Below are 72,089 nucleotides of genomic sequence, written 5' to 3' on the forward strand. Positions count from 1 at the left end.
AAATTAATCAGATTTGAGCCACCTCCACACTGGCCTTTACTTTTTTGACTCAAGGGCTCTATCTATTTTCAGAAAAAGCTTCAATTCTTTCATAATCAAAGGTATGAGGGTGGAAATGCTGAGTTCATTCTGAATGGTCAGGCTAACAAGGTTACCACCCAAAGGGCACAAAGTCTCATTATACAAGCAGCTCTACTTTATCTCTACACTTTGGAAAATGAGTTCCAAGAAACCTGATTGATATTAAATATTACCTGGATTCACCCTGTTAGGTTTAATTACAAGGGAAGAAGAAGAAGAGATAAGATCTCTCACACAGAAGCCACCACAATGGTCATGCATGGTAAAATTCAAATTACTTTAAAAAACTCATCTTAGGCAATGTCTGACTAACAGGCTAATAGCTACTGTTAGATAGCTGGTTCCTCAAATTCACCATTCAGTGTGTTAAAAAGCCAATATATTGTGAGTCTTACACCAGTTGTCACACACATTACCTCAAGATATTTGTAAAGCTGTGGCTTGGCAACTGTCTGTAATAGTTCAGCAATAAAAGTAATGAAAAGACTGCATTACTTCCAGCCCTAACTCCTGAAATTCTCAATAACTGATAACAGCCTTTTCCTTTTTGCCAATATCTGATAGAGCAATGATGCTTGAAATCTATCCTTCCCCTTGCAAAAAAAAAGTGCTCTCAAGCATGCCCAGTTCATGCAGTGTTTCTAATTCATAAAAATAGGCACGTTCTACTCATTGGAAACCCCTACAAAACCTGTGCTCTGATATCAAGAAAATCAAGAAAAAAGCTTCACCTCCAGCAGAGATTTGCATGGAACAGCAGCATGCATGAATTCTGTGCAGCCTGAATACATCCTCTGTGAGTCAGTGGGACACAAACGAAGGCTAAAAGGCTTCTACTGCTTTTGATTGTGACCATTCTTTTTATTTTTTTATTTTTTTTGCAATTTGTCATTAAGCCCCCTAAAGCCTGGTACCAAAACACAGGCATCTGTTAAAGTTAGAGCCGTCTAATGGGATTTTACATTCATTATTGTCACCAAAACGAATGTTGTTGAATTCTTAAGGTCTAAAAAACACATTTAAGTCTGTTTGCCAGGCCCTTTGCGGGCACACAATATCCAAAATATTAATAGCATGCACACAAATGATATGTTTTATTACACTGAAATACTCTTGTGTCTGTTTGCTTTGCTTGTTTTGCGCCTGACCTTTAAAATAACAATTATTTTGAGCATTCAGAGGTCACATGCAATTGAATCACGCCCAAATTGAATGTCTGTTGAGATGTGAGTGCACTCCATTCTGCTTGCGGCCTCACCAGTTACTGTTCACCGGGAGGCACGCCGAGTGTCGAGTTGCACTTGTGATAATCTGAAAATCTGGCAGGAGCAGAAAGTACGGAGTTATTCCACCTTGACCTGTCCTCATCTACGCCTTTCACCCGCCTTGCCGCTGCTGCCGGAAGAGCTCGATAAACCCGTGAGCATTTCATTTTCCAACACAGCTCAGGGTAACGGAGCACAAAACCAACGGCAAGGCTGTCAGGAGAGAAGAAGAAAGGCAAACAATAGACAGGAAAAAAGACTTTACTCTCTGACATGGAAGCAATCACTGTCCACAAGGAAACGCTTTACAAGCAGAACATAGAATAGAATAGAATAGAATTCAACTTTATTGTCATTGCACATGCACAGGTACAGGGCAACGAAATGCAGTTTGCATCCATCCAGAAGTGCTTTAGTGATATAGATATATTACAATATATATTAGCAATAATATAGATATGTGAGTATATTACAGAAATGGGTCTATTATGGTATGTTATAATGTACACGGTATGAAGTATGTTGTGAATATTCTATAACTATAAGTATGTACAGGCTGTAGTGAGTACAAGCTATGTACAGGCTATGAACAGGATATAAATATGAAAAACTATACAGAATATGAAATAAATAACTTTACAGAATCTGGGATATACAGCTATACAGAATGGGAACTATGCAAGTTGTAAACAGTTGTAGGATTAAAGATTATCGAATGTACAGAATGATTATTTACACAGAGCTATACAGTAGTGCAGTTAAGATAAGTGAGGGTGTAGATAGTTTCTACAGAGGCTATATAAAGTGCTAGTGGTTGTGAGTGGTGGTTCAGTCCATGTTATTATTGTGTTTGAGGGTACAGTTGTCCATTGTGGGTGTGTGTATGTTCAGTCCATGAGTTTAACGTGGGTCAGATGTCAGGAGGCAGAGTTCAGGAGTCTGACAGCTGTGGGGAAGAAGCTGTTCCGGTACCTGGTGGTCTTAGTCCGGAGGCTCCTGTGGCGCCTCCCAGAGGGCAGGAGGGTGAAGAGTCCATGTGATGGGTGACTGGGGTCTTTGATGATTTTCCCAGCCCTTTTCAGACACCGCTTCCTGTAGATGTCTTTTATGGCAGGAAGTGGTGCTCCGGCGATGCGCTGGGCAGTTTTCACGACCCTCTGCAACCCCTTCCGGTCCGAGGCAGAGCAGTTCCCGTACCAGACTGTTATACAGTTGGTCAGGATGCTCTCGATGGTGCAGCGATAGAAGTTCACCAGGATGTCTGAGGACAGGTGGTTCTTCCTCAGAGTCCTCAAGAAGAAGAGGCGCTGGTGAGCCTTCTTGACCAGCTTGGAGCAGTTGGTCGTCCAGGTGAGATCCTCGGAGATGTGGACTCCCAGGAACTTGAAGCTGCTCACACGCTCCACAGCCGTCCCCTTAATGTGGATGGGTGGGTGTGGGTCAGCATTCCTCCTGTAGTCCACGATGAGCTCCTTGGTCTTCTCGGTGTTAAGCAGCAGGTTGTTTCTGTCGCACCACTCAGCCAGACGATCCACCTCCTCCCTGTAGGCGGCCTCATCGTTGTCACTGATGAGGCCAATCACCGTGGTGTCATCTGCAAACTTAATGATGGTGTTGGAACCATCAGCAGGTCTGCAGTCGTGGGTGAAGAGGGAGTAGAGGAAAGGGCTCATCACACAGCCTTGTGGTACACCGGTGTTCATTGTGATGGTAGATGAGCAGCGGTTATCCAGCCGGACATGTTGGGGGCGGTTGGTCAGGAAGTCCAGTAACCATTTGCAGATGAGGGAACTGATACCCAGGTCTGTCAGTTTCCTGATGAGTTGTGAGGAGTGGATTGTATTGAATGCTGAACTGAAGTCTATAAACAGCATTCTGGCGTAGGTGTTGTTGTTGTCCAGGTGTGAGAGGACAGAGTGCATTGCGATGGAGACTGCATCCTCTGTGCTCCTGTTCCGGCGGTATGCGAATTGGTGGGGGTCCAGGGTGGGGGGGAGACAGGATTTGAAGTGTGCTAGGACCAGTCGCTCTAAGCACTTAGTGATGATGGGGGTGAGTGCTACTGGGCGGTAATCATTGAGGCAAGATGGGTTGGAGTTTTTGGGTATCGGGACGATGGAGGTGGATTTGAAGCAGGCCGGTACCACAGCGTGGGCCAAGGACAGATTGAATATGTCTGTGAGCACTCCTGCAAGCTCCCCAGAACACGCTCTGAGAACACGCCCGGGGATGCCATCAGGGCCTGCAGCCTTGTGGACATTGATCCTGCTCAGCACCGCTCCTACATCGGTGGGGGAGAGAGTCATAGGTTGGTGGTCTGGCGTCATGTCTGCTTTTTGGTTGTGGTTGTGGGGTTCCCTCGCTCAAAACGAGCATAAAAGTTGTTGAGCTCGTTGAGGAAGGAGACATCAGAGGATGCGGGGGAGGGTTTGGTGGTCCTGTAGTCTGTGATGGTCTGGAGTCCTTGCCACATGCTGTAAATGCATTAAAAAAAAAGACAAAAAAAGTCTGTCCACGTTATGAAATATGTCAGGTGAAGGCAGCAAACTGGATTTAAACAAGGGCTGCCTGACATTCAAGGCAGGGGCGGCAGATTGCTGTAAAGTTAGATGGATGCGAGTAACCTTTCAAGTAGCTTAACAGCATCGTGAAACAAATATGCTGCCAATTTAACCTGCTGCATTTGATAGCAATAAACTAATTACAAAGACTGTAAACAAATGACTTTGACACAACGCAGCCATATGTCCAATTCAAAGATTTAGCATGCTTCAGCAAAGGTCCGTCTTGATTTCTGTCGGTGCCTACTTGCTAACACAGTAATGTCAAGCTGTGCAGGATGCAGTAATAACACTCTGCAGATGTGTAGCTGAGATCAAAAAGGATGGCCATATTTCCAAGAAAATCTCTAGTTCCTTCAGGATTTGAGGCTGATGCCAGAAGTGGTTTCTTCCTGGATGTTTCCTGTCTGTGTCATTGAAAGGCAAACAGTAATACAGTGTATTACAAATCCAGTTCCCAAAAAGTTTATTAAAGACAGTGTAAAATGTAAACAACAGAATGCATTGATTTCTAAATCTCACAAGCATGTATTTTATTCAATCGTAACAGAACATAGAAAACTTCTCAAATGTCTAACAGGCCAGTAAGATGGCTGGGTATAAAAAGAGCATCTTAAAGAGGCAGAGGTTCATCACTCTTAAAAAAAAGGAAAAAGGAAAAAAAAGAACTACATCTAAATTTTACGAAATAATATTTTGGAATAATTTCAAAATAATGTTTCCCAATGTAAAATTGCAAATACTTCTAGTGTTTTGAACCTGGAGAAATCTCTGTATACACAAGGGACAAAGCTGAAAGTCAGTATTGGATGCCAGTGATCTTTGGCCCCTCAGGCAGCATTACATTGAAAACATGGACATGACTGCACGGGTGCAGGAACAATTCCAGAAAGCCCTGTCTGTGAACACAAATCTCCATGCCATCCACAAATGCAGGTTACAGTTCTGTCATGCAAAGAAGAAGCCTTATATAAAGATCATGCTGCTAGGTTCACTTAAAATGGACTTAGGCAGAGTGAAATACTGCTCTGTGCTCAAAATTTGAAATTGCTTTTGGAAAACATAAACAAATTGTCTTCTGGACAAAGATTGGCCATCCAGCTTTTTAACAAGCCTGCATCTCTGATAGTGTGGGGACTTTTCTGGGAAGGCTTTGCATATTTGAGAAAAACAATGCTAAACTGCACACTGCATCTATCACAACAGCGTGTCTTCATACCAGAAGAGTTAAGAGTGAGGAACTGGCCTGCCTGCAGTCCAGACCTTTCACCAACCGAAAACATTTGGAGCATGATGAAAAGGAAAACACATCAAAGAAACTCCAGGAGCTATAATCCTGTATTGGACACGAATAGGATAACATTTCTCTCCCAAAAGTCAAGCAGCTGGTCTCCTTAGTTCCCAAATGTCTATGTTGTTAAAGAGTGAATGCTACACAGTGGTAAACATGACCCTGTCTAAAGTTTGTAAAAACCCACATGAAACACACAGTCATGAAATTTAAAATAGGCTGATATGTTCCTGGATTCTGTTTTTAATTACATTTTTGGAAACATTTTCCCAACGTTTTTGCAATTGGCTTTGTATAAAAAGTTCCCACGGGAGCTCGCACAAAGGAAAAAATGTCTGAGTGATTTAATTAAAAGTTTCAAGGAAGCTCCAAATGTGGCTCCAAATGAACGATATTGCTATATTGAAGCTACTTCACCTATAAACAAGCAACAATTTACAAAATCACATGTGCAAACAGCTGACTTATTACAGAGTGGATTAAAAAGGCGACACAGTAAAATCCATTTTCCTAATCAGCACGAGGGTAAGGAGCACCATGGTAGACTCATTCTTTATTTAAAGCAATTCACATCAGGTACAATTCTTGTTAAGGGTCTTTGAGCTTATTAACTGGTTGTATGCATGCTCAATCATTCAGGTAAGGATGACTGAGCATGCATGGTTAAAATTCACTGAGCTTCACCTGTAGTGCTCAACAATAATACATTTCTATAGATGAAGAGCAAATTCTAAAAATCCTGAGTAATGCTGGAGATTAGTGGTTACATTTATTAGCAGAATGGCAGATATTTTGCAGTTTTACTGCAAAAAATAAAACGGTCAAACTGCTTTTCTCTTGCAAGAATTTGCAGCATTTCTGTCGTTGCTTTTTTTTTTTAATAGTACACAGCGCATCTTCTAGGTTTTGATTGCTGCCTGCAAGACAACTCAAGCGACTTGAAAATGTCACTTTGGACTCTTGGAAATTGGCTGGTATTAATTTATTTTCACTGTTGCTGTTTAGAGGGAAAAAAGTCAGCGTGCCCCTGTGTTATTTCCATAATGTATTTTTAGTCGCTTTTCCGCCACGTTATTCACAGAACAATAAGTTAACAGTTCATGCATGACATTCTTGTCAACTTGGATTTGAAAAAAGACTCCCCAAGTCTTCTGAGGGATCACAACAATCTGAGGGAACACACACAGACACACACATGCACACTAAGGTCAACATCTGCTAAACAATCTTCGTCTGCTTGTGATTTGATTATTGTTCATATTATTGAGTAACCAAAACTTAAAAACTGGTCAAATAAGACAAATGAGAGCTTTCCTAATCAGAAAAGTGCATCAGAATGTACATTTCCTTTTTACTGGGTGAAATAAGGCAGACATTATAAAAATGACACTGCAACCAAGTACCATTTGTTATAACATGTTTCGGCAGTTTATTTTCTTTCTATGATAAAAGCCATTTAAGCCAATCAGACCATGACTGGCGAACGATATTGTTTTGTGGTTTATTGCACATTTGACAGACCAGCCCTGTGATCAGAGCAGCATTTGCACCTTGGCCGTAAAGTATCACAAACAAACTGAATCTGACAAGGAAAATTACTTTGACGTTCAGTTTTAATGGGATGGTTTCGGAAACACGTAGAATAAACAGTATTCCATTAATTCTCTCTCTCTCTCGCTCCCCCCCCCCCCCCGCCCCCCCTATTTCTTGGGAGGTGGTATTGATGCTGACGTGCAGCGGTAGAGCCCAGCCCCTGCTCTAATCTGAGAGGAAAAAGTCCCGACGCGGAGAAAGAAGCAGCAGACTGGATCGGCGCGGTCGCTGCGCGCTCGGGTCAGGTGCGCGCCGGGAGAGCGACTCCAAAACGCGCAGCTGCAAAGCTGATTTAACGCTGCACAAAAACCGAGATCGCTTTGAAATATACACAAATATAATATAGAAAGCTAAGAGGGGGATTTACCGAAGTCTCGACACAAAGACACAGGAGAGCAACAATACTGTCTGCAGGAACGCTGATGGAAACGTACCTGACCATAAACCCTTGCCCAGAAAATTCCGTGCAATGAAGCAGCACAGACCAGCTGCAGGTGCCTTTGCTTACCTTTTAACTTAATCCGAAGAGCAAAGAATAAATAATGAACTTGACAGACTCTGTTTGGCTCTTGGAAGAGCCCTGGAACCTCAGCCGTGTGGAGGAGGAGGAGGACGAGAAACTTTTATTCGGGATCGGCACGGATAATTTCATCACGCTTCTGGTTTTCGGGCTCATCTTTACGCTCGGCGTGCTGGGCAACTCCATGGTGATCACCGTGCTGGCCCGGAGCAAACCGGGAAAACCTCGAAGCACCACCAACATATTCATCCTGAACCTAAGCATAGCAGACCTGTCTTACTTGCTCTTCTGCATCCCTTTCCAGTCCACTATCTACATGATGCCCACTTGGGTGCTCGGTGCGTTTATTTGCAAATTCATCCACTACTTCTTCACTGTTTCTATGCTGGTCAGCATCTTCACCCTATCCGCTATGTCAGTGGACCGATACATTGCCATCGTTCACTCCAGAAAGTCGTCCTCTATTCGGGTGGCGAAGCACGCTCTTATTGGTGTGGTGGTGATTTGGATACTCTCCCTGGCCATGGCTGCGCCTATCATGTATTACCAGAATATTTTTCAGAGAGGGGAAAATCACACCTTTTGCTGGGAAGTGTGGCCGGATCAGAACCAGAAGAAGATCTATGTGGTTTGCACGTTTATCTTTGGTTATGTGCTGCCTCTGCTGCTCATTTCTTTCTGTTATGCAAAGGTAAGAAAAGGCTGTTCACACAGGTCAGTGATATAATTAGAGGAATTACTGCTAAAGAAATGTACATTTGACTTCTGTATCCCTTGTTTACAGGTGTTAAATCACTTGCACAAAAAACTAAGAAATATGTCCAAAAAGTCAGAGGCATCAAAGAAAAAGGTACGTATCATAGCGATGTGTTGGGTGGTTGGGGAATAGCCATTATAGTATAGCCATTGATAGTTTATGCATTCATTTTTTTGAATAAAGAATAAGAATTCACTCAAGTATTTGGCCGACCACAGTCCAGCACCTATAATTTGGTGCAGGAATAGCCATACACCAAATCATTACCTCCGACTCTCCCTTGTAGCCAGAATAATAAATATAAATGCAATATTGTGCACGTGTACTATTAACTGGTGCACTTGAGCTTGATGGCCAAAAGGTAATGCACAAGCAAGCTGCCATCTAGACTATCATACTCTTTGGAGGTCATTTGACTTTCCTGAGAGTAGCTATCTGCAGTCGCCTACTTGATTACCGATACGTCTGTCTGTTATATGTCACAGCATCTGATAACTGCTTACAATGTTACAAAGCCAGGAGTACAGACTCCCGGTCAGTTGGGGAGATGGACCGATGAGGATTTACATGTGCTTTCGTGCGTACTTCTCTAGAAACATGCTTTTATGACCTGAAACCTAAACAACTGTGGAAAGTGAATCGGGAATTTCTGATGTTCTGATGATTTATTGTGTTTGCTATGCGGGGAGTCCTGGAAGAGATTGTCACACCAATAACTTTGTGATAAATGGTCGTCCAACAAATCATTAAACCCTGTAATACATAAATTACGTTTGCAGGTACTGAGAGACTAAAATGAATGTCAGAAGAGAGCACTTTTACACACTTTCAGAGGGAATCAGCAGCTGCAGTGAGGAAAAATACAAGCCGGTGTAAAACTGACAAAGATGAGAATTTTATACTGAAAACTGGATCATGTGTATGCACTTTTGATGAATATGCATGTTTTGTGTTTCCTTGGCAGTATCTCTCTGATTAGTCCAGTGTGTCTTAGGAGAAGTGTTTAGTAATACCTACAGTCCTTATAGGTCAGAGGTGTCGAACTCCAGGCCTCGAGGGCCGATGTCACGCAGGTTTCAGATGAGTCCTTGATCTAACACAGCTTATTTAAATGGCTAAATGACCTCCTCAACATGTCTTGAAGTTCTCCAGACGCCTGGTAATGAACTAATCATTTGATTCAGGTGTGCTGACCCAAGGTGATATCTAAAACCTGCAGGACACCGGCCCTTGAGGCCTGGAGTTCGACACCCCTGTTCTAGGTTATTACTTTATTACTTTTATTTCTATCATTTAATCTACAAACAGGTTAGAGGGATTTAAGCTACTTACACTTCTTTGTCTTTCCTCTTATGGTGTGAAATGGCAGACACTAAATGAAACACACTTTCAAGAGGAAACTATTTTTGGACTGACACGTGTTCTGGCACAAGCACAACAGTGAATCAAACCCCTGGTTGATTTCTCAGCAGCCTGACTCAGAGACTAACTTGGCTGGTACCAGTAACTTAACCACAGTGGCTTGGTCATATTATATGAAGAATAGTCTGGGCTGCAGCTTGGAGTGCTGGGAAATATGCTTTACAGCTTTCTTGATTTAATTAAAAAAATCTCTTATCAGTCCTTTAAAAATACAGCGAGGAGGTGGCTTAGCTTATCTCAACATACAGTAAATACTGGAAGCTGCTTTTACCCGCGTACAGTGCTAATGAACTTCTTTCCTGTCGTAACAGTATAAACTGGGCTATGAATTAAAACTATGGGGGCTTTGCAGACATTTTCCCACAGATTTATTGAAAACATAATTCATATAACAAAGTAGCACATACTGTTGGGTCTATACTTTGTTAGACAAATAAACCACAGTGGATTTTAATTCAAACAGATATGATTGAAGTGCAGACTTTAAGCTTTAATTCAAGAAGCTTTGTAAAAATGATAATTTACTGGTTAAGGAATTACAGCAATTTATATACACAGTGTCCCATTTTCAGAGGCTCTAAAGTATTTGGACAATTGACTGAGAAGATAGCGTTACCTTGTTTTTCATGAAAAAAGAAGCAGACACATTATCTGGATGGAGGGATGGACAATATCTGAAGTTAATTCAAAGTGTTGAATTTATAGTTGATAGCTTTTCACTGTATTTTTAATATGAGACCTAAGGCGGTGTCAGATGTTTGGCAAGGGAGGCCAAAAAACAAAACAAACCTCTCAGAGAGATAGCATAAAACTTGAAGAGAGGCCAAAACAATAATCTGGTTCATTTTTCAAAAGAATGAATGAACTGGCCAGCTCAGCAACACTGTAAGAACAGAAGATAACTAAAGTTCATGATGACAAAGATAAACCACTTTGCAAAATCTAACCAATTAAAGAACACTCTCAAAGAGTTCGGTACGCCTTCATGAATGCAAGAACAGAAGATTTACCACTGGCTACGCTAGCAGCAGTTTAGACTTTGCCAGAAAACATCTACAAGAGTCTGCAGAGTTCAGAGAAATCTTTGGGGAGATGAAACGAAGATGAACTTGTACCAGGATAACCTCAAGTGAGCAGTATGGAGAATGAAAGAAGCAGCTCATGATGTGAAGCATACAGCACTATCTGTAAAAACTTGGAGGAGACAACTTATGGTTGTCAGTAGAAATGTATCACTGGTGTTTATTGATGACATGACCGCTGATAGAAGTAGGAGGATGAATTATGAAGAAAACTCTCTGGTCAGATTCAGCAAAATGCTGCAAAAACAATCAGACAGTGCATCAAAGTGCAAATGGTTTTATAAGCGAAAGCTGCAAAGCAATCCAAGTTTCTAAAGTCCCAGACATGGAATGTTCTTCAAATGCCAACGGAGTCACCTGAGCTCGACCAAGTTGAGCAGCGTTTTGTGTTCATAAATGCAAGACTGAATACAAAACGACCCACAAACAAGCAGCAACGGAAGGTGGTTGAAATCAATGTAAAGCATCTCAAAGGAGGAAGACATGATGTCCATGAGTTCAAGACTTCAGGCAGTCACTGCAATTCTTATTCTATTTAAAACAGTCCTCAGTTCATGCAAACCCTCTGGGGTCAAGTTAAACCTCTTGAATTAAAGTCCAAGGAGCTTGAAAAAGACAGCGACTGGACTTATTATAGTTTTTCGAAGATGCCTCACCTCTCATCCACGAGGCTTCTTCTTTTCAAGGGCCTAGACTACCATGACTTTGATGACTGGGAACATACACAGACTCTTGAATTAAAGCTGTGGGTTTGTACTTCAATCACATATTAACTATGGTGGTTTACAGAGGCAAAACTAAAAAAAAATGCATCTTTGTCCAGTAAATTATGGACCTGACTGTTTTGTCCAAAAAACACCAAATTTCTCAGGCTCACAATTACAACTTGAAAGCTGACCTGAAGGTTTAATCTGCGATAAGATGATGTTATGTAAGAGCAGACCATTTCAGGACATCCTGTTGTCTCCATCTTACTGCCTGTCAAAAATAATCCCACAAATAACACCCCAATAAAATGAATCGGTGAACTTAGCTGTTCCCCACTTTTTCTGGGTTGTAGGCTATAACTGAGAGGTATCAGAGTCCTATCAGTTTCCTGTACATGAATGAAAATCTGCATATTTTTCAAAATGCTGATTAAATCCATTACGTCTAAAACATATCAAATCCTGATGAGCCAGATGAGCAAAAATCCGACTGACATTCTGGTTCTAATCTTCTTTTTCATACTATTAGCACACAGACATATTATCAAGGGTTTCCCTCCATAAAAGATGAAAATCAACAGGTAAAAAGAATAAATTGCATCTGGTGAAAGCAAAGGGAATTTGTGCAGAAATGGGTTTAACTTAGGTCTCAGCTGCTCTCTGTCAGGCTGGTGAAATATATTGTTAAAAGCAGCTGGGAAGACCAAGGTTGCTCCCATGGCTGTTGTGAAACACAACCAATGTTCTTATCGACTTCAGCCTCACAGAGGAGGAATCACACAGCCTTCAAAGGTCACAACACAACACACTGTCAACACACAAATCTAGGAAACCATAGGGAATACGAACCTTTCTTTTCTGCAAGGTCTTTGCAAGGAGTTGATTTTTTATATATGTGTCACATATATGCTACAAATCCTTTCTGATTATATGTGTCTGGATTTTTTTCTCTGTTTTAAATCTGAGGTTGAGGAGCCATGCAGTAAGCAGTGTTAAATCTTAGGAGTTTAAGTCTGTTATGCAGATGGAAAACACAGATGGTTATAGATAATTACAAAAATAAATGTTTGGCCAAGTCATTCTGAAATTATTTAAGAATGTGTGTAGGCTGTAATATGCATATCTGAAGCCTGGGAGACTGAATGAATTGACTGACACCCAACAGCATGCAGTAATTTCCCAGTGACTTCGGGAGTAATGAGAATAATGTTGAATGAACATTTAAAAAGAGCTGCAGAAAACTGTGAATCCAAATGATATTTTTTGATTACTAGTGATGATTAGTTGTGGAAATATCAAAAATGTAGCACAAACTTGCCAAATGATAATTTCCCAACATGATAACAGTTTTTCTTGTGTTTCTCTTTGAAGAAAAGTCATCTTGGTGTCCATTTTTGACTTTAAAAACTCAAAAGAATCACCTTTGGGTTGTTAGGTAAATCAGTTCTTGAGTGATGAGCTAAAAGTTTATGACAGAAGGTGTTTCTGCTGCAGTCGTTTACAATAACCTAACGACTGCCTCTCTGTGGGTTTAGGGGAAGATGTGAATGTTTTATGGACACCATTCAAACAAAACCCTGCTTTTACTGTAATACTGCGCTAAAACTGTGAGAACCTGTTCATAGTCACCGTGTCTTTGTGTCTATGTGTGTAGTTGTGTTGGGGTCAGAAAGATTTCTCTGGCCAGTGCTAACTTGTATCAAGACAAAAATGTTTACCTACAGTGGGGCAAAAAAGTATTTAGTCAGCCACCGATTGTGCAAGTTCCCCCACTTAAAATGATGACAGAGGTCAGTAATTTGCACCAGAGGTACACTTCAACTGTGAGAGACAGAATGTGAAAAAAAAATCCATGAATCCACATGGTAGGATTTGTAAAGAATTTATTCGTAAATCGGGGTGGAAAATAAGTATTTGGTCAATAACAAAAATACAACTCAATACTTTGTAACATAACCTTTGTTGGCAATAACAGAGGTCAAACGTTTACTATAGGTCTTTACCAGGTTTGCACACACAGTAGCTGGTATTTTGGCCCATTCCTCCATGCAGATCTTCTCGAGAGCAGTGATGTTTTGGGGCTGTCGCCGAGCAACACGGACTTTCAACTCCCGCCACAGATTTTCTATGGGGTTGAGGTCTGGAGACTGGCTAGGCCACTCCAGGACTTTCAAATGCTTCTTACGGAGCCACTCCTTTGTTGCCCGGGCGGTGTGTTTTGGATCATTGTCATGTTGGAAGACCCAGCCTCGTTTCATCTCCAAAGTTCTCACTGATGGAAGGAGGTTTTGGCTCAAAATCTCACGATACATGGCCCCATTCATTCTGTCCTTAACACGGATCAGTCGTCCTGTCCCCTTGGCAGAAAAACAGCCCCATAGCATGATGTTTCCACCCCCATGCTTCACAGTAGGTATGGTGTTCTTGGGATGCAACTCAGTATTCTTCTTCCTCCAAACACGACGAGTTGAGTTTATACCAAAAAGTTCTACTTTGGTTTCATCTGACCACATGACATTCTCCCAATCCTCTGCTGTATCATCCATGTGCTCTCTGGCAAACTTCAGACGGGCCTGGACATGCACTGGCTTCAGCAGCGGAACACGTCTGGCACTGCGGGATTTGATTCCCTGCCGTTGTAGTGTGTTACTGATGGTGACCTTTGTTACTTTGGTCCCAGCTCTCTGCAGGTCATTCACCAGGTCCCCCCGTGTGGTTCTGGGATCTTTGCCCACCGTTCTCATGATCATTTTGACCCCACGGGATGAGATCTTGCGTGGAGCCCCAGATCGAGGGAGATTATCAGTGGTCTTGTATGTCTTCCATTTTCTGATGATTGCTCCCACAGTTGATTTTTCACACCAAGCTGCTTGCCTATTGTAGATTCACTCTTCCCAATCTGGTGCAGGTCTGCAATACTTTTCCTGGTGTCCTTCGAAAGCTCTTTGGTCTTGGCCATGGCGGAGTTTGGAGTCTGACTGTTTGAGGCTGTGGACAGGTGTCTTTTATACAGATGATGAGTTCAAACAGGTGCCATTCATACAGGTAACGAGTGGGGGACAGAAAAGCTTCTTACAGAAGACGTTACAGGTCTGTGAGAGCCAGAGATTTTCCTTGTTTGAGGTGACCAAATACTTATTTTCCACCCTGATTTACGAATAAATTCTTTACAAATCCTACCATGTGAATTCATGGATTTTGTTTTCACATTCTGTCTCTCACAGTTGAAGTGTACCTCTGGTGCAAATTACTAACCTCTGTCATCATTTTAGGTGGGGGAACTTGCACAATCGGTGGCTGACTAAATACTTTTTTGCCCCACTGTATCATGTGACTGGTAAAATATTTTTTTAAAACTATATTTATTGTAATTTATCAATGCAGTACTGTATTTTGTTACAGTTAAATAAGGATCGCAGGGCATTTCATCAGACCGCACAAATATTAGCCATATAAAATAGCATTATACTCTAAAGTCGCTCATGTGAACATGTTGCCTATACACACAGCACTGAACAGTATCTGGAGTCAGGTTAGTGGCTGGAATGTTTGACTCCATCACTATGCTCAGAAGTTCCTAACAGTGATTCTAACGATGCACACAGCAGCGTTCTTTTAGCGCCCGTGAATACTTGCTGCCTGCTGCTATTACCAACCAAAAGACATATCCACCGTGATATCACCATTTGGTTTAAAACTCTGCATTTGGCAGTCATGTTAGCTTTTTTTTGGATCAAAAGCACCACATTTAGATGAGAGTATGAACTGTTGCTTTAATAGCAAACACGTTAGTTTGGATAGCAAGCTAAACTCTATGCTAGCAACACATTTTTGCTAAGTAATACACACACAGCACACATTTCCACACAGCAAGCCATAATTACTCAGATAATCCATTAAAAATTCTACAAACGTTCACCCCACTCAGAGTTGTCTTTTTTAATAGGCTGTAATCATACTTTTTAATGCTGTAAAGTTGAGCATTTCAAAACAGGAGTCTGTGGCGAAAGACTTGCTTTTTGGAGTCAAGTGGCACCGAGCTGAACTTCAGTTTTTGGCACTTCTTCATTGGTGTCATTTTTCTGCTTTACAGATTGTGCCTTTTTAGACTGAACCAAACAGCAATGCTGAAATCTACAACACCAAAACAATTAGGTTACCATCGAGACCTTACAGTCAGCTGATTTAGCAACTTTCTGGCATTTTTTGTGCTTGCCATAAAAATGTTTTTTAAAACCTTGTAGGTTGCATAGTTGTCATACAAGGAAATGACATATTAGGCTTTTCATTTTTCATAACAGTAAAAATACTGCATCTCAGAATGCTCTCCAATGAGGTGAAAATCTGTGCACTCATATTCATTTAGTTGAGAATATTTTCACTTTACACTTAACATCAGCTCTGTTACTTCTGACAGCTACTTGCTCAGATGGTTGGCCAAATATTATTTCTAACTTATACCCATCAAAACTTGGAAAGCTGAATTCCTGATTCAGGATTTTCAATATTTCCGTTATCTTTGATGAGAAGTAATTAGCCCTGCAATAAATCTTCTTACTACCTCAGCAAATCAAGGAGCATGTAATTAGTTTTTCTTCCTTTTTTTTGTTTGTAGGAAGAATAACATCGTTTAATTTCTTCTTCTTGGATATTATGTAAATTTAATAATAATAATAATGGATTGCATTTATATAGCGCTTTTCGGGACCCCTCAAAGCGCTTTACAATACCACTATTCATTCACTCTCACATTCATACACTGGTGGAGGCAAGCTACAGTTGTAGCCACAGCTGCCCTGGGGCAGACTGACAGAAGCGAGGCTGCCATATCGCGCCATCAGCCCCTCTGGCCATTACCAGTAGGCGGCAGGTGAAGTGTCTTGCCCAAGGACACAACTGTCCGAGCCGGGGCTTGAACCGGCAATCTTCCGATTACAATTTGATTTATGATAACTGTCACATCATTTTACAGGTTTTGTAAGTAGCTACAGAAATGAGTTTATGACACAGACTGTGGATGAAATGCCACCAGTGACTCATTAAGTGTCGGGTGAAAAGGCATTTACAGTACGTCTGCTTTTTCAAGGTTTTTAGGCCGTACTTGAAAATATTTAAACAGCTGTCTAAGGTCAGATCTGCTGTTTTTGTTCATACCAGTTCTTTGTTAACTTCATCCACTGCTCACGCACTATTTGCCTTGGGCACTGTGCTTAAGTTGATTGTTTTCTAATTGATAAATATGTTCAAAACTCTCTTAACTTTTTTGGGGGAAAACAGCTGTAATACAGAAGAACAGAACAGTCAACACAGCTGTCATGAGATTTAAGAATTAAACAAGTATGCCACATTGCCATGCTACTGAGTAAACCTAACAAAAATAACACGTAGTATTTGCAAATAGGAATCACCCAAATGTGCATGTAGAGATGTTAAAAGTCACTTATGTAATGTTGATTAATTAAAGTCTGTGGTATGGGATCATAATATTATCAGTGCAAAGTTCTCAGTATTTACTGTTAAACTCTAAAATGATTAAATGTAAATGGGGGTATGAGAAGGTTTATTGATGTGTGATGAGCTCCTCGATCCTCAGGCCAAAGAAAAATGGCATATCAACAAAGAATATTAATCCATTATCTTCTGAGTTGTTGGACATTAGTCATCCAAAGTCTCCTGAAGCGCACTTTAGTTTGGCTTGAAGCCAGAGCCTGCTTACTCTCTCTCTCTTTCACTTGCTGTCAATGGACTGTCTGACAGATCTCTCCACACACTTCCATTGCTGATGCAGAGATAAGAATGCAGTGATGTGCATACTGCTGCCAAAATCTAAGATATTGGTTAGCAAAAATAACTCATAATGTTTCTCAAGCAATGCATACTTAAAAATGAGCATGGTCTCAAAGACTTCTACTGGAGGGCAGGAACTTGATTATAGGATGTTAATGATCTCACACAATTTTTACAATGCAGATTGGTCCCAAACATGCCACTATCTCATCAATGACTTTCCAAGCTTTATTCTTCTATCGTAAACAAGACTTCAAGCTTAAATAGAATATTAAATTCTGTATTTGTTATCCTTGTAGATACTGACAAAATCTTACCTTTTCCCCTTTCCTTTGTGGATCCCAGACTGCTCAGACGGTGCTTGTGGTGGTGGTGGTGTTCTGCCTGTCGTGGCTCCCTCATCATGTAGTTCACCTCTGGGTGGAGTTTGGGACCTTCCCGCTAAACCAAGCCTCCTTTGTATTGCGGGTGGCTGCACACTGCCTGGCGTACAGCAATTCATCAGTCAACCCGGTCATCTACGCCTTCCTGTCGGAGAACTTCAGAAAGGCCTATAAGCAGGTGTTTAAATGCCAGATTAGAACCAGTGACTCCCCGCTCAATGACATCAAGGACATTCGTAGCAAAGTGGATACGCCGCCCTCAACTAACTGCACAAATGTTTGACTTTTTCTTTTTCTGTCGCATGGATATCGCGAAAGCTGTAATATTCCACATAAGCGCTGTTAATTTCACCTGGACTAGAGGGGATAAGGCACCAGTGACTGCAGGACACGATTACTGCCTCTTTGATCCGGCTGTGATTGCTACTGTACATGTCATCACTAATGGAAAAAAAAAAACCTGTCTGAAACTGAGAAAAAGTCATCCTTCTTCGACAGTGACCTCTCTTAAACTGTAGAAAGTGAGTTTATTCAAATCAATGAATTTAAAACTCTGCATGAGGAAAAGAAAAACAAGATTGGTGCAGGTCCAATAAGTGGAAATTTTTCATAAAAAGTAAGAGTTGTATTAAAAGAAGCAACACATATATACCTGTAATACAGTCTGTTTAAATAAATAAATAAATACTTGTATGATTTTGCAGGATTTGGATTATTCAATGAAGAAGTAGTAAAGGATCACAAAATTCATGCATCTGATCCAGTGGTTGTTTTGCCATCTTTGTTTCTTTAGTGATGAAAGAGGTATAGGATAACATGCTAGCTGAGCTAGCTTGAATGAGCTCCTCTTAGCTAGCTGTTTCTAAAACAGGTGGCTCCTAGCTACATCCAAAACTGTTTCTACAAATTACATGTCATAAACTAGACACATTTAAGCCCAGTTTACGTGTTGCTAACTACTTTTAGCTTGGTATGCTAATGTTAACCCTGAAAACCTGGACAGTGAAAGCAAACAATGGTTTTCCGAAGACAGGAGTGTGATTATGGCGCAATAACTCTAAAAAGCTACTCTTTTGTTTCATAAAAAGGGTCTAGGATATGAAGGTCTTTAATAGTCCTAATGTGCTTGTGAATTCTAGTTAAATTAGTACCAAAAAGGCCCTTTTTAAAAAAGATTAGCAAGCATGACTCACTAATATCATGGAAACATACAATTTTGTTTCAAGTTAAGTTGAATGAAAGTTGGCTAATATTTAACTCTGTAGTGGATAACTTTTCTTTATTTTGTCTGTTGTTACAGACACCAGATTGAGAATTAAAACCAGTGCCAAAACTAGTTTACCAGGAAACTATAGGTGCCCATAGACTAAATCAACATTGTCTTAATTTATTTGGCAATGACTTGATTGTAATCCCCGTAGTCCATCTTTAGGGTTTAAGAGCCTGTTTTGATTTGATTGAACTATCAAACATGCTTTATAATCATCTTAAAGCAAATTTCATATGACCACAGACAATATTTTTGTGTAATAGACCTCTGGAGTTTGTGGTCAGTATCACAGCCATCTGTTTGGCAAATAGTCTGCTGTACCTCCCATTGAGGAAAAAATATGAAAGACTGGAACTAAAAGATTTTTTTAATTGTTTTTCTACATATTGAAGTTGTAATCATCACTGTGTGTGTTTTGGGGTTGTTAAATAAGGTACATCTTAACTGCACTCATGACAAGGATCATATACATGAGTATTAAATGAGTAACATTTTTCAAGTAAGCTGTCCATCCCTGCTGATGGTCCTTCACCGTAGATTAAAAATAAAAGACCTACTATTTAAGTTGCACTCTGCTTGAGAAACAATGTATTTTATTATTACATTTGGTTGTAAATACTAAAAGCTAAAGCTTATATTCACATATGTCTTTGGAAATCTTGCTGTACTTGCTTATGATGCTACGTAAACAGTTTTCAGATTGTGTTGTGCTGTATCAATCAGCCTGGCTGTTGAATGTACCGATGCTTGTTGTACTTTTCCTGGTAGCCATCTTTGTAACCAAGAAAACAACAGAACAATGGAAATGAAGAATTTTAATGTTGTACAATATATGTGATGTGCCAAATCACCGTATAGTAGCTTTATCTCAGTGCAACAAAATAATTTAAACTACACAAGATGAGAGCTTTAAATACAGTACTGCTCGGTATTCTCTGTAACCACAAATACTCTGCTTAAGATTTTAGTCCACAGCACCATCTTTCTCCTGAGAACAGCAAATACCGGTAATCATGGTCATCCGAGTCTTGCCCTCGCTCTCATTGAGGCTCTTAGATGTGAGAGTCGAGGCTTTTTCTGACAGAGATGCAGTTGATGACTTTGCTCACTGTATTGCTGACTGCACAGATAATTATACCCACAAAGGACTCAGGATTTTTTCTTTCTTTCTTTCTTTCTTTCTTTCTTTCTTTCTTTCTTTCTTTCTTTCTTTCTTTTTTTTTTTTTTTTTTTAAATAGGACGTGCTTGGAAACCACATCCTGATGGTGTAGGGAACATAGCTACTGATTTCCGTAAAAAGAGTTAATGAACAACATTTTTCTTTTTAATCAAGAATGTATTTTCAGTTTGATATCACTTTTTATTGCAGTCCCCAAATTACAGTATAACTGTTTTAGTAATTATAGACTACTGATCAATATTAATCATATGTTTAGGCATATCTAAGTACAGGAGAAGAAGATCAGAGGATACAGACTAAGTGGTTCCAGCTTTTATTCTGCTTTATTTGTGTACTTTTTATTATTACTGCTAACGCTGTGAGCTCTTTTAATTTCTAGGCTCTATGAGAATTTTATCCCTGCGTTCCCTTTGGTATTTACTGTTTCATGAGTACAATGAATATACTGTAACTGTAATGTGACGGCTATTTTCTTACATGTTTTATTTTCATTTTGAAATGTAGATTTATGGATTAAACTTTCTTTCTTTTTTTTTTTCTTCAAAATTCATCTACTCCATGCTCAGTAAAATGTTTTTTCTCATAAATAAAAATGGAATTAAAAACAGTATGGTAAAACCAAATGTATGCACATACCATTTTGTGAGTAAATGCAATAAATGTAATTCTTTCTAACTGTAAGTTTCTGGAGAGACACACATTTGTACAACTTTTAGTGCATTTTGTTTAGTGTGGCTTGCTTTTTGACTCTGATTCCTGTATTAAAACAGCTGTGATATAAAATCAAAATCTGACAAAACAATTATATAACTCTCTTTTAAGTATATTGATATCTGGATTGTATTATGAAATATATTCAGGCTTTTGATTGTGTCTTATGCAGTGCTGCTTGTATTATAGTCACATTAAACTCTGGCATTTCCTCGGTGGAGTTGTCTTATTCCATAAACAACACTTGCTCACATACATGAAATTTCACTGTGTTTATTCAAAAAGCGAATTCTTATGTCACACTGAGGCTTTATTTATAAAAGTAGCATTTTCTTAAGCCTCATTTATACCCCAAACCAACTCTCACCTTCTTGATTATAACTGTGTATAACTCAAAGTGCCAAAAGAATGAAACCATGGAGCAGACCCACACCAGTTCAGATCCCTCCAGTTTGTTTTTTTAGATTACACAGTATAGAGAGTCCTGGCATCAAATCCACCCAGTGAACCCAATGACCGGTTTCTTTGCAATGATGTTTTCTATTGTAAATATGTAGCTTTTTCAAAGCAGTTCTATGTACAAAGATGCCAAATATCAATATAAAAACAGTAATTTAATCCCCTTTGAAACACCAAGTATATCCACAGGTGTGCAGCTGAAATAAAAATCACCCAAAGGACATTTTTTTTATTGCTTTGAAAATCAGTACAAATAAGAGAAACGGCTCCTCTTAGCTTTAATGAAATTGCTAAGCCTAACAGTAAACAGAAGCAAACTGGGAATTTGATTTTCCTTTCTATGAGGTTGGATTGCTGAGGGTTCTGACAAATGGCAATTTTTGTTATCCCACCACTTTGGATCATCATGTGACCAATATCTTCAATGATCCCTTCACATTCTAGCATCAAGGCGAACATTTTGTGAAGTGACACTCATTATAATAAAGGTTATTAATCAAAAAATATCTGTGATAGTTTTTGTAGATCAAATAGCAGTGAAACGAGTGATATTGCCATCAACTTTCAGTTTCCCTTCGCATAAATTGTCTATTCAAAGTGTACAGAAAATAAACCCCACTCAGACTAATAAGTATCATGTTTGTGCAAGAAATCTCCTACCAGACATTTGACAGGTATGAGTTTACTCAGTTAATGCGTCTTCTTTTACAATATGGCAAAATCACAACACTTCCTCACCAGTGAGGTGGAAATATAGTTGAGTAAACTGCAAGCCCTGATTGTTGCTAGGTGCCCCCTGCAATCCACTTCTTTTTCACAGATGAGTTTGCATGTTTTGTAGTTGGCTGTTTCTAAGTATCTTAAATCCTAACTTCCAACTCAAGTGCATTGAGCCACTGTCTAGTTTTCCTGCCTTGGCTGCCAAATTGACACCAGTTGTTGCCTAAGTGTCTGTGAAGGTTCTCAGTCATCCAGGTCATCGTAGTCAAAGGAGCTTGCAAAGAAAAGCGTCTGGACTTCTTTAAGTTGCTTGAAGACGTTTCACCTCTCATCCGAGAAGCTTCTTCAGTTCTAAGGTCAAATGGTGGAGAGTCCCAGATATAAACCTAGTGGGAGTAACCCCCCACAGAGGGACAAAAGGACCCCCTGATGATCCTCTAATCGCCTGAGCCAAGGTGTGAAACTGGGTGTGGGTTCCAATCAGCCAGAGTTTCGGGTGAGCTCATTGTGAAACCTGGCCCCACCTTATCATGCGAATTCCTGAAATCAGATGGCCCAGGATGTGAGTGGGCGTTAAGGCGTCTGGGGAGGGATCTCAAAACTGGATTATAGATGGCAGAGAGTTGGTGTCGTAAACCCCCGCCTCTGTTCAAAGATGGTCGCTCACAGTGGACATAGATGGCTTCTTTCACTCCTCTTTCAAACCATCTGTCCTCTCTGTCCAAAATGTGAACATTGGCATCCTCGAAAGAGTGTCCTTTATCCTTAAGATGCAGATGGACTGCTGAGTCTTGTCCTGTGGAGGTGGCTCTTCTGTGTTGTGCCATGCGCTTGTGAAGTGGCTGTTTGGTCTCTCCAATGTAGAGGTCTGAGCATTCCTCATGGGAATGCTGAATGGGAAGCAGGTGCATGGTAAAGCTGAAGATCAGCCTTTACGGGCGTTAATAAGGAGGGGACAAAGCCAGGTGACTGGATCTGGAAGCAAATCTGAGGGCATCTGGTAGATAAATGGAGAATAGAAGGATGGAGGCTGGAGTTAAGAGCAGTGAGAGAAGAACCAAGACAGTTTAATATGCTGTCATTGGCAAACTGGTTGTTTTCGTTAGTCACCAGTAGCACTCCCAAATCTCTGATGAAAGCTCTGAGCTCTCGAGTTACTTTACAATTAACTCGGGTGCCAAGAAAAAGCAAAATGTAATATCTCCCCCTTTGCTGTCTTAATTTTAAAATCTTTTAAGAAAAGTCTTACAAAGATCTTCTCTAGAGGCTAATGAACATTTTATTCCATAGAGGTGAACTTTCAGCTATAATGTCAAGGTAAAAGAAGATAATGTAACAGAGGCAAAAAGAGGCAGAGCCCCACACACACACACACACACACACACACACACACACACACACACACACACACACACAAATAAACTAATAAATTCATGTCCTTTTATGTAAATCTCAGCTCAAACATTCACAAGGAAAGCTTTCTTTTTTCTGCGTGATTTAAACACCGAGATGACAAAATCACTTTGTTGTGTGGTGTTTTGTTGGCACTAGACAAACTCTGAAATGTTTAATGTAAAGCACAAATTGTCAGAGTAACTGCTACTCCTGATTAAATATGCTGTCATGGAGAAAATAACTTGCTTACCAATTTATTCTCACACAGCAACACATTTTTACTCGTGGTTTAAATGTCTGTCTGACGATGATGTGGGTGTCTTGTCTCGGTGTAAGGCTGTCCTGAGTCACAGGTTGTAGTATGGTGAATGACTCCTCTTGCTCTTCCTTTGACTCATTCTTTCATTGTCTGTTTATGGACTCACCTGCACAGAGATGTGCACCTTAACGGAAGTAGCCGCTGCTGCCGGCCCCTGAGTTTACATGTGTGCTTATTGTCCAATATCGTTAATACATGCGCATGAATGCAACAGACGTCAGCGCCATTTATAAATCATCTTTGCCATTCATGTTTGCCTGCTTGAATGGCGTCTATTCAGGCAGCTGCAGCAACAGAAGAACTACAAACTCTTGTTGACGTCAAAGCGATTGTATTCCTGCCATAAAAGCATCTCTGCCTCTGATGCAAAAGAGTTGGGGTAAAATTGCGTGTGCAGCTTGGGATTAATGAGGTTCCCTTTCTTGAAGGTAAGCTATTATTGCTAATTTTACATTTGGATCCAAATCAAAATCAGCATCAAAGCCACATGTTGCTCCACACGACAAGGGGAAAAGAAACAAAAAAGACACCCTCACTTCATTTGGTAGAAAAACACATCAGTCAGTCAGTCGCTCAAAGATGCTGTTCACTCCATCCGAGCACAGACAGTGCAGCCTCATTTCCTTTGAATTGGCTTTTATCTAACTGACACTGATGGAGAGAGAAATTTGACTTCCAGCTGTGTGGACTGCAGAGAGGATATCAAAAAGTCAGCCAACAAAGAAGGTGTGGATTGCTCTGTTTCTCAATTTCATAGTGAATATGAGCTGCATTTAATCAATTTTTTTGTATTGTATTAGCACTAGAAATAGGTCAGCCCGGCGGCACGGTGACTAGCATTGTTGCCTGGGTTCAAGTTCACCGTCTTGCCGGGACCATTCTGTGTGGAGTTGGCATGCTCTCTCTGGTTACTCTGGCTTCCTCCAAAGCTGTCCAAAAGCACTCAGTGGGACTACGTCATTGCCCATAGATGTGAATGTGTGGGGCAGACTCGTGATCTGTCCAGGGTGTGCACCACATCTGGCTACTTCAGTAGGCACACCTGTTTAGCTGCTCTTTAACACAAGTACCTAATCAGTCACATTGCAGCAAGTCAACATATTTAGTCTTATAGACGTGGTCAAGAATGATGTGCTGATGGGCTGCTTCAATCCAGGTTGTCATTACAACCAAAGTATGCAGAAGAGCACCTTTGAACAGTGGCAGAAGACCACACTGAGTTCCGCACTTGTCAGCTATGAAGAGGAAAAATGTTGCCTGGTCAGATGAATGTTAATTTTTGCTGCAACATTCGGGTGATAGGGTCATGTTGGTGTGAACAACATGAAAAGCATGGATCCATCCAGCCTAGTAAAAGTAGTTCAGGTTTCTGCTGGTAGTGTGTAATGGTGTGGGCCATATTTTCTTGGCACACTTTCATGCCCTTAGTACCAACTGAGCATCTTTCAAACACCACAGCGAACCTGAGTATTGTTGCTGACCATGTCCATTCCTTTATGACCACAGTGTACCCATAATCTGATGGCAGCTTCCAGCAGGTTAATGGACCATGTCACAGAGCTCACATCACCTCAAACTGGTTTCTTGAACATTACAATGAGATCACTGTAATCAATCTGAAGACAAAAGGAGTCCAACCCCGTACTAGCAGGGTGTGCTTAATAAAGACAGCGACTGCATCGTATCTGCTGAGAACTCTCTCTCTCTTTCTACACTTTTTGTGTTACAGTATCACGGTGTTTGCTGGAAGATGAGCTATGATGACTTTTTGCAGATTAGGTGGATATCACACTGTGAATATTTGTGCTCTTGTAATTATGAGTGATGCATGAGCAGTTGAAACTTGAACAGTGTGCAGCTTGTGTAAACCAGAATCAATTAAAGTAAGTGGTTTCCTTAGTTTAGAATAATAGCTTAATTCAACTGAAAACACAATGCATCTAAGGTCATCCAAATGAGTATCAGCAGTGGCATCCAATATCTACCTTTCTGCATATTTTGCTCTTGACAGTAGTAGAATATCACACATCGAGCGGGATCACCTTTCCTCCTGTGCCGGTGTGCTTTCAGGTCGCTGTGATCGCATAATACACCTGTACTTCAAAAATGGAGTGAAAAAACAATTACAACAGGTACATGTCTGTTCCCAGAAATGCATTAGGGAAACAGCATGGGCTTTCCCAAATGGACTGCATGGGCTGAGTCACTGACACGTAACACCAGAAAAATGCTATGAAGGCGCATGTGACCTATACAGCTTCAGAAGTGAAGAAGAAGAAAGTGAAAAGTAACTGCTAAGCTTTATTTCCGCTCCTGACAGAATTGAGAGTAAACGAGAGAAAACCTTCAAGGTTACGGGGGAATGAACCGCTCAGAACTGAAGGCACTGAAAACACTGGCGATGATTTCAGCTTGATTAGGGAAACAATAGCATTTTTATTTTTGACAAGTTGCCCATTTCAGCCAATTCGATTTTTATAATAGATGCCAGTAAACTGAAAAGTGATTGTTTCCACTTTGTTCAAGGTCATCTTTCAAGTATGTTTTAGACAATTTACAATAGAGAGACTGCTCGTAACACTTGAAAATCATATATGTTGAGGGTCTCTGAGCTGAACACATGGCATCTTTGAATGCCATCTGTACACTCTTGATCCATCAAAGCAAATTGGCCATTGTGTATTCGGGGCAGGCTTTGTGCTCATTGCCACAAAGGCTGAAGAGATCCCTGATGATGGAGTTAATTCCCTCTCCTTCACTCCTCTGCTGAGACATCAGCTATTACAAATCACCCTGAATGGAACACATACTGTATCTGCGGGCAAACAGGCTGGAATAATAAGGTGCTGATAATACCTGAAGCATAATAATGACCACAGACTTCTCTGCAGCACCATTCAATAAAGTTATGTAATAGACTTTTTTTCCTCTCAGTATTACATAATTAATAAGAGATGATGACTTCCCCATAGTCATTACTTTGCTACTAATGCCTCCTAAACTGTGATCTGCAATCATTAAGTGAAAGCTAAATTATAGGTGTTGCGCTTAAAAGAAAAAAAAAAAAAGAGAAAAGAAAGCCTATCAGTGCAATGGTGCCAAGTGTAAAGCCAGAGGTATGCATCTGTTACTTAGTGTCTGTTACTTAGTGTCTGAGATGCTGTAGTTTCTAGGTGCTTCCACTTTACATTAAAAATGAAATATCTACAAGGGAAGGGAAGAATTTTCCCAAACTTGCTGAAACAGTGACATCCAAACCATTCTTTCACAAATGTTTTTAAAGGCAGGTATGGCTAGGTGCTGTGGCAGTGGGAGTGAAAACATCTGAATTCAAAGACTTTTCAGGTCTACATTTTAAGTAATCCATTTAAAAAAAAAAACGGTTTGTGACAAAACATCCACGAAATGAACTGTTTGCATCAGCCTCAGCTGTACAGTGTGGGAGTAAGAAGGTTAACAGCCTTTTAAATATCAGCATGTTAGCACTGCACTTGTGAGCACGCTGTGCCCAAGAGTCTACCAGTTACTAAATACTAAAGAGTCCACTTAATTTTTTTTCCAGCTTGCACTGAGTGATGACTTAGTTGCTCAATGAAGACAGGAAAAATAAAATTGTTTTTGCGACTTGTAATTAATGCAAAATCACAAACTTTTTATCCATTTTGGCCTTTTATTTGTTTTTAGGAATCTGACACAACTTGGCTTTATGTTTGCTGTCGCCCCCCAAAACATAAACTTGATGGTTTGATTATTGTGAATGATCAGTAATGATGAGTTAAGTTGGCGACCGAGGTAAAAGTGTTCTTTCACCTTGAGTACAGGGCAAAGACTTTGCAGTCTGGGATTATTTGCTTGTGAGATCAGGCAGGTGTCAACTTCTGAGAACTCTTATGTTGTCACGACTACCAGCCCCTGCTTAACATCTCACTGCTATCCAAGCACTCTGTAGTTTCATATAATCTCTATTATTATCACTATCAGCTAAGAGCTTTTCGTATGCACTTACAGCAAGGTAAAAGATGACGGAGAAGCATCAATAACTGAAGGTCAAGCAGACCACATCACACTCCTTATTCTTTCGCTGTTTCTTAATGCACATGTCAGATAAATCTTCACAAGAATTCCAATAGCCTGGCACACCTGCATCTGAGCAAACAGAGAACTCAGTACTCTTTCACTATTTAAATATGAAGATCTATCTTAAGAATGCTATGAATGGGGACGTAACGGTAAGAATAAAAACATTCCCAAATGTGGAATTATAACAAATGATTTTGCTCTGCATTTGCTAATTATGCTCTTGCACTTTATCTCTTTTTTGGCAGGTGGTGTTCTTCAAGTATGCACTTTTTAGTTCTGATGCAAACCTGCGGCTTAGTTATAGTGATATTTATGTCCCTGTGCAAAACAAGCAGTCCTTAGAAATAGTTCTCCAGGCTTCTTGAAGGACATTTACCTCTCTTTGGATGTTGGCTGCTTTTCATTCCTTTACAAAGCCTCCACTGTGTTTTACAGAAGGCTGTAGAAACTCACTGTAGTAGACTTGTCACAACTGATTTTCAGTCCAGTTCTTGAGTAATTTGGCATACCTCAGCCTTTTCTGTGTTTCCCCTCCTGAAGAATGGCTTCCAGAGACAATTTTGCTTCAAAGAACAGATCATCTGAACATTCAGCCACTAAACATATTTTTTCTGTTCACGAATGCAATAACTGTGATTATGAAATCGTGATCAAAAATAATGTGCTTTTTAATATTTTTAAGTGTTTTTGTAAAACAATAATTATATTTTAGCATTAAAAATGCAACAGGATTTTGGTAATTACCAGTGCTGTTAATGATTTGTATATCTACATAGAGATATATAAATATTTATGCTGTAGAAACAAACTCATAAAAAGCCAAAACATTCAACAGAAAAACAGCAATAAAAGAAACAGTTATGTATGCCAATTATTTTTTTTAATACAAAATTTAAAAAAAATTAAATTAAAAACATTTAATTCCACAACAGAGCAGCAATTTGAGTGTAACAGTTATTCCAGCATTGGTTTAGGGATATTATTAAAAACCCAGTCATTGACAGAATCACTATAAAAATAAAACACTTTTTAATAGGGGTGCAACGATATTCGTATCGATATTGAACCGTTCGATACAGTGCTTTCGGTTCGGTACGCATATGTATCGAACAATACAACATTTGTAATTTATTTTATCAATTTTCCTTCTGACGATGCTGTCTGTGTTGAGCGCTCAGTGAATCTGCGTTCGACTACTCCGCCTAGGCTGCACTGTCGAGCGCAGATCCACTGAGCGCTCAACACAGACAGCATCGTCAGAAGGAAGAGCGCAGGGCAAGCTAGCAAGACAGAAGTTAAGCTCTCCTTGCAACATGAACCTCCCCCACCCTCATTCAGATCTGGCGTTTGGAATTATTTTGGTTTTCATGTGACGTATGACCCTGAAGGTAAGCGAGTCATGGACGAAAGTAAAACAGTATGTTGGATGTGCCATGCAATGCTCAATTACATGGGTGGGAACTAGTGTGTTAGCGCAGTTAGCTCGTTAACGTGTTGGCCGTCTAGCCCCATGCACGGAGTGATCGGCGGTAGCTCGTTAACGGAGATTTGCCGTTTTGTGGCGTTAAGGTCATTTCAACGAGATTAACCTGAAAGCACTAGTGGGAACACAACGAATATGACTGCACATTTACGCCTACATCATCCTAGTGCAAAGACAAAAACAACAAGCATGCTACTAACTTTAGCCGAGTCATTTAGACAGCTGTTAGCACATGATTCTCCTTATGCTGCTGAGAATATAGCCCAGAAGAAGCGGATAGTATAGCTTTTATTTTGGAAAGAGACGTTTCTCTGTAATAAACTCTCTTTTCCAAAGATGAGTGATTCCTCAATCAGATACAGGGCTTGCAATATCGCTAGCCCGACGTCCTGGGGCTAGCGATTTTTTCAGTCGGGCTACCAAAATCTATCTCTGCCCTGCCCGTCGGGCTATTGTAGGAAAAATACATGTCAATGCTTTTGCATTCTTTCAGAAATGTAGCTGGGTAATTATGTTATTGGCATCGGTGAGCCACTGTCAATATGTGACATATTGAAATCGCGTTTGAATTTGCGCTTGTTTTTTTGCTTTCACTTTGCAATCGTGCGAACTGTGTATAGAGAGCGACAGCACTGATCTGTGAGTGATGATAATTTGTGCACCAATTCCTCTGACATCGTCTTATCAATCGTTAGCTTACTATGCAAACATGACAAGTGAAATCTCCCGCAGCAAGCTTAAACATGTGAGAGGTTGATCGTGCAGAGAATCGCTGAGCTTATGTGAGTGCGTGTGTAAAAGCAGCAGGATATATATTTCAGTTCTGCTGAGCCAAATAAGACAGGTCAGGGTGAAGAAGTGACAGCCAAAGAAAAGCTTACCACAAAACGGAGAAGTTATGACAAATCAGACTATAAGGCAAAAAGAAAGTGCAGCTTTATGGTTTCATGGACAAAAGAATTTCTGTGGCTGCAATATGATGAGCTAAATAACCAGGGCTGCACATAAGTGGTCCGCAGGTGCGCATTCGCTGTCAAAATAAAAAACACGCACAAGGGTTAGGGTTAAATTTAAAAACTGTACTTTTGAGTTAAAATATATATTTATAATTTTAATAAATGACAAATTAAAAAGGCATGAACATTTTTTTTGTATCGAAAAAAATATCGAACTGTGACACCAAAGTATCGAACCGAACCGTGAATTTTGTGTATCGTTGCACCCCTACTTTTTAAGTCTAAGATAAAAAAAACCCCAAAACAACCTGACTGAATAGAAGACATACAAAAAACACAAATAAGCATTTAAACGTGAAAGAACGGCATTTGAAGCACTGAAATATGTACCAATCAACGAAACAGTTCTTATATACAGAATAAAACCAACAAGCTAAGATATGAAATGAATTCTCTACAGCGCAGTGTTGGACTCCAGTACAGAGGGTTTACAGAGAAAGGGATGTATCAATTAAATACATACACTACTACAAGTGTATATACTGTAAGTCTATGATTTTCATCTGGACTGTGTAGTTTTCCCCAAATGTGTCAACATTTATGTTGTTACAAATGAAATTTATAACTAGAGCATCACATTTCTGTAAAAATGACACATACACTAACTGACCACTTTATTAGGTACACCTTGTTAGTACCAGGTTTCCCTCCAGATCTGCCTTAATTTTTGGTGGCAGAGTGAACAAGATGTTTGAAACATTCCTAAATGATTTTGGTTCATATTGACATAATAGAATCACACAGGTGCTGCAGGTTTGTTGGCTGTATATCTATGATGCCAATCTCCCTTTCCACCAGTACAGTGAACTCACTATCATGTTTAACAAACAAGTTTGAGACTTGTGCCATGTTGCATTATAGTCCTAGCAGCAGCCATTAGAAGATGGATACACTGGGGTCATAAAGGGTTTGACATGGTCAGCAACAATACTCAATACAGCAACAAGAGGCCCAAAGTGTGCCAAGAAAATATGCCCCACATTAATAAACCAGCAAGGCAGGATGACTCAGCGCTTTCATGACATTCATGTCAAAATGCACAGCAGACTCAGACTCAACAGACCAGACGGAGGGTTTCCAGTCTTCAATTGTTCAAGTTGGTTAGGCCATGTGAATTGTATTTTTGGTTTCCTGTTCTTAGTTCACATGAGTGACTAGAGATGTTCTCCTTTTTGAACCACTCTATTGTAACTCACGAGATGGCTGTGTGGGAAAATCCCAGTAGATCAGTTTCTGAAATACTAAGACTAGCCCGTCTGGTGATGATAACCATGGCACATTCAAAGATGCCTAAATGCACTCAGCTGGCCGTGAGAATGCCATCTCAATCATACCCGCATTAACAAGCAGCTGAACAAGCGTACCTAATAAAGTGACCAGTGAGGATATGTTCCCTTTCTAGGCAAACTCTTGATATGTTCATCATTAAGTAAAGGTCTACCTGATCAAAGTAAAAACGATTAAGCTGCCTAAATTCAAATTTATGATGATTATTCTAAGAAATTATTATTAAAAAACGAAACGCAGCAGTGCATTGTTGAGTCAGCATCATTAATTACATCTGAATATTCGGAGCACCAAGAATATTTTGATACAATATAATTGTCTACCAATCTTTCAAGACCACTTGAATTTCATCTATAAAATTTACCAAATGTTAACATCTGATAACCTGTTAATACTTTTGTAGTGCATTTTACTACTGTTGCTACTTGCATTTTCAGCTGTTTTGGATCTTTGTAACCATACAAAGTACCAGTTAATGAAATCTAAGAAAAAAACAAATCACGATTAATAACTCTTTAGGTGTAAGTGGATCATAGTTTAGTTCAAGTTTCTTATTAAAACAGAAGCGTGGTAAGTTCACCCCCTGCATTTGCTGCATGAAGCATTTGCTTCCGTTTAGAAAATGACCTATTAAGAGGAAAATCTCTTATAATCCTTCTATAACTTGAGTGAACAGGCTCTTTAATTCATCATCCTTGTTTACCATCGGCTGCAAGGACTAATTTTTTTTTTTTAGTAAAAATTGTAGTGGTTAATGGTGAGAACACCATTATAGCCTCACTCCTCATTTTGCAACTCTGAGGTTAAGATGTGTAAATGTTTTAGTGGTAGCAGATCATGCCCTGAAACTCCAGCTTCTTTGAAAAGGCTGGAAGGGTTTCTTGATGCTGAAGAACATAAGATTAGGTTTGAGTCGTGGGGTTTTCTCGGGTATGACAGCAGCTTTGCTTTCTTCAGTGGGAAATCGACTATGGTAGACTTCAGGGTAGGACTTCTGAAACTGCAATGATGGGAAATGCATCGTTATTTTACAGTATACACACCCTATAAGAAAACCGACATTGTTTTGGATTTTAAATTCACATTCCTTCTAGACCTTAATTTGATTAAAATTCAAGAGAAATGTCATGATACTAGAATTTAGTACCACAGCCATACCACTCAAATAAATATATTCTGACTTAGATCTGCAAACAAAGGCACACATTATTTATTATGTGATAGACTAAAGGTAATGTTTGACTCGATGAGCGGCACAAAGCCTTTATTTATTTACTTTATTAGTGTACGGTTAGCCTCAGTAAAGGTTATATATAGGGCATTGACATCTATACAAAAGCTATAGAATCATTTCATTTAAAAAATTTGTGTCAAAATCAAAAGATTAAACCTACTACGAGTTCTGAATACATATCCTATCTTTATGAATTTAAGTTAAAGTTGAGGTGTTACCTTATTTTTTGCTAACAGCTCTGTGACATCAGCTGCTTTTAGTTGTATATAACTTGTCCCTGATCATCTGACCAGGATGCAAAATATGATCAGACACAGAGAAGTACCAACAGACCTGTTCCTGCACCTGACAGTGCCATGTTGTTTCACATTAGCATCCTCTCCAGTACTTACTGCATCTATGGCAACAAGAGTACTACAGGAAAACGAATAGAGTGCAATCACATCTTTCACGGTCTCTGGAGCGAATTGATTCTGACGCATTCCTAAAATTCAAATGGCTTTTACATAAATGCTTGTAATTTGTTGTTTGAGAGCAGCTTGGCTTTCCCCTCAAAATCTAATGAGACAGATCCAGTTGAATCTAGCTCTAATGACATCCTTGGTGTGTAGGCATACCTGTTTTAGTCTTTTCCTCTTGTCTTTAGCGGGGAGTTCTTTGTCTGCAATCAGGCCTTCTAGCAACTGCTGCAGCGGGGTCTGAGTGCCTATCACCCTCTGCTCCTCGCACTCCACCCTGCTGATCTGCTTGTAGAAAGCTGGAGATGCACTGAAATCTGTATCAGCCCCTGCATATTTGATCTGATGGAAGACACAAAGACACAGCAATACATTAAAAAATGTTTATAGTTATAACAGTGTGGGACAGAGGCCCATTGATGGAGTAAAAGATAATAATGAATTTGGGCCTTCATCTGATGTTGAACATGTACCATCAATATAGTCTTCATGTACTAAAGTACGAGCCAAAATTAATCATATACACACCTAATATGAATCAACTGTGTGCACACACTTATAAGTGAAGCCCCTCATCATCAAACCAAGCCGATCAAGAGCGCTGGGACAAAGTTTTACAGAAAACTGTCCCGCAAGGTCTGTCTCTGTCACACAAGTGGCTCCTCTCTTTGTTCAATGATCAGCTTGAAACTGCTTTTCAATTTCCCTCACACAGTGCTTGATAAAAAACAGCTGTGGCCATTCTAATCACTAGTATAAGCTGTAAACCCCATCAAGATGAAAAATAAATCACTCATTTCTTGTGTTGCCTTTGTTCCCTTCTGTTTAAATCTTCAAATTAAATCGGTTGGGCTCTGGTTAATATAACACTAAACTTAATTTCAATTTCATTGTGACTGAATGTGTACCAACCTGTGCTCTTTTGAGGTGGGACAGATGCTCTTCAACTTGGCAACGCAGCTTGGCAGGCACCTGGAAGATGGTGTTGTGATGCTCCATCATGAAAGTCACCAATTTGGTGGCAAGTAACTCATCCAAGTCCATGTCGTCTGCTGAGCCAAGAACGCACTGAGAGAACATCTGCACCATCTAGACAGACACCACAGTGAGAGTTGGATAAGGGGGTCACTGCCAGTGAAAGTATGCTGCTTACGCTACAGCAATATTGAAGATTTATCAAATATGTTAAGCACCCATCATAAATCCAAAGTAATAAACATCTTTGTGAAAGTTATATTGGGTGAATTTTGCATGCAGGCAGTGTTAAAGACACAGATTTTTTGGGTTCATTATCTTGCTAAGATGAAGACTTAATAAAGTGATACACTACTATACGGAGTTATAAAATAAAAACGATATAATACCCTTTTTCATTAAGTTTTTAACTGGCTTCACTTGCAGCATGTTGTTATGAAGAGTGTTTTATAAAAATCTTAAATCTATAAAATCTTTATATGTGAGAGGTCTAATGTGCCTGGGGGTTGTTGCAAAGTAAGACAAAATAATCATTATAATGACTGCACTGAAAAACACTGAACTTGTGGAAATAATACACCCACATCAACCTCCCTGAAATCCCCCAGAACTCCCCCACTCTCACTGAAAAGCAGCTATTAAGCAGCCAGACTTTCTACAGTCCATTTCCATGTTTATAGGCCTATCACAAAAAAAGTGTTGTATATCTACCACATATGCAATTTTGAGTCTTTTTAACTTCTTTTATTCGCTTTCGTTATTAAGAATAAAGGACTGTCCAAATCCCTGACAATATTGCACTATAGTCCATTTACTCTTTACTCTTTTCAGGTAACAATGATTCTGCACAAACTGTGTTTCTAAAGAGCTTCACTCTCTTCATCCCTTTTCCTGGTACCACACAGGAAGCTATGGGAGAATGTATTCTCCTTACCATAATTCATCACAGCCTGACAAAAATATAGGTTTCTTTCTACTTTTACACATTTCAAGATCAAAGCTGTCAAATAGTCAATTCCAGAATTCCAACCAAACATGTTTTAATCATTTCAAAATTCTAATTGCAAATGCATGATTTTTTTCTTCAACTATATTAGGCAACAGAGATGGGCAGTAACGCGTTACTTGTAACGCGTTACTGTAATCTGATTACTTTTTTCAAGTAACGAGTAAAGTAAGGGATTACTATTGCAAAATCGGTAATTAGATTACCGTTACTTTCCCGTAGGAACGCTGCGTTACTGCGTTACTAAAACCGTGATTTTTTTTGCGAGAATGTCTCATGACAGTGACGTAAGCAAGTGCGACGTTGGTGACAGCAGCTGTGTGCAGATCAACAATGGATAATATATCGAGTGCGGGAGAGAGTATGAGCGTGCAGCGTTTAAAGTGTGGAAGTACTGACCTTACTTTGAGTTTGATTCCATAAAAAGTGACAAAAACATTAGCGTCCATCGTGCGTGGGAAGAAAACTTCTTTTTACAGCGAAAAAAACCCCTAAACTTCCGAGCAAGCACCGAGTAGCTACGACGTGATAGGAAACTCACAGAGACACTCGCGCGGATTCTTCAACTGACCGCAGCACACCTACACCAGGGTAACCCTCCGCCTACCCTGCTCCTGCTTTACAGGTGAAAATAGAGCAAAAGGACCGCTGAGTCTTTGACTTTATTTATTTTCTGCTGTGTTTTACTTGCATCTGTTTGAAAGAGTGAGTGAAAACACAAAAAATATTTTATGTGCTGGAATGTGTAGAAAATAGGTTTAAATGTTAAACTAATTTATTCAAGTCAGAGAATGTTGCATATAATTAAATGTTTTGCTTGATGCATAAAGTTAAAAGATTAAAACTGATAAAACAAGTTAAAAAAAGAGACTTTTCCGTTTGATTACATTTTGTATGATGGATTATGTAGAAAAAGTAGAATTGGGCTGAAAGATCTATCACTTTATCACCTCTTCAGGTTGTAAATCGTGTTTTTAAAAAGTAACTAAGTAACTAAGTAATTAATTACTTTTAAAAATAAGTAATCAGTAAAGTAACGGGATTACTTTTTGGGGGGAGTAATCAGTAATTAGTTACTGATTACTTTTTTCAAGTAACTTGACCAACACTGTTAGGCAATATACCAAATGTACCAGAATCATTTGACAAGAAGGAATGGTAGAGGCAACTGTAGGCGATGGACAAAAGCCAGTAAGCAAATTGTAACAAAGTGCATTCTGAAAAGAAAGTGTGCAGCGTAAAAATGAAAACCTCAGACTTACCCAAGTAACTCAAAAATATGCATCAGTGTGAGTTATTAAAATGTTGTTACAATGTTCACGCTCATATAACAGTTTTACAGTTATATGAATTATCACAGTTGTATCTGTTTTATTACAACATGAGCTGGCACTCTGTGCAATATTATATAGAAATATCTATAAAAGAGTGTGTTGAAATAAAGTGTTTTTACACATGAACTAGCAAAATCAGTTACATAGACTTTATAGCGGGGAGCTAGCACATTAAGGAACATTTAATGTCCTGATCTGATGGAGTCAGCTATTTTCATTCTTTCATGTACCTCTGTCAGTGATATACTAGTACAGTTAGGGGCTCAGTGCGTGCATGAAAAAGACTACCTCCATTTGCTTGATTTATATTAGCAGTTGGAAGTTGAGGTACATGTATCAACGAATCTATGGTTGACATATATGGTTATAACCTTTATGAAAATAGAATTATCTGCTGGACTATTAAATTTCCATTATGTAACAGGCTCATTTGTCCTCCTATAATATATGAATACTGATTTAAGAGCTTTTACTAAAACAATGGACTTAGTTAACCTGCCGAAATGGTACAAAGTGAAATAAATAAATTGTAGGATTATGTACCAGTGTGCGGGTAGCAATCGTGTCATTAAGTGGAGGAAGCTGGGGATTCTGACAGACTCGGGCCATGAGACGCAATAAAAGCTGGAGGCGTCTTCGGTTGGGTGGCGGCAGAAGGAGACAGCTTACTTGAAGAGCCTCACTGGCTGCCTCCTGCACTGGCAGCAAACCTGCAGTGATATAGTAAAAGATAAGTCCAGCACTGGAAGGGTAAACTTAGAGGTTAGCAAAACAAACACCAGAAAACAGTAGTGCAAAAACACTGTAGTGAATCCACGTTGTGAGGCACTCACTGAGAATGTTGACAAATACTTCATACAGATGAAAAGTCAGCAGGGGTTCTTTAAGTCTCTGGTAGTAGTCTGCTACTGTTCTTAGAACATCCCTCTCGAAACCTGGGTACACTGGCTGTTTGCTTTCATTGCCATTAGGCCCTGAGAAAGAAAACAAAGACAGATTTATGGCTTTTCACAAGGAACAGTGGAGGAAAGTTAAATACACACACAGGCTTTGTAAAAAGACCCCTAAAAATGACAAGTGCTTATGGCACTAAAAGCCCAGAGAGAAATATCACCTGTCAGAAACTCATTAACAATATAAAATAAAATGAAAGTGAAATCAATTGTACAGAATGATTCTTCTTCAATCTTACTTATGGCAGTCACACACACAATGAACCAGTCCCAAGGTAAAGCTGCTTTTTCCTTTCGTTCTCTCTCTCTTGCTCTTTTTTTTTTTTTTTTAAACAAGAATTATTTAAGGTCAACAGAAAATGTATACTTACAGTTAGCAAGGCATTTCATTGCAGTTACCACCCAGTAGGGCATGTCCTCTAGAAATGCAAACAGAATAGGTGAATTATAATCATACAGCAAGTTTCAACAACAAAAAAAGCAATAGTTCTGGGAACCAATGCAGCATACCAGCTTTGTTCTCCAATACAACTATGCCTGCTTTATTGACACTGAACACATTGTGAACAATGTGCTTGCCATTGACATGCGCTGGGTTCAAAACGCCATCCAGTGTCTTCAGACCCAGCACTCGCTGCAAACTAAAACAGGATTAGAATTAAACCTCCATACAGCACAAACAATGGAAGTGATGAACAGGTAATGTACAATAGTTACATACTGTGCCACTGTCATTGACTTCCAGATGTGATCCACTTGTTTTGATGTTATCTCCTTCCTGCGTATAAGCTTGCATTCATGCACATCTCCAATAGCAACGCTGTGCCTTTTATTCCACAAATCTGAAGTCTGATTAAAAAGGAAAATGAAAAAGTTACTTTCAAAGTTAAATTGAGTAAGCACTGTGAAAGGAACCCATGAAACTGTGCTACAATCAAACAAAAGCTATACTTACTAACTTAAGTTTAACTTCATGTCAGGGGTCTGTTAATGAAAACTGAATCCAACCATAGATGTTCATAAAGTAAGTTACGTGCAATAATTAGAAATGACACAGGGAATAATTATTGTACCCGTTTACTGATATTTATTTAACATTCATTTTTGTTTGTTTGTGATGCCAGCTTCAAGACACCTTCTGTATGTTACACCAGTGCTGTATATATAAATATCTATAGCACTGATGTAACATACAGGAGGTGTCTTGAAGCTGGAGAGAAACAGGATGTATAAAAGGAGCTAATGAAAGCACAGTTGGGCTAGAACATTTCTTTCTCACCAGGACAGCAGACTTCACAGGTACAAAGTTCTCCTGCTGAGGCAGCTCCTCATAGTCATCCCAGCGGATGAGTCTGGGCAAGTCACTGCAGTCTTTTATTACAGGCCTTGCTGGAAAAGACTTGAGTGGAGACAGTGTTGGGAACCTAAGATAAGATAGAACTTTATTAATCCCTCGGGTGGGTTCCTCTGGGAAATTCGACTTCCAAAAAGCACAGCAACGATATTATATATATATATATATATATATAAATACAGAGACAAATATAAATAAAATATACAAAGGGGATAAATAGAATAAATAGGAATAAAAAATAAAAATACAAGTGAATTGCACGTTTCAAGTATTGAGTCTATGGAGAGACAGTCAATAGTACTGGGCTCAGTTAAAGAGGTAAAGAGATGCACTTGCTAAACAGAGATGAACTGTATTGTGGAAATGCATCAGTGATGTCTTCTAATATAAAATAAAGAAACAAACCAAAAACAAAGAAGCTATGCAGGATGACAGGAGCACCTGTACAAATGGCCATTGTCCTCAAAGTCCTCTGTCCCATGGCGGCCTTTGACATCTTCAATCACATGGGCCTTGAGGAACTTTCTAAGCAGCTGCAGGGTCTGGTAGCGGGTTACCTCAGGACCAAAGTTGTGATTGTCCCTCAGAAGATTATGCAGATAATCCACAGCCTCGGTTCCCGTGAAGCTGCAGTCATAGCAGCGAAAGTGTGCCCAATGCCTTCTAAGTGGCATGCCACCACGAAAAAGTCTGATAGTTTCATTCCACTGCATAACAGCAAAACAAAGAATGTGGTGAGAAACGCTGAAGAGTGATATTATCTGATATTTAACAACAAAAATGTAACAGCAAGTCTTTTTGATGACAAATTGAAAAAAATAAGTTTAGTCTAAAACACAGGCTAACATCATTCATGGAATACATTAATGTGATAAAAGCATTTTATGCATTCACCAAGTTCAAGTGCTCACGGACACTTCAATACTGTTTTTAGTTATGCTTTTATACGATGTTGCCACAGCAGAAAATCTGCATGCATGATGCCCATTAGTTACTTTAAGATGGCAGTATCAGCCATACACAAGCATGTATTTAAATGAAGAACAGACACTGATATGGTTAACTTTCTACAGTCCATTTCCATGTTTATAGGCCCTGCTCTGAAACTACTCTAACAACTCCATTATCCTCCTGTTAGGGAAAAAAAAAAAAGATTTACTTATCAAAAATAAATAAAACACTATCTCATCATCGTGTTTTGGGATGCATTACCATCATTGTGTTACACTGTGTAGATGTGTGGGAGAAAAATAAAAGGCTTTGAGCTTAGATAAAAGCAGAGAGAGAACAAGAAAGAGGGAGGGAGAGAGAATTAGGCGACACAAGGTCTTTAATACCTGGAAGAATCCCTGCAAATAGAAACCTTTGCCCTGGCTGGTCTCAATCATGAAAAAGGTTTAAAGTAAAGGAAAAGACAGAAAATCTTAAAAAACGAAAGCCAATAAGCTCGCCTGCAGACTGTTTGAAAGAGAGACATCAAAAAAGAAACTGGTGAAGGAAGAATGCTTCTGCAGCAGGTGGAAAGCTAGCTGACAGTTTCTAGAAATTCTTTTTGCAGAAGAATTAAAATAAACAAACAAAAAACAAAAACTATACGATTCCATTGTGTATTTGTGGCCTGTCGATAAATGAGAATGAATTTCAATTAAAAAAATGATCCAAATACCCCATGGCAGAAATCTGATTTACAAGAGTTAAATCAAAGAGCCAGCAGCCTGGATGTCATTGAGTAAACAGGCCAAGGCTAGTAAAAGCCTTCCACTGTGTTCAAACTCAAAAAGGTTTTTCTCTGCAACCCTGGAAAACTTTGATTTTTCATCGCACTTTAGTGGTCTTTTCTGACTCAGATATGTCAAAGAAAATAACAGGTGTACATGAAATTAATGACAGCTCAACTTCATTTGTCTGCTTCTGTTTCAGTGCCCTGCTTTTAATGGGGAGGCACACTGAGGTGGGCGTTTGAACAGAAGTAAGAACCGAGGGGTTAAAACTGTGTGCTGTGTGCTCCCAAAACAGTGGATATTTTAAAATACTTGTTTTGGACTTTGGGCGTAAAAAGTGATGACATTAAATGGCCTGCATTTGTATAGCGCTTTTCTAGTCCCTAAGGACCCCAAAGCGCTTCACACTACATTCAGTCATTCACCCATTCACACACACACATTCACACACTGGCGATGGCAAGCTACATTGTAGCCACAGCTGTCCTGGGGCGCACTGACAGAGGCGAACAGAGATTAACAGCAAACTGTGTTGTGTATCGAGCTCTTACACGAAATAAAGAGTGCCGAGTGTGTTTGTGATAAGTAACTACATATAATATGCAAATTCACTATATCTATGTGTACTTAGTTTTAATTTAGCCTCACTCTAAACAGGCTTGTAAACGCTTATAAAACTAACTGATAACGCGAGAGCTGTTTATTAGTTCAATTTACGACTCGGTTACATTTGTAAGAACGCAGTTCTTTTAAATAGTTAAGCCACACACGAAAAACTACCTAGTCTCTCCATTTACATTAAGTTAAAGCATTCCAACGTAACGTGCTTTAGTTCACAACACTCACCAGTTTCGTCGCCCTGTATGGACCCGGTCCAATAACTTGGTTTTCCATTGTAATAGTAAAAACCCCGCTTCACTTGGACACCGACATGGACACAGTTTTCTTTTTTTTTCTTTTATGCTTGTCAAAAACTTAAGTAGAAGAAGAGTCTCAGCAGAAACGTTGCAGGCAACTTTGAATCTCGTGCGTCACATCAGTTCTACAACGTGATTAGCCAGCGGTATGATCACGTGACCAATTGTAGCAAAGCGTTTATAAATAAATGTGGCAGCGCAACATTTTCCCTGCCCCCCAAAAACCCCCGACACAGCCACTTAGGTTTGATAAGAGGAGAATAGGACTATTTTTTAGAGTATTTGTTTATCTTCTCTCTAAAAACATTTGTCAATTAAATTTTAACTACATGATTTGCTTATAAAACTTTTGTGTCACCTCAAGACGACCACCTCGATTAATTACGGAACTATTACTACTATTGGTGAGTAACTGATTGTAACAGTTGCCATGCTACTTGCTTGCTACTTATCCCCCAAAATTGTATATTGAATGTACACGAACTCGGGAAAGACAAGCAATTTTAGATAATTATGAAACACATACTGTTTAACTTCACACAATATTTTCTCCTGTGTAGCGTTGAAAAATAACGCTAGGAAAGAAAAACAACGACCATTTGTCTGTATATACTGCTACATTATTTATTTAAATTTATTTTATTCCTTGTCCACCTGTCCTACTTCTTGAGACAATGTCCCATATTACTGGTTCTGCAGAACATTAACTTTTCTAAAGTTTGGCTTTTTGGCACTTTTTTCTTATTTTTTATTTTAGTCAAATTAAGTTTAGCTGGTCTAATGCTGTTCCCAAAGAGTGAACGTTACCAAAAAGTTAGAAGCTTTGCAGATTTTAATGAATATGATGGACATTGCCACAAAATAAAATTAAATAAAACAAAGTGTATATATTGAGATATGTTTTGTTTTTGCTGGTGTCATTTTTCAATTTCGCACAGTAAAAAAATGTGGTGTGAAGTGAAATAGTATGTGTGTTTGTGTCATAATTGTCTAGAAATTGCAAGTCTATGGACGCCTCCCTGCTGAATTCTGAATCTTACACTGAACAGCAGCTGAAATAACAGTGAAATAACAGAGAATGCAAGAGTATATATAGACCATCACATGGGAACATGAAACTAAACTTCAGTTTCCTTTTATTCTTTATGTATTTATATAGCAAGATGTTTGAAAAAGTTCAAATATAATACATTTACTACTTCCCAACATTGTTAACATGTCCTGCTTGCCACACACAAACACAGTGTTTGAGTTTGTGGGGATCTGGTCACCCTAACTGGTACATTTGGTGTTTCCAGTTAGCCTATTGGGAATTCAATAGCAGCAAAAATGTATAATACTCCATGTATTTTGGGGAGTTTGCTAATGCATTGCTTGAAGGTCAATAAGATCTTAATACTTAAGACAAGCTGGTGGCACAGTTATTTATCCAAAACCATGCTACAGCTTTTGGGATACACTGAAGGCTTGTCATGGAGCCATAAAGGAGATTAAAGAGGATGAAGAAAAGTGTTAATAATTGTAGACACGTCCCTTCTTCAAATCTGTGAAGTATCAGTGTATTTAATAATTCAAACACTCCCCAGCTTCACACAGGATGGCTGTACCACTCCTTTAATATGCTTTGGAAAATTTCAAATAAAATCTAAATTTAAAATAGATTAGAACCTACAAAGCACTGTTCCTTCAATCATGATCAATTTCTTACAAGGAAATATGAAGAAAAAAGTTTATACTTTACCGTGTATCATATTTGGGGGTTAACAAGGGTAACATAAAAAAGTACTTATGCTTTTTTCCTTTCTTTGCATTGCATACCATCCATTTTCTGTTATCAGCAAGGCAGAGGGAGAGATAAGTGGCAAGAATTCAAGGCCCTAATATATAACAGTGCTTGCATCACTACTGCACCAAAGCCACAGCAACTAAATCTCTGTCACCAAGCTGCTGTGCAACTCTGATAAGATTTTTATCAGTTGAGTTAGATTTTTGCAAACCATATGTGCAGAACAATGATGAAAAATGAACTAATCTATTAGTGTGGCAAATATGTCAAGATGTGTTTGCTGCAAATTTGCTGCAATGCTCAGAGTGCCGAATGATTTTCCATTTTAGAATCCCGATTCACGTATAGTAAGAGAAACCATTGGTTTTACTGAACAAGTTAAAAAATTATTATTCTATTCAGCAGGCAGCAGAAATCTGGCACAAAAAATATCAGAAGGGTCAAGGGAAAGCATCAGATTAACAGGGACAGTCAATTGGCACATTTGAATGAACTCTGACAGTGAAAGTGTTGTGTGACTACAAAAAGAATCTGAACAGCTCTATAACTGAAAAAAAAAGCTTAGATAAAATGGTCCTGGCATAATCATTGATGTTTTATCATTTAAAGTACTGCATTCATTATTTTCTATTATACACTATTCTCTACACATTACAGTCAGCCATAGATGTTCAATGGCAGTGCAGTCAAGCCAAAGCTAAAAATACAGAAGGCTGGGAAAGAGTTGACAGTTAAAGGTCAGCAACCGAGCAAATGTAAATAGCCTGATGTGTTAAAATTTGTGTAGCGACCTTAACCAGCTGAAAGAGTTGTAAAAAGTTTGGAGCCCACATAAAGGCACTGGCATCGTGACTTTCATAGTGCAAGGAGGGATTTTAGATGCCCTAAGTCACAGTGGAGCCTTCTGGAGGTGTGTCGACATTAATAACTCCAGTGACAGCCCATGGTTCACTTTCAAAACCAGATTCCATTTCATTTGAGAAATGTCTCTCCTCACCTTGCTTCGGCTCTAATGGCTTTAACGTCTCAGTGAAATGTCATGGCAGTGACATTTAGGACAGGTAGAGTTTGCCTTCTCAAACTAGACTGGAGACCAATGCAGAACCAAATGAAATAAGGCCGGTCATTATTGTCAGTATTTATAGAGCAAAGGAAGTAATTTTATCTGACCTGAGTAAGACTAGACTGTCACTGACAAGACCCAGCATCGGTAACTTACATTATATCACGTGTGACTGCTATGATTTCAAGTATAGTACTATTTCATTTTGATGCAACATAAATCAATAAGAGAAGAAAACAACTAACTTTAAATACTGACCTCTGCTGTGTTACTAACTTTGCCACCAAATATATTATGAAAGGCAAGCCCTCTCCATTTCTTTTCACAAACAGGCCAAAGACATTCAGGGATGTTATATGGACCATTTTTTTTCAAGTTCAGCCCCAGAATTGTTTTTTTAAGACAAAAATGTGTATGTGTTAAGCTTCAGATGACGGTCATGTCACAGGTCTCTTGGAGAACATATCAATTGATAATAAGTTGCACAGAAGCATAATGCTGCCATGATGTTTAGTGGAAACGATGCTGTTCTTGGGAGAGGAATTGCAGTTTTACCAAATTCATCATGATTTTCTTTTACTTAACTCTGGGTACTGATGGATGTTTGCTAACTTGGAAATGTCCTTTCTGTCCTTTCTTCTCCTGCCTTCCCATCGTCCTTCAATGATATTGCTTTTATAGTAAGAGTTTTTCCACAATAACCAATCATCAAAGGTTGGACACTTCAGTAATGAGGTCTGTATTGACTTTGATGCTCTTTTACTGTTCTTTTACTGTTGTGTCAATAGTGTCCACAATATTTTTAATATTACAACGAGATATCTTTTGGAGAAAATAGATAGATTTATCAGAAACATTACACCAAATCAGAGCAGTAAATGATCAAGCACTTTGATTTAAACCATTTTATGCTGCAGGGAAAGCTCTGTTCATAGCAATATTGGCTGCAGAGACTTGCCAGACATATATTGAAGGGGTATGGACAACACACAAGCCATAGGATACTTTTACCAGGCAGGTTAATAAAAGCTAAAAGAAGAGCAAGGTGCTATTGTGGACTAAAAAAAATCCCCCAAAACAAAACAAAAAACAAAAAAAAAGGAATCAAATCAACACATCCCGAGACACCAGCACACTACAGTTTGCAGCGAGCAGTGGTAACACAATTATTGGGAAACAGAGGGTGAGGTTTTGTCAGAATGTAATGATTGCTTACTTGTGTTGATTGCACATGACAGGTGTTTCTGGGACCTTTTTGCAATGATGGCCCGCACACACACACACACACACACACACACACACACACACACACACACACACACACACACACACACGGTGAAAACCTTACAAGTCTAGTTGTGATATAACTATGAAACGATGTTTTTTTCTATAAGCTGAAATTAGAAGACAGCTATTTGGAATGTTAAAGATGGACGTAGCTACTGTCATGTCACCCATCTGTAAAACTGCTACCTCTTTGGCTAACAACCTACCAGTTACAAGTTTCAACCCAGTTAGGCACTTTAGACCTAGAAGCTGGACCCATCTTTTATAATGTCAATCAATCAATCAAGGCTTTAATCGCCACGTGCAGGTTGCCCTGCAGTGAAATAGGACACACCCCCCCCCCCGACCTTACACACACAACACAGACATGACATGGGGATACAGGTCAGAGATCGGTAGCATTACAGAAAAAAAACACTAAAATATACACTACAATGGGAAAGTACAAGAGGAAAAAAAGAGACCTCTACTCATGCTGGGCTCCTGGGAGGACAGCATGAGAACAGGAAACAAAAAAACTCCTCTGCACAAAAAAGCACATAAATGCCTATGGTTATATACTCACACATCACTCAACAACAGCAGAAAGAAAATCAAATAATTTTCTAACATCCCTATGGCTGTTTGCCTTCTCCATATAGAGGTAGGTGAAGTTTTGCTGCCTTTAAATATGACAAAACAGTGTTATGAGAACTGACAAATGCTGTATCTGTCTTCCCACAGGCTATCATAGTGCACACTGCTGTAGTCATTATATTGGCTGCTGTTGCTGTAGAGGGCGAGCTCGTGCTTTGAGGTCACATTTCAGCCAGAAGCATTGCCCCGAATTGTCAATCACAGGCAAAGTAATGAACCAGCCCGATTCATTTTGGGCTGTTTGCCAATCCCAGTTAAAGTCACAATAAGGGAAAAGGGGGATACACGGCAGTGGAAAGCCTATACTTTAATGCTATACAATTTTCAACTTTGATGACCCCAGTGGCAGGAAGTAGAACACACAATGGAAATGCATGCCGAGGGACACAAAACAAAGACTACACCTGCAAGAGTAATTTCAAAAGCTCCTGAACCACATAATCATCCACATAGAGGAGTCTGAACAAGAGTCTTTAAATTTACAATTTTCGTTCTTATTGTCTTTTGGGGGAAGGAACATATTATATATATGTTAGGATATTTGTGCTTTTTAAAATTAATTTCAAGTTCATTATTTGTTATATGTGCAATCCAAAATCATGCATATTCATCATTGCAAAGACTGTTCAGTTTAAGATAGAACCACTAACAGTTAAAAAGGGCTTTTCGGTGTGATAGATGTGTATATTTTGTATTTTAATTCGCTGCATCATTAGGATGGTCATGAATTGCCCATGATTGCCTTTTGTCCTGTCTCCTTCCCCTCACCCCCGAGCAGATGGCCGCCCCTCCCTGAGCCTTATTCTGCCAGAGGCTTCTTCCTGTTAAAAGGGAGTTTTTCTTTCCTACTGTTTCCTAAGTGCTTTCTCAACTTATACATGTACAATATGTTATGTTGAGCTTCACAGCAATTTGAAAATGGCAGTAGGTTATCAGGTTATCATGTGGTTTATGACATGCTGAAAACTGAACACTGCACACTCCAGTGGTTCAAAGATGAAACAAAATGGACTTGGAGAACAAGAGAGGAGAATGACTGAGGGGAGCTTAGGTTCTGATTCAAGTGATAGCCTAGCCTTTCATTATTTCAGAACATACTAGTCTACTATTCATGATTAAAAAAATGTATATAGACTTTTCCAAAGTTCAGATGCTGATTTACCACTGATTTAGTTACAGAACATATGATCCTTCTTGTTTATGTGGGTGCAGTTCTTAAAAACCAGATTGCTTACATTCTGGTGATGAAGGTGGTGACAATATCAAAATGCAGATACAATCGGTCATAACTAGTTGGTACAAGCAAGAAAAGGTACAACGCCAATAAAAAAAATGTGATATGTAAAATGTAAATAAAAACAAAATGCAATGCCTTACAAATCATATAAACCCATATTTTATGAAGAATGTAATGTAAAACACATAATCAGTGTTTAAACTGAAGAAATGTAGAATCATAAGAAAATGAAGCTCATTTTGAGTTTGATGGCTGCAGCAAAACATGCCAATATGTGTTGCTGCAATATCAGTTTTTTGTGTTTTTATTTTCTGTGTTAAGAACATTGAGTTTGCATCTCATATAAATAAAATTACCATTGCCAGTAAATTGGAACTGGACTTTTTTTTATATGGGATTCGACCTGCTCAACAGTCCTGGCTTTTTCTAATATTTTTTTTTTGTGATTCACAAAATGTTTTTAAATTGATGAAAGGTATGAACTGCAGGAAGGCCTGTTAACTCTACTATGCAGCAAATGTGTCAAAATAGATGCAGTATGCAGTTTAGCATTGCTGAAATATGCAAAACCTATAAACACCTTTCAGCATTGATGATGCCTTTCCAGATATGCAAACTGATGTGCAGGCTTTTGAATTGAGCACTGATAGCAAACCCTCTCCTCTTTAGTCCAGACAACGCGGTGTTCATGTTTTCCAAAAAGAATTAAAAATTTTGATTCATCTGACCACAGAACAGTTTTTCACTTTGCCTTAAGCCATTTCCAATAAACTTTGGCCAAAAGAACTTGGTAGTGGTTTTGGATTATGTTCATATATGACTTCTTTTTTGCAGTATGGAGCTTTAACTTGCGTTTGTGGTCGGCTGTCTATGAACTGTGTTTACAGATGGTTTCTGCAGCACTTGCAGTGATTTCCATCATGCCTGTTTTCAGTGCAGTACTGTCTAAAGGCCCAAAAATTACAGGCATAGTGATGAGGCTGTAAATCTGTTCTCCCCACCAGGATTTCCTAATGATCAATTAGAGAGGGGGGAAATATCCAAATGGAGCTGGAGGAAAATGTCATCAACTCTAATTCATCCTGTCTACATTGTTCCAGGTGGACAGAATGAATTGGAATTAGAATTACTTTTCACACTCAGGACTGGCTGTTCAATTAGTGGGCACTGGCAAAGTCAAATCTAGACTGCTGCCCAGTTGACACATACAATAAATGTCTGTAATGCTCATACAACATTACATTACATTAATTTTAACATTAGTAATGCTGTGGTTTAGTCCAAATGCAATAATAAATTCAAAATAGTAAAATGATAACATATTGAAGGCTGAAACTGAGACATTTCCAGAGATATTCTGTAGATCAACACAGTGTCTTAGTCTGGATTCCCAGGCCAGCATACATAGGTTAAATGCTATCATATCAAAAAGTATTATGCAGTATTGGAATTAAAAAAAAAAATTGAAAACACACCAGTCAAATTATGGCTTACATTCATGATATGACATTTACTACACAACCAATTTTCAATGGACAAGCAATCATTATAGTTTGAAATTAGGCACCCAAGGTTGTTCTCACCAATTCAGTGCCCAACAAACTGTGAAATATGACTAATTTCCCATTTATGTCAGATGTATTTTGGACCTTACCTTCAGTCTTCAATCACTAATCAATTGTTCCTTAAGTTAAAGAGAAAATCTGTGCCAGATTTAATAAATGCATGTTCTTGAGAAATTAAATTCACAAGAACATGAAGGACATGAAATCACAGTAACCTTAACTTTTGTGTACTCTAAGTGAATTTGTTCTTTTTGAATGTTAATACATTTTTTCACCAAATTTAAAGAACTTCACTCAAAGCACAGGCAAACACAATGACCCGGTCTACAGCTGTTGGCTAAAAAACACATTTGCTACCCCTATCCTGGCCATCAGAAACCAGAGAGAACTGCAACTAGCTATTGCAGTTATATCACTCGTGGTTTGCATGAATTGCATCTGGGCATGGAGCTCGAGTGCAGGTGCCAGTGAGGGTTCGGCCTTTACTGAGATACAAGTGTATCGGCAATGCATTCTTTTAGGGAAAGCAAGAGAGACAATGCTTGTCCCAGGAAATCCAAAAATAGACACCAGTTAAAGCATATCATCTCAAACAGCACTCTGTCGAACAAGCTTTTCTCATTGTCTGCTTTCACCATGTTTTATATTACTGCCATCTTGTGGCCACAGTTAGCTATTGTCAGAAGTAGGTTTAATTAACATCTGTAGTGTGTCTTGATTTCATGGTTGTGTCCATGTCCCGTTAACAATGACATGAGCTTGGGAAGCTGACAGGCCAGCAACTTTTCTTTTCTGGTTAATTGTCTTTGTTTGTCTTTCTGTAAAGGTCATTGAATGCCACTGCATTGATACCAATCCAAGTTTGGGAGTCTTTGCAGGCATGTCCTTCTACAGTGATTTGTGTGCGAGTGCATAATGAGTGTATTCCTCTGATGACCTGATGTGAGGAATATAATAGTTTCTGAATATTATGATTCTGCTGGATTTGAACAGCATTACATTTTTGATGATTTGGTCTTATCCTGTGTTCCTCAAAGCAGTTGTTGAATTAGTTGTCATAGCAACATAAAAGGTCAGAACTGCACACATATAATGGCAGGACACAAATGCCTAACCAAGCTGCTCTGTTCTTGCAGAAGGAGCCTGTTGCGATGGGTCCAATTTCTGTAAGAAAAGCACTTCTATTAAATATCATAGGCAAAAGGTGTACTTAAAAACAAGGCTTTGTATCCAGAACCTTAGTTTTTAAACTTCTGCAATGCTGTTTGTATAAGCAAGCATAGTTTCACCTCAGGGACACTAGGGATTCATAACCTTTGGAAGTCTGCAAAATAACACCCAAAATGTAATAAAAAAACTATTTAACCCAGATCATACTCTAAGATCTTATTTTAGATTGGGTAGGACAGTAATGTCCAAACATGGACAAACTAATTGCCTAATTGCACACTGGATGAGAAGGCGCAGATATGGACTGTTACCTCAGCGAGGAGGTTGTAGGGGGGAGATGAAGATCCACTGGCTTGGTTGAAAATGCATGAAAAACGTTTCCCATTGATGTGAAGAGATCTGTTGAAATAGCACTATTATTTATTTCTGTTGTCTGCTTTTGTTAGCTTCAACCAACATTATTAGCAAACTTACTCATGGGCAAATAAACAAATAAATGGTTTGGATTCGGGAGACAGACACTATCTCTACTTTTAAGATTAGGCTTATAACTTTCCTTTCTGCTAAAGCATATAGTTAGGGCTGGACCAGGTGACCCTGAATCCTCCCTTAGTTATGCTGCAATAGACATAGGCTGCCGTGGGATTCCCATGATGCATTGAGTTTTTCCTTTCCAGTCACCTTTCTCACTCACTATGTGTTAACAGACCTCTCTGCATCGAATCATTTCTGTTATTAACCTCTGTCTCTCTTCCACAGCATGTCTTTATCCTGTGTTCCTTCTCTCATCCCAACCGGTCGCAGCAGATGGCCCCGCCCCTCCCTGAGCCTGGTTCTGCCGGAGGTTTCTTTCTGTTAAAAGGGAGTTTTTCCTTCCCGCTGTCGCCAAAGTGCTTGCTCATAGGGGGCCATATGATTGTTGGGTTTTTCTCTGTATCTATTATTGTACGATCTACTGTACAATATAAAGCGCCTTGAGGTGACTGTTGTTGTGATTTGGCGATGTATAAATAAAATTGAATTGAACTGAATTACTGTGGAAAGTCACCAGTAAAAATGAATATTTTCACTTCCTTCTAAAGTGCCTATAAATAAATAAAATTAAAATTAACTATTATAAAGCATCTACTATTACATTATTAAGACTAGACAACCTATTGTGTCTACTATCTGATTTATTTGGAATCAGTAGATGGAACTAAAGCATTAGAGTAAACAGTCTGCTACACTGGGAGTCAGTGGGTCAATCGCTGGCTTCTCCAATCCTGGAAAAGAGTTGAACTCTACATTTATCACAGCATCATTCACAGCAAATACATCACAGCTAAATTGTATCAGGACCTAAAATGCTACATTCATCTGTATCACCTATTAAAATGGATGAGTCATAGGATACAGTGTCACAAATAAAATAAAATTAACCAGGATTAATTGGGAATAATTACACTAGAAAACTGGTTCAAAAAAGTAGCATTTTTTGTTGACATTTTTTAATGACATTTAAAACTTTTAAAGACTCTGGAGTACTAAAATGTCAAAGTGAAGCATCTCCCTATTTTATCTCAGTATTACTTGGAATACTGAGATAAATGAATGAATAAATGAATGATAAATTTGGTTGAACAGTATGTTTGCTGACTTTTTGTAAGTCAAGGGCACTCTCCAGTTTTACAAGGACATATCAGCTGCCTAATGCCTGTTGAGAAATGGGTGACAGGAAATAGGCCATTTATGAGAACACTTTAGAGCAAATTAAATTGGGACAGGTAGAGCTGTGCGAACCACAAACAGTTTTTGTTCTTGCCATATATTGATGACATTAGGATTTACCAGGAAAATTCTAAGTAGAAAACACACCCATCAGCTGCTTCACTCAGGCTCTGGGTGCTCAAATTAAATTTGTTTTTGACGTGGATGATATCAGATTATAGTCTGAACAGTTTCCACTTCTGAACTGAGCAACGTGTACAGAAGCTAAAGTTAAACGGAGGAGCCATCAAAGTTGTACTTTCTTTTAGAAGCTGATGGGCCGTATTACTATATCTGCCTCTCTACAATACTGTCAGACACTCAGGTCAGTTGAGTGACATAGTGCATGAGTGCCATTCATTCACAATAATGTATCGCACCACTGTTAAGAAAGTACCTCAATGTGAACTTATTTTTTTATTTATGCAGCATTTTAATAGCACTTTCATAGCATTTTCGACAGGTGGGCAGATGGCGTGGACAAGCAAGTTTGTAAATATGATAACTGGAGAAGGAGCTGATGCAGGCTTTTGAAATTAATCTCATAGGTGCATCTACTAAAAATCCTGAACGAGTTGAAATCTCAGTGAATTTGAACTCAATGTCAAAGTCTAAGGACAACTTTTCTGAAAATTATGTAGGATATTCAAATGTGTATTTTCAAATTTATATCAGAGGTGCATCCACTTGGAGGCTGAACAGCAGCACTGGCGTTCACCGGTACTTTTTGTCACAGTCTTAGTCCTGCAACAGACTGGCAGCCTGTCCAGGGTGAGACCTGCCTCTGGACCTATGGCTAGGATAGGTTCCAGCCTATTCAACCTTTAGCCCTTCCATGGATAAATGTCACAGACTTTTCTTTTAGTCTAAACCAGGGGTGGGCAACTCCAGGCCTCGAGGGCCGGTGTCCCTGCAGGTTTTAGATGTGTCCTTGAACCAACACAGCTGATTTAAATGGCTAAATAGCTCCTAAACATGCCCTGAAGTTCTCCAGAGGCTTGGTAACGAACTAATCATGTGATTCAGGTGTGTTGACCCAAGGTGAGATCTAAAACCTGCAGGACACCGGCCCTCGAGGCCTGGAATTGCCCACCCCTGGTCTAAACACTGCATTCACAGATTTCTACAGGTTCTGTCTTTCTCAGTGGCAGAGGACTGTTGGACTTATCCAGTCACATGTGAAAACATGGACACCCAAAGAATCTATAGACAAAAAGTAGTGGGCCATCTGCACATTGCACCTACAAAAAAGGCCTGGCCAGGAAAACCCATTCCATACAGCTCCTCGTGCACAATTTCTATGCTGACATTAATGCCAAATGACGTTTGAAACTCTATAATTTATTATTTTTAATAGTTATTTTCTATTTTAGGCAATGTATGTCTCAACACTTTTTTAAAATTTATTTTTATTTATTTATTTATTTTTTCTATTTATTTTGTATTATTGTTTTTTTCCCTTCTACTGTACCATTCTGCTGAGTGACTGTCTTCTGCTCGTCAAATACATTTCATTGCGATGTTGACCTTGTGCTAACTTGCATATGACAAATAAAACTGAAAACTGTGGTCTGAATTATTGTGATCCACCACTTTGTGGCTGAGTTCTTAAATTGTTTTATTTTGCCACCAAATGATTGGAACATTTAGAAGGGAAGAAATTTTATAAACTGACTTGTTACAGTTTTAGTGTTCTGTGCTCAAATTCCGGAAGCTCTGTAGAGCAACCCATTTTTCACAAATGTTTAGAAAGGCAGGTTGCATCGATAGACGCGGCCTTTTTTAAAGATATACTTGTGTGTGTGTGAGAGAGAGAGTGTGTGTCGTCAGACCCATGAAGTAGAAAAAGCTGATCTTTTATGTTCTTTTTTGTGGATGCTCATGTTGTCTGGTTCAAAGTGCAATCAGGTTTACGGTCTCTCTGACAGCTTGCACTTAATTTCTCGTACTTTAAAAGCAAAAACCTTTAGTTCATCACATTTGCCCACTAGGCACCCACTAGACAGAGCTACTGTATAATGGCTACGATGAAGACTAGCTCACAAAGATGCTGTTATCATTTCAATGCAGTCAAGCACTAAAATGTTCCTGAGGAATTCGTGTTTATTTCTTGAATTTTTGTGACTTATTATGGGGATTTATCATAAGCCTTCCTGCACCCTTCCTTCAAGCAAAGGATAACAGCAGATGTACAGAATGCCTTAATTTCTAATCTTACTTTAATAACTGGTGATATTGGTATTATTAAAAAGATTGATCTCTTTTTTTAAGGAAACATTTTAACCTCATTTAGAATAAGCCAATCTTCTCTGGATTTTCTTTGACAGAGTTTTGGTGACCTCTGCAGGTTGAACTCTGTATCCTTTTGGAGAATGATGCCATTAGTCATGTTCTTCTTTAGCAAAGTGTTACTAATTGGGTCACCATTTAAATAAGCTATGAATTAGCACATGAAATTTTAGATTTCAATGAATCTTTCATGGCCTTATCTCAACACATGGCCTTAAATGTGTATTTTACTTGGCTGTCAGAGAAGATTAAAATGCACATCTGATGCAACCTTGTTTTCATCCCTGCACTAAACATATTTTCTGCATCTAGCCCATCCTTATTAGAGGCAGTATGTGGCCACCATCGCCTAGAGTTGTTACCATAACTGAGAGTTTTTGCACATTACTGTGCAAATGCCTTGAATATCCCTCATTTCTTTACATTTTGCAAGTAAAATGGAGAATGGGTGCGGTGCTTAATTAAATCGTACATGGAGTAAATAAAGCAAAATAGAGTCTGTACAGTTCTAAAGAGTTTGAAAAGTCGATATTTGGTATGACCACTTTTATTCTTCGGCACAGCCTGAACTCATTTTTGCATTGGTTTTGACACCACTGGCTAAAATAATATAGATGCTGTTCATCTGCTGTAGATGTTTTTTTAAGGCCTGCCACTTCTTCTTCAGTCCTCCTCTCATCCAAGCTCCCCAGATGTTTTAAGGTCACACTGCACACTATTTCAGGATATGTCGAGTGAGTTAATAGCTCTTGTCGGTGCCTTATAAACAGTGTTGTCTTTGACATTTTTCATAAGCGTGATAACAAAGGATAATGTGTTATCGTATGTGTTTTACTTTGTTATGCTGGTAACAAAGTGCCTAAAGATACAATTTAAAATGGGTTCTTTGCTAAGTGTACTCAAGGGATGAATCAATGTTTTGTCAACACTGATTCATCTCTTGAGTTAGGTGCTTTGTATGCTTGAATGATTCATAGTTCAGTGTTAAGTGGCTAAACAAACCATTAAAATAAAAATAAAAAGATCTTCTGAAAATGGTCATAAACACAGCTAGATTCAAAATATGTGAAAATGCAAAATTTATCTTATTGAATAAAATAAATATTTGCAATGTTTAACTTTTAGACAGTTAAAAAGGGTGATAAATCACAATATATGCCATTCAGCATACATTATTGCAATAAAATCATTTCGTGAGTGAACTACTGTCATAATTTCCTATCTTGGGTATGAATTCTGCTTAGGTATCAGTGGTGTCTGATGATTCAATCCTCTAATTTCTTTTACCGCATGTTTGCTGTCTACTTCATCTGATGGATAACAGCAAATTTCCCACAGATATTTACGGTGTCCATGGAGGATGAACGCTCAGTACGTCCTCCACATTTGTAGTTTACAAGCTCACAAATATTTGACACGCAATTTACAATCCCCTACACAGCTTTTTCACCACCAGTAGGTCAAAGTTATATTTGACCTTTTTGGAAAATATTTGCTGTATAGAGCTAATAACTTTTCTATGTTCCTTGCTGGTGGTTTGCTCTTTCCTACAACATGCTACCATTCTAACTGCAAGCATGTTAGAGTGTCAGCAAGCACCAGTGCACCCTCACATCTAGCGCAACTATAAACTCTTGATCTTGGCACTCAGCTACATAATACCTCACAGATACCTAAAGCTACAGCAACAATAAGCTTAGAAACTTACAAACTCATAAATACAAAAAGTACTATAGCCAAACGTTCCTTGAACTTAATTGATTAAACTTGTACTGTTGACAGTTTTCCACTTGATGGCAGCATTGCGACTTTAGAAACACTAAAAGTGCAACATTAATGGCATCATTTAAGTTTACATGCTAATACTGTAATAAACTTTATACAATAATCTGTAAAGCTGTGAAGTGAAATCGCTTTATTGTTATTAATATTACTGCATGTATTTCTGTATTAACCAATATAATTATGTCTATGTGTCTAGTTCTAACCAGGCTGTGTGTTTAGATACCTTAATAGACAAAACAGACTTAATCAGTGAAGGGTTACTTCTTTCCGTATATTTTTATTTAATATAATTAATTACTTTGACTGTTATACCTTTAGCATGTGAACTTGTTTAGGTCATTTAATTTTTCTATAATTTCTCTATCCTTTCACCTGAGCACCTTTCCTATTCACACAATCAGACAATAATGCTATAACACATGCAAAAAGTTCCAAGATGGTTTTTAATGCTTAAGGAGTGCTCATTTAGTTATTTCCTGTTGACTTGCTTTTGAAGAGTGGCTTTTTGCTTCTTCCAGATTAAAATTCAAAGAGGAGGGGAAAAGACTCATTGGAGAGGAAAAACAAAAATAGCCCTGCATAGCCAGCCAGGAGGCACACAGCACCATTTGTGTTTCATTATTTATGGTGAACCAATACACTTTTTTAAAAAAAAAAGACATGTTCTTTCTTAGAATTATGCACAGCCTGTAGTGGAGTTGCAATGCTTCACTGCGTACTAAATTGACAATTCCCCCTGTAGCTGTGCATTGTTCTCAAGAACATCATGCCAGGGCCCATTTTGATGACATCATCACTGCTGTCACTCTCATTGTGGACTGACCCCCCCAAGTAAATGAGTGTCACGGATTGTTGCACACCCATATCTGGTCGTCCATTGCCCAGCACAGCAGTACTCCCTGCAGTGTTGGTTTGCCACAGCCGATTATATGTGACGACTTCATCTTAATCACATTCAGTTTCATTTTATTTTATCTGAACAGCGGCGCTGGCTGTGAAGCACTCCACAAGTGAGTGCACACAAGTCTCTCACACAGGCAGAGGCCTTCACACACAGGGACAGAAAAACACACACACGAGAAAGTCTGCTTTTGTTTAATTATCTATGGAAAACTTTCTGCCCTCATGCTAAACAATACTTTCAAAGAAGTAAACCAAAACCTACGCATCAGCCTACAAAGCCACGCTGGTGGCATTGGTGAAAAAAATGTTTTTAGTTGATCACAAGAAAGAAATGGATGGGAAAGAGTACTAGCTAGGAATTAATCGAATACTAAACTTCACCACTTGTGAATGATGTTAGGTAAAGAAAAAACATAATAACTAAGTTTGCTAATCTTTATATGTAGTCGAATACCAGTCGAGTGGAGGTTATCAGTCTTATCACCAGCATACTTGCCAACCTTGAGACCTCAGAATTAGGGAGACATTCAAAAGAGCTGTTGGGGTGGGGAAATTTTACAATGTTTATTTATCAGCCACAACAACGGGGTGTCCAAATTCAGAGGCTGCGTCTACCTGAGGACCCGGCCTTCGCGATCTAAGTGGGCCGGGTCCTCCGAAAGCCAGGTAGACCGGAAATGAGCGACTGTGAAATTGGACAGTCTAGCCTTCAGAATTACGTCACCGTCTGCTCCTTGCTGTCTAAAATATAACTGGACGCTGGCGTAAATTTTCAACCATCTCACACTTCTGTTTAATCAGTTTTCTGTTTGACGTTTATTCAGCTGTGTGAAAACCCCGGAGGAACCCACCCGAGGGATTAATAAAGTTTTATTTTATCTAATCTAATCTAATAACTTTAATCTCAGCCAAACCGATTTACTCACGAACAAATAAAACATTGAAAAAGGCCAAAAAGCGTATTTCGGCCTTGTGCAGGTCTACAATCTCAACCCTGACACCCTTTGACAGATCTTGGTTTCGTCCATGGTGTGGAAGAAGATTGAATGGAAGAAATTAATTCTGTGGCCTATACACTGTGTGCTCTATATACATAAGGAGTCGAGATTAGGAGTATCTGTAGTTAACTGACCGATTGGAATTTGTGCACCACATGGACAGCCAGTCTGTAAAGTCTGTAACTTTTATGTTGTCTTGCTTAACTAGCTTGATTAAAATGACCATAAAAATTAGAGACTGTTCACTTCTATGTAACTGAACAAACTTACAAATTCAGCAGGGACCAAATAATTTCCCCCAGTGTACGGGACTGATAATGCACATCAAAGCGACATAGCATTGCAAACACGTGGCATTTCACTGCTATTGTTGTTTTAAGTTCACCTATTCTTTATACTTTAGATAGGATATCATATAAACAAATCATATTTATATTGCACCATATGTATTGTATAAAGGATCTACTTTGTTGAAAGTCATAGCACTGAAATGGAAGTACCTCAGCTACCTCACAGAAGAGAATGTATGTGCAAATCCAGTCACTGCTTTAATTCTACTTAACGTTTTGATACTGAAAACAGATAAACAACTCATCAAACCGCAGTAACACATACGCTTTGCACATTTCACTTTATGCTGCTGCATTTAACTTGTGCTATTCTAAGATGTCAGACATATTCATATACGTACAAGTGCATTGATATAAATGCAGCTTATCTTGTATTTTTGTCACCTTCAATTTATGTATTGTTTTTGTAAAGTTAATAGCTATTAGAATAAACAACAAGGGACATGACTGGGATGTTTTCAACTGCACAATAAGAATGTAGCAGACCCACTTCTTTATGCTGCACTGAGTCTAAGACTGTGGATTAAATACAAAGACAGAAACACTACTTGTCGTTGTCCCACCGCTGTGGTGGTGGACAAAGCTCCCAATATACAGCAAGACTAGTCTGTGCCAAAGTGAGCCGAGACTCTTCAACGGACTTTGAACACTTTTGACCTTGCTTTGACTCCAGACACACACTCAGAGAAACATGGTTTTCTCAGACGTGGCAGCGGGCCAAAATAAATAACCTGCCCTCAGAGTGTCGGCCGAACCGCAAGAAATTCAAAACCAGGACCCGGCCCAGCGGCACTCACTCACAGGGCTATCAGCGAATGACTTGCTGAAATTTTAATTGTCCGAATGCATCATGTGGTTTGGAAACAAAATCAAATCAGGACGGATCATCCTTCCCCTTTGACACTCATCCAAAGGAGAGTAGCATTTTTGATTAGGGTTTCATTTATTTATTTTAGGTGGCTCTGATTTCAAGGTTAGGTTACACCAACTTGGGGGACAAACAGATGACATTGTATGGCTAGGTAATTCAAGAGTCTGCATGCTTCGATCCTCACAGATAAGCGAGAGCTAAGAGACAGGTGTCTTGTAGAATAGAGGACATCCATCTAGAAACTCAATCGCCAAAGCTCCGTCAAAAATGGCTTCCATGAAATAACGAGAATGATATCAATACCGTCCCATAAAGAAGATCAGAACTGTGTACATGATGCTACATCTTCTATAATTTCTTTTCCTGTTTTTGTTTTTAATCAGTCCTCATAAGCATATAATACATATGTTTACCTAGTAATACTGTTTTTTGGAAATGAATGTGTGCAACCCAGTGCTTTACTGTCCTTACTACATGACTGCAGACATGCTCCCTCCTGTCCAGTATCACCACTGTATCACTTGTCACTTCACCAGTCAGGTATTACAGCTGTAAATGTGATTAAAGAAATGGTAGAAGCAGACAGTAGACAAGGCAGCTCTTGTTAAGGAAGAGCCGAGCATGTGTGTCGTGGGGCACTGCCGAACAGTGGAAGCTTTTAAATTTAAACACGATATATGAACAGAAACTCCAACAATAAGCTGGACACTGCAGCCTAAAACAAAACATTTGATGCTTCAGATTTGAACTCAAAGAAAATCTCCCATTCTCTTTCTAAAAAGCAAAGCGTGCAGTCATCTGGGTTCTCTTCGGTTGCTGAAAGTGCATCTTTAAACGCACTGGAAGTCAGGGTGAGGGATGGGATGGCACGATGGTGAGCAAATATTGGAAAAAAGGTGATGAACAGCTCCGACATTCGAGGTAAGGACATATGGTGTGGAAAAAAGAAAATCAATGATATTCTACTCAGCATCCAGCGAGGGCCAAATGAAGTGAGACCTTATGCAGAGTGACTTGATTTTTCTTTTCCTTTTTGACCAGGTTCATACCAAGAGCTACTTTAGCCCAAGTGATAACAGGTAAAATATTTAATGACTTAAATAAATGTTAAAATCTAAGAAATATGCTCAGTCATTAAAATCATGCTTTAGACTATGATAAATTTATGACAGAGACCCTTGGAGATTGAGCACTGTGGTGGATTTTAATGTGCCAACCTCTCAGGTTATTAATAGTTGTCCAGGACATTAATAATCGGACAGTAAATATTCATTGCGAGCCTCCATATCATGGCATAAAGGCTATGTCTGGCTGATTAAAAATGCATAAGGTGTAATGGGGCTTTATGAATAACTTAGAAGATGCATCTCACATGCTGGAGAATGGTGAAAGAACAGAAAAGGTACACAATATGACACTGTTAATGTACAACAGAGTGTATGTAACAGCAAAGGAAAAGCAAACAATTTCAATCTGAAGGTTGTAAAAAAACAAGCATGGCTGAATCAATACTGGAAGGTCTTCACAAACAAAACAACATCACTTCTTATATTAATACTACACATGTTTAATGTACATGCTACCTAATGTTAAATGACAGGGTTTTATAATTGGTCCAACTGCATTACATTTGTCTTTATTCATAATGTCTCATCATCCACTTGTACTGTACGTGACCAGCAGATGTCAGTTTTGTATAAGAGAAGGTGTTCGTGGCGGCTACCTCACCTCTGAGACCAGCTACAGTTACCGTTTTTCATTTGGAGCATCCTACCACCATGTAACCGTGGTTACTGCACAGATTATAATATTAGTTTATGCTGATTATTAAGTTATTATTAATTTAAATAAATTAACTGGAATATTATTATATATGTAACTTATTATTGGTTACTTATTACAGCCTCTCGTAAGAGGTCATTTCGGTTCCTCCGTGTTCATGATGGAACTTTTCGAAGTGTTGCAGTTAACAGTGGGTAAGAACAGATGAGTGCAAACTGTGCTGCTGGGTTGGTGTTTGTTCTAAAAGATAAAGACAGTTGTTGCCTGGCAAAAAAACAAGGTTTGCAACTATAATGTGCAAATTGATGTTTATAGATTTGCCTTACACATAAAAACAACCAAAAATGTCCACAGAAGCAGGTCAGCACACATTTTATCTGTGTGACAATTGTATTGTATTGGCATTGTATTTTTACCCCTGCTGAAAATGTTGTTTGGTGGAACTTCAGTGGCTCCTAATTGAGTCGAAGGCCTCATCTCAATCACTCCAAGTTTGCCATATATTTCACTATCCATGATATACTGTATTATGCATACCGTATATTTATTCTTTGAGATTTTATTGAGCGTTTGAACCAACGGTGTATTCATACAGTGGCCTTATAAATTCGCAGTCAGAAAGTTTTACATGACATTTGCAGTAGTTTCTAACAGTCATACAAACTGCACATACATTACATAGCTTTATAAATCTTGAGACGTCCGTATTTGTTCTGTCATATGACAAGTTAAAACATTACCTACCCACCAAGCCCCCTGTGTTGTTCAGAGAACTCCCTCTTCTACTACTACAGTATATTAAAGTACTTGTTGTAAGATGAGGATGGCCTTGCTTATTTTAGTGAGACATTGCTAAACCACGTATTATTTATTTTATGAGAGCATGGCACTAAACGGGCTTATCTTCTGCTTACACCGACTGGTGTTTTATGAAGCAAAATGGCATAAAAATATAAAGCATGAAATCCTATGATAAGCTGAAAACCTTATTCAGGTTTCCTAGTGCTAGTGAGAACCGTCAAACATGTTCTGGTTGTTTGACAGGGGCATGCACCTGTCCTACCATCCCAGAAACTAAAAAATTCTGATTGCAATTTACATGATTTGCACATCAGCGCATTCTGTCATTAGTTACACTTTACACTGTGGTGTCACATTTTAAAAAATGAAAGTGTACTGTGTATAGGAAATACATAAACCATAGTGTGATATGTTGAGAAAACTCTGCCGACTTTAAGAAAACAAACAAACAAACAAACAAACAAACAACTTTCATAGATTCACAAAACTCATATTTTCAGTTTAAAAAAAAAATAATTTTCATAGTTATTTGTTGGCAAAAATGAATAGAAACAATCTTGTTTGTTCTAACAAGACCCCACTATGACTTTCTCAGCTTCACTGATTGCAGTAATGTGTTCATGTTTGTTATTAGATAATCTTTTGACAAACATTACAAATGTTCCACAGTCAAACTAGTTTTGCTCCACGAATTATTGCTATAGCCACTTTGACATGCTAACCACTGTAACTGTAGAGATAAATTCAGGGTTCGGTTTTAAAAGGAATACTCTCAGATATATCTGCTTTTTTGGTCTTAAAACCTAATCGGCAGCAGAAAATGTCCATTGTTTGTAAATAAACAATTCCATGGGTCCCTGTATTTTATCAGTAAGTAGTACTCAGCCCCTGGTAATGCAACTTGTGTTTTGAGTGATATTATTTGTATCCTACCTATAGATAAATTACAGATTCTTATTTATTAGCAGAAATTGTACACAAATACGTGTGATGAATATAGATGAGCTGATTCTCAGTTGAATGCCATTCTTAGTTTGGACCTCCAATATTGCTTGCACTGTCTGTCTGGATGCTATATTGTGGTTACATTCCACTGGGGCAATAAAAATGATATAATGTTATGGGATAATGTATCAGGGGCAGCACTCAATTTTGTATCTTAAAACATTTCCTAAATAATTTGGGTTACAGCTGACCCACTCTCTCTTGGGGATTAAGACTATATGTATACAGCCAAATCTGTTATTGCTTGTCTGGGAGTGTCTGTTGGAGCCAACTGTAGAACCATGGGCTTCTTTAAACAAAACCAGACTGGTGATGGTGCCAATGAACTGGCAGTAGCACAGCACCACACAACTCCTGGGCCCAAACCTGGAACCCCTGACGTCAGTAGCAATGGGAGGAACTGCTGGAAAGATTTCACAGACAACGTCAGGTTGTTCTTCCTGTTTGTTTCACTCACTATTAGAGGATCTTAAATTGATGACTTTTCTTTCTTGACAATTCAGCCATCATCATCTTCATCTGTAATGTCATGTTGCTGTCACACACCTGTACTAGAATTAAATTAAGCAACCGAGATATGATTTTAGCCTGGTTTTTAGCTTTGTTTACTATCTATGTGCCACTTTGTAAGTGAAGCCAAATGTGAAACACTGTATTTTGTCTGAGAAGTGCTGTTTACAAAGAAAACATTATTTTCCATGCCTTTATTTTTAGCTATTTGTTGCATTTTGATTTATAATGACGAAACTGTTATGCCAACTGATTTTTCTCTCTGCAGAATGTCTCATAACAAGTTTAACTCTTTACTTTTTTAAATATAACACACCTCTGCTCTTTTTTGATTGCACAGAAACATAGTTAATGATGTGTCTGAGTTTGTGTCAGCAACCACTGGTTTAGATTTAAGAAGTCAGTTCGTAAATGCAAGCTTAATTTCTTTGCCAAACCTCGAGTGATATTTCTGCAATAGGCGGTCTGTTTACCTAGGAACGTTTAATATCCCCACAATGTTGTCTTTTTGGCAATTCTTAATTTAACATAATTCGTCCATAATTGGCTTCAACGCCCCTTCCCTTTTGTCTTCAAGCTTTTTTCTATCACCTAGCATCCCTGGGGCTCAGCAGAGATGTTATATCTGTGCTGCACACTGCGGACACTCATAGAGCCCCGGAGCAAATGAGTGGACATATATATCACTTGACTGTGTGTCAGGACGATTACTGGATAAAGATCACAATATGACACTTTTCCTTTTCTGTGCTGGCTCAGTGAACAGAAGGAAAGCTCCTGCAGCTCAGCATGCCCCTGTCCAGGATATTGATCACATTTCTCAGACCTAAGACCTCTCAAGCTTGTCAGGGAAAAATCATTCTGCTTTTTTTTTCTTACCTTGAAAGAAAGCACACTAATTCTCTCTCTTTCTTGAGAAGACGGTGATGTTGTTCTTGCAGTCAAATATTTGATGAGCCAGTCTTTTTTCGATCTCTAAAATGGATCTTGTTGATCTGAATACTGTAAAGCATATGATTGCACCGCACTTTAAATAACAAAGTACTTGGGAGGTGCCCTTTGTTGCAGTGACAGCCGGGCATTAATACACAAAACAAGAGCTGACTAGTGCAGGTGGGTTCTACAGTGCTACGTCCATGTTAACAAAAGCACTTCCCTCCCAGTTTAAGATGTGTTTTCAGCAAGAGTTTGACGAACGAGACAGTAGGATCAGTTGTTTTTGGCGTTTCCATGCTAACAATAAAAAACCATATCATTAATACGTTTGTTTCTCTGCAAATCTTTTACATTCCCCATTGAAAGAGTAATTCGTTTTCTACTCACTGTGTGATAAGCACTCCCTTCTGCAGATTTACATGGTAATTATAATAATGAGTTTACTTTCTGAGTATGATATACCCAAATCAGTTACACATATAGAGCCTTTGTTTTGGTAATGTGAGGAAACACATATTGCCCTCTCTATAGAGCTCTGCTATTATTCTTTCCTCACAATCTGTTTTCTGAGTGCTAAAGGGGAGCGGGAGCCTTATGACCCTTAATCTTCCCTATTCCTTTCTAGAACGGCCAGAAACAAATCAATAGTGCAAGCAAAAGCATTTTTATATATGCAGTTATTAGGTCATAAGCTACAGTATGTCACACTTCATTTTAGCAACAGCTAAGGCCTCCAGTGGGGCCGGCTCTCTCCCAGCCCTGTCCCTGCAGGGACTTTATGAGAATCATAAATAATATGTGCTAATGAGATATGAATTGATTACGTGGGGAAAAGCTTGACGCTCTCAATCCATCACTCTAAATGATGTTTAACAATAGATTACCAGCCAATAATTCCTCCAATATGAGATTAAATAAAATAGCAGGGCAGTTTTCAGCAGACTACCGCTACCTCCCTCTCCTCCATTTTCCAACGGGTGGAAATAAATCTGCTCAATTACTGTACCACCAATCCGTTTTTCACTGCTAAGGACATTATTATTTCATTTAGAGCTTGTTCATGCATCATAGATTATTTCATTTTACTCAGTCAATACGGAGAAGTGCAGTATTTTATTTTATCCACTGGGGCTTATGGTGAAGTGGGGTTTTAATGGAGTATACTTGGCTCAGGAAGAGTGGCTTGTTGTAAAATGGAGAGAAACGTGGTTATCACCTGGGTGCAGTTAGAAAAACCCAAATATTCATGCTCACATATGCAGTTTTCTCAGAGATATATACATTCGCTCCATGCTTTCCTCGGGCGCCTGACAGACAATGAGAAAATGGTTCTCCTTCAAACCTGTGATCAATTGAAACTGCATTAGCTGTGCCTATAAGATGATTTGGAACATCACTTCAATCCCAAAGAACAATGAAAATTGGATAACACATATGCTCACTGGGCTCTAACTTAGCTGCAAATCATGTTAAGGTTTTCAGTAAAGCCAAAGTTGTGATTGGTTATTTCTCCTTTAACTGCATCAAGTTGTACCTCTGAGGGTTTACTTGTGATGATCTGTGTTAATGTGTGTTCTTATCGCTTTTCTATAGCTCAAAGACACACAGGCCTAGAAACAAACAACGCAGAAAGTGGGAGTACTTGCAATTAATCCCAAATAAAAGCTTTGATCATTGGGTAATGTCTTGACATGAACTCCAAAATGCAGCATTTTCATCTAACAATTGACATCATTTTGACATTTTCCTGTAACTGCAGAGCAGCCATATTCAAAATACAGAGCAATAGGCCTTAGTGAGAATGGTATTAGGTGAACCTTTTTTTAGGAGTGCAATGCTGGAACTAGAAAATGGTTTGCTGTTCTTCTTAGCACCCTATCTCTTAAACAGCTCCTGTAGTTGCACCAGATGACCAAACTGCTTTGCAAATGTGAAATAACCTTATACTGTACAGTATTTAGGTTCAGTTGAAAATGCTAATCTGTTGGTTGGGTCAGTCTGTCTGTAGTATACCAACTTCAACCATAGGATTGTTTTATGGTTTACGGATGAATCCCATCAGCGTTTGCTAACATCCTGTGTTGCCACCATGAGGCTGGCATATGAAAAAACGCAACAACAAATAGACTGACATGAAATATGGTGCAGAAATGTTCCCCTGTGTAAATGTAATTTTAGTGATCTCCTTGTATTAACAGAGTGGCAACAAAAATTCAGGAGTCGGTGTTCCTATACAATCTGATTGTTTCAGATTTTATTTGTTTCAGCTGTCGCTATCTAATGTTTGTAGAACAATCTTCAACAAAACAAGTTCAGAACTTAAACATATAATCAAGAGCCTATAACCAAGAACAGTGTATCATTTTTCAAATTCAGTAGTATAAAATAAGTATTCTTAGTCTCATGTTTTTAGATACAGGTGATTCCGTCACGCAAAAAGACTACAACGATTTAACATGTTAGAATTAAATCCCCTTCAACTTAGCACTTTGTCACTTAACTTCATATTTCATTGCAAAATATTCTCAAATTTGAACACTGCACTGTGATGTTAATTTAAAAATTAATACATACATATTCTGCTACAGTAGAATCCCACATATCAGAGTTAGAAAACAGTTTGCTTTAATGATGGACTATTTCTGCTTTCTGTAGAGCATCTTTTACCCAAATCTGCAGAATGAGGCAAATCTGTTACGTTTACTGAGATCAGCAGCAGAGTTTTGAGTCAATAAATATGTAAAAATGACTCTGTAACAATCATGGACCACAAGTTTTAACTTGTGACTGACGCAGTGAATAACAGTCAGATTAGGGCACCTCGGAGCAAATGCATGATCACTTGCAAATCCAACAACCCATGCACATAATTTCTTCAGAGATCCCTTTGTGTATGGCAAATCATACATGTTTATGACCAAAATAAGGTTACCTTCAAAACTGAAGTTGTTCCCATCAGTCTATACTTGGCAGAAAGTAGTACCAATGTTTTTATATACCTCACTCAATGATAGGTAGGTAACATGCTGAATTGCCTTTGTAAAATAAATATTATATGTGTTATAAATGTTAGCATAGCTTTGTCACTGGGTGCATTTTAGTATGCTGATGCTAGTAGCAGCTCAAGAGCACTGCTGTGCTTGGGAACAGCTGGGTGCCAGAATTATGCAATAGCCTTTGGTCTTGCAGTACACGCTTCAGCAGTGTGGTAAAGTGTACATTTCAGTCAATACGTGTGTATTATACATCAGTTTATGATCAAGCCATGATGATCTTTAGAAACTAATCCCACACTATATTCCACCTCAAATATCAACTCTTCTCTGAATCGTACACATCTTATCTCTGAGTCTTGCGTGTGGTTCCCGAGTTCCTTTATACCACTGCTTTGCACCATCTCTCTTCATCCCTTTGTATCCTGTCTTCTGTCCATTCAATCCTCTTCTCCTCTGTCGCTTTGCTCTCTGCGTGGGCTCCTGTGGGTAAGGAGTTGAGTAGGCTTGTCTAGTGGCTGAAGTCGGGGCTGGATTGGGAAGAGGTGGCTGTCACAGTGTCTGATTAATGACCCGTCGGTTGCGTGTCCAGCCACATTAGGGCTCCATGTATCTACCAGCGTCCACATGGGGCGAGGGGCTTTGTTCTGGGAGGAAATGGTGTCAGTGGCCCACAGCCGTTTGCCTATAAAAAGATAAAGATTTACTGTCATCAAAGGGCAGATTAAAGCCCACAATGGTGACATTGATTTTTTTTTTTCTAAACCAAAAAATTCACATTTTGGGAAAACCCATTCCAGGACCAGAGAGAGATATGATCAGCTTATTTGGAAAGGATAATATGGAATCTTCTCTCAGAATGAACTTTGAAAGAAGTAAATTGTAAATATTGATTTCTGAAATGAAGTGTCAATCTTGGTTGGGCCAAGATTATTTCTATCATCTGGCTCAACCCCCAGCGAACGATGAATTCAAAACTGCTGACAAAGTGGAGTGTATAGGATTTCTGTTAGGAGCAGTCGGCAGCGCTTTACCGCTTGGCCGGCCTGAGCCCCTGCCGGTAATGGCTGTTCAATTTTATCAGATAACGGAGGAGATCTCATCAGAGGCGAAAAATGAAATGAACTGTGACTCAGAATCAGGATCCCTGCTCTTATCCTAGCAAAAATCATCGGCGCGGGGCCCAGGGCTTTCCATTATTTCAGGTCACTTCATTACGGCCCCGCACACAGGACCCAATTGCTACAAACAAAGCAGGCCCTTCCTGCCTCACCCAGGGGTCGAATGTGAGGGGCAGTTTGATAGGCTCTTGACGTGTCCAGGGTTATCCTATTACCACTTAAGAGGGTTGCTGAAAGGCAGCAAATCTCGCTCACTTGTTTGTTATCCTTTCTCACCCTTTTGTGTCATGAGAGGTTTTATTGCTCACCTTATTTCTCATGTTGGAAAATAATTCATCTTTTCCACTTGCAGTTCAAAATGGATTTCCTCGTCCTCAGCTTCGCTCCTTGTTTCATTTATTTTGAAACAGATGACGGAGACAAGGTGAACCGAAGAGCACAAAGCCATCGGTGCCTTATGAAATGTACGCACTTTTACATCACACATAACAAACTTTTGTTTGTTATGCAAGTTTTTCTCTATCCTTACACCAGCCTCTACCCACGAAACCATAATGGGAAAACCATGGAAGGGGTTAAGATAAATAAACAGGGAGAATAACAACGGCATGATTATCACTTGCTACTTTCTGAAGCGTGTGGGTTTACATGCGTGTATATGTGTGTATTTTCTTACTTGCAATAATGAATGAAATAAGCTGTTATCGCCTAGGAATTTGTAGCTTTGTGAGTAATTACAGTTTTTGTTCCAGCCTCCATAGGCTCAGTATTGATCTCTAGGAGGAGGGTGGTCGATACACATGGAGGGCAGGAGCATTTGATAGCTACATAGGAGAAAAATGACGTTGGTCTTAGCGGGGAGATTTGTAATGGAGTGATAAGATGAGCTAAAGGTAGGGAAACAATGACTGAGAGTTCTCTTTATTCCCAGACGTCTTTACTGGCGTTCTTGAGTCTAAAATGTTTGTCTGTAACTATATTATAGGCTGCTTTTTGTTATTGGCATTTAGTTTAAAATGGGTCTAATGAGACGATGACACTTTTTTCTTTTTAAAAAAAGATCCAATCAATCCAACCAGTGCATCTATACTTTGACATGCAGGGCTACAGTGAAGACTCCTTTGTAATGTCATTTCTTAATATCATCTTTTTCTGTGCCCCTAGCCATGCACATTTAAAATGACATAGCCAAAATCGGTGTATAGTAAAGTAAAGATTAAAGAAGATGCTTTACTTTTTGTACTACTTGTTAAGCTTGATGTATAGACCACTAAGGAGCACCAGAAAGTGCTTTCATTTCCTTTAGATTTAACTTTATCTGACTTATTTTCATGCAGAAAAGACGCTGAGTCACTGCATTCCTCGCAAGCTTCAGGCCATAGACCAGTCCACTCACAGATGGATCAGTATAAATGGTGTTTTTGTGTTATTGTTAAGTACATAAAGTCCAATGCTGATTTTTATTTTCACTATGTTGCAATACTATGATTTTGTCGTACTGTGAACCCAGGAGTGTGTGTTCACTGCCTGACAACATGGTTTGCCTTTTTTAGAAACTTGAAACTTGAAACGATGAAATATTGATATCTTGTCAATAATACACATGATATACTGTTTTAAGTAGGTGTGTAATTGTTGCTTTTCTACATTTTGTACAGTTACTGTTCCAGGCTTTCTTCTAACCTCCATGAAAATACATGTATGTATGTATTTTAAGGTTAATATGATGAAAGAGACAGCGTGCTATAAACACATTGCAATAATACCTATATTATGATTTTTTTTATCCTGTGCTCTCATTGCATGCAGGTTCCACTCCACCCTTTAGATCGAAATGTTGTACTTTTCTCCATTTACAGCATTCTTTCACAGCTATGGTTACTATATTTACACTTTTATGTTTTATTTTAAAGAATAATTGAGACGATTAAGCTTCATTTACCAGTAATCAGAACTTAATGACATAACCTAACAAAGGATACGTTCCTGAGAGGATGAATGCCCTCAAAGTGGACAATGAACACTGCACTAGGATTACTTTTAAACGAACACAAACTTTATGAATGATGAATAACGATGACTCCATGCTGTTTTATATAATTATAAAACAACATTTTGGTTGTTAGCAGAGTTCGCAGTTTTCTTTAAAGAAACTATTTTGGTCTGCGTAGTGTTTTTAACCCATAAAATCCGATCAAGTGGTGGTCTCTGAAACACGACAGGCTGTTGTTTTGCCCACGCGGTCCAGTGTTGTACCACCCGAAGAAGAACATCCCCTGATTCCTCTGTTTGAGAGACACATGCCGTGCGGAAGTCCCCGAAGAGGTCAGCTTTCACTTCCTAAAATTGGCCTGTGTTGAAAATCCTCTGGTCTGCTATCTCCTATACTCCTGTGTGACCGCACAGAGGACATTTACAACAAAAAGAAAATGGCCTTATTCCCTCTCCTATCTCATCCTCTCAGAGTAACACAAAGTTGACATTAATAGAAAATAAAAAGGAAAAAGTCTCGAAACAAAGTTGAAGCCTTTGGTTACGTTTCAGAGCACAGGGCAATTTAAAAGCCTGAAATGTGGAATTAGAGAGGATTTGATGCGTTTCAAATTGAACGAAGGGGGACACCATCAGTGGTGTTTGCACCTTCAGGCATTATTTAAGTAATGTCTTGTGGCACGTTTGAGGCATTGGAAGGCAAGGGCATAGAAATGAGGGATTTATGTAGACGCCAGTGCAGTTTTATCTCCTTTCTTCAGTCTGAGTGCACGCTCCGCTGAGTAAAAAAACAAGCAGGCATACAAGCAGATTCAGATCATACAGTGTTATGTGTTTGAGTTATCTGGATATTCACTTTAAACAGCATCTAAATCAAGCTGTTCTCAACGGACCTCATCCACTCCTTATCGAAACACAGGCAGTGCCAGATAACTTGATTTGCTTAAGGAATGGAGGAGATATTAACAGCACTTGACTACGGCAGTGGCCCCTTCTGTTGTTCGTATTAAACCTATCCAGCACTTCATTATACCTTAACTCCCTGGAGAGTCTCTGCGTACAGTCTCTCTTTATCTCCTCTTTTCTCCTGTGTTTTGCTCCCTCCTTCTCTCTCTCTCCCTCTTTACCTCATGATACAAGCATCCTGGTAGCAGACAAGAGCATCATCAACATGCGCAGTGTGCTGGTGTCATGCAGATAGCCTCTGTGTTGGTAATGGAGGGAACAGCGATCGATGGGGAGCAGGAGATGGCTGTAGCCGAGAAGCCTGTGTTTGGCTAGCCTTAATCCTGATGAGTAATGCTGCTGTCATAAAAGAAGGGATAATTTAATGCTGACGCTTAAATCGGCGATAAATGGCCTGTTGCTGACACGGGGCGAAGTCGAACAGTCCGTCACAAGTTTTGAAATACCAATTTCATTCCAAATTTAATGTCACAGAGAAAGCTTTAGGATAATCAGCCAAACAAACCAGCAATTATTCTATGATTGGAAAGACTGAAAATGTGATCAGGGGACCGTGACACGCCAATGATGTCATCATGTTGTCCGTAAAGTAGTTTTCTTTATTTTCTTTTTTTCTACCTATTTGTGTCATTTCATTGGTGTTAGGTCAAAATCTGTATACTGGTAAATTTACCAGAACAAAACTGATTGTTATAATGTAACAAATTTGTTACATGTCATATTTTGAATATGTAAAATGAATAAGATATTAAAATAATATGTCTATATATTCAAACCTTAATGATGACTTATATGTATGGAAGATTTCATACCCGACAGGTTGCTTCATAAGGTGTCATGACGATGCTCACCCAAACTTTTTACCTACTCACTGTTGTCGTCTGTGGCATTAACTGCAATTCGATAATCAGCAGCCACTCTGCTGCACCTGAAGACTAAATATTTGCGGTGACCATTAAAATACGTCGTGTA

The 72,089-nt window shown here is 38.9% G+C and overlaps 2 protein-coding genes across 3 annotated transcripts; one reads left to right on the forward strand and one right to left on the reverse strand.

The window, feature by feature from the left end:
* The first annotated feature begins 6,973 nt into the window (after positions 1 to 6,973).
* LOC309717138 (galanin receptor type 1-like) lies at positions 6,974 to 18,142 on the forward strand. The gene is made up of 3 exons (XM_082551453.1): positions 6,974 to 8,002; positions 8,096 to 8,161; positions 17,412 to 18,142. The coding sequence occupies exons 1-3, from the start codon at positions 7,334 to 7,336 to the stop codon at positions 17,730 to 17,732; spliced, it is 1,056 nt and encodes a 351-aa protein (XP_082407579.1). The 5' UTR covers positions 6,974 to 7,333; the 3' UTR covers positions 17,733 to 18,142.
* Positions 18,143 to 28,422: 10,280 nt separating this feature from the next.
* On the reverse strand, positions 28,423 to 41,436 carry LOC309717502 (DEP domain-containing protein 1B-like). Of its 2 annotated transcripts, none has more exons than XM_082552137.1 (11): positions 41,252 to 41,435; positions 39,126 to 39,391; positions 38,610 to 38,754; positions 38,052 to 38,179; positions 37,841 to 37,971; positions 37,702 to 37,749; positions 37,211 to 37,351; positions 36,921 to 37,087; positions 33,975 to 34,151; positions 33,222 to 33,404; positions 28,423 to 32,370 (listed from the first exon to the last, which is right to left on the reverse strand). In XM_082552137.1, exons 1-11 carry the CDS (start codon positions 41,297 to 41,299, stop codon positions 32,206 to 32,208), a joined length of 1,599 nt encoding a protein of 532 aa, XP_082408263.1. In that variant the 5' UTR covers positions 41,300 to 41,435; the 3' UTR covers positions 28,423 to 32,205. The 2 variants fall into 2 exon arrangements, with proteins under 2 accessions (XP_082408263.1, XP_082408264.1); XM_082552138.1 differs by lacking the exon at positions 28,423 to 32,370 and adding an exon at positions 32,399 to 33,001 and having other exon boundaries at positions 41,252 to 41,436.
* Positions 41,437 to 72,089: the final 30,653 nt, after the last annotated feature.

Source organism: Aulonocara stuartgranti (assembly GCF_965226115.1).
Source record: "Aulonocara stuartgranti genome assembly, chromosome: 11".
Taxonomy (NCBI): Eukaryota; Metazoa; Chordata; class Actinopteri; order Cichliformes; family Cichlidae; genus Aulonocara; species Aulonocara stuartgranti.

Coding starts and splice junctions, on each gene's coding strand:
- LOC309717138 (XM_082551453.1), top strand. CDS start 7,334: ATGAACTTGACAGACTCTGTTTGGCTCTTGGAAGAGCCCTGGAACCTC. Junction 8,003..8,095: donor TTTCTTTCTGTTATGCAAAG/GTAAGAAAAGGC, acceptor CCTTGTTTACAG/GTGTTAAATCACTTGCACAA. Junction 8,162..17,411: donor CAGAGGCATCAAAGAAAAAG/GTACGTATCATA, acceptor TGTGGATCCCAG/ACTGCTCAGACGGTGCTTGT.
- LOC309717502 (XM_082552137.1), bottom strand. CDS start 41,299: ATGGAAAACCAAGTTATTGGACCGGGTCCATACAGGGCGACGAAACTG. Junction 38,755..39,125: donor GACAATGGCCATTTGTACAG/GTGCTCCTGTCA, acceptor ATCTTATCTTAG/GTTCCCAACACTGTCTCCAC. Junction 32,371..33,221: donor AGAGGAAAAGACTAAAACAG/GTATGCCTACAC, acceptor CCATCATTGCAG/TTTCAGAAGTCCTACCCTGA.